Below are 72089 nucleotides of genomic sequence, written 5' to 3'. Positions count from 1 at the left end.
CTTTCTACAAGGAAACACCACAGAGATGTATCAGTATCCACCAAAGCTTCCAGTGTGGAGTCAGAGTAGTTCAAGATACAAAGGACAGAAAAGAGCATTCACTTCCCTGCATAAGGCAAAAGTAGGCGAGGTAATCTCACAAAATCCTATGATGTTCAAGATAAAATGACCCTCAGACATACAAGTGGACCCCCTCTCTGCTTTTTAGGGGAGAAGCCAGGGAACCCAAAGCCACACAGTTGCTTGCCAAATCCAGGACACCATGGAGAGGCTCTTTTTTCTCAGCTCTATGCTCCCAATTTTAATATGAAACCTCCTTAATAACTTTACATTAATTGCAAGAATTTTAACTTAAAACAGGCATGGAGGGTATTTCAGAATTTATCTTTACTAGTGCTCCAATGAGACTTTACCTAACAATTACATTTACCACCGCACCCACCTACCATAATACAAGAAAACAAAACTCATTCGCAAACCCTCTCTATTCAGTATTGCCTGTTAATTACGTTACTCCTTTTCCTTTTTCTTTTTATGGGCCCTTCAGACATCCACAGGGTGGGCCTCAAAACCCACACCTTTGGGGCCTTGGAAATAACCTCCCTTGCTCCCCAAGGACAAGTATCCTTCCCTCCCTTTCTAAGGCCATAATCCACTTGACACTCTTAAAAATCTATTTAAAGCAAAATCTGTCTACATCTAGCTTCCTACTATTGAAAGAAATTAACCCAAAATAACGGGAGGAAATGTAAAGAAAACACATATATGGCAAGGACAATTTTTAAATATCAAAATCAAGTGAGATTAGATGTTGGGGTGCCTGAGTGGCTCAGTCAGTTAAGCGTCCAACTTCAGTTCGGGTCATGATCTCACAATTTATGGATTCGAGCCCCACGTGTGCTGACACCTCAGAGCCTGGAGCCTGCTTTGGATTCTGTGACTCCCTCTCTCTGTGCCCCTTCCCTCATACTCTGTCTCCAAAATAAATAACCATTTAAAAAAAAATTTAAAAGATTAGAGTGTTAAGTGTGTTTGCTGGTAGTCCTAGCAACACCTAGAACTGATATTTTAGGAAGTGGTCTATTAAAAATCCTAGATGCCACTATAGTTAGCAAATTCCTTTATTTAAAAAAAAAAAGTATACTAGCATGCTCAATCACTCACCAAATGCCTGCATGCCCACTATGGACCAGGCACTGTCTAGGTGCTGAAGACGAGCAGCGAACAAAGAAAATTTACAGGGACTAAAAAATCCCATTTATTCATGCCAAGAAGAGAGCTGAAATTAAAATATGTTTCCTTGACAGTAGATCAGACCTGTGGGGAATTCATTCAGTCAACCTCAAATGGCATTTGTCTTGCTTGTTCATGGCTAGGATTCCAAGTCATCTTTACAACACCCACTGATGAAGGAATCACCAACTGACTTTACTAAAAGCAGCAGTGACTTGCCCAAAGTCATACATTCCATTAATGGCCAGCTGGAATCTACGGGCCCCAGCCCAGGGCCTTACCAGAAGTGGCCTGTGGGCCTGGAGGAGGAGGGTGCCCTCTGCTGGAGGTGGAGCTCCTATTCTTGATGTCGTGAGCATTTCTGTATATGGAAGGCAGCCTGTTCACCAGATCGGAGTTCATGCCCAACTTCTCCAGTTTCTCCAGATTCTCAGAATTAGAGATATCATGAGATCTCTTACAGCCAGTGCCAAACTTGCATTCACCCTGTAAAAAATACTGGCAGATATGGAGTTTGATACACTGCTTTTGAAAGGAACAAGAGCCGTAGGGTCCATCTCCTTTGTTGTAATGAAGGCAGATCTGTTGACAGAAAAGGAATAAAAACACCAGCTTAGGAAGGTCTCACAGGACACCACCCCACTACTGACCAGTCCACGGTCAGAAGAAGTTCCTCCAGAGATCTGGCCAAAGCTGTGATTCCGTCATCCACACAAGCCACACAGCTCTGAGAACATCCTCCACTCTAGATGGACCACTGCTAACATATGCCCTTGGATAAAACGGGAACTGGATGGACAGCAATGAGCAGAACAAGCCTTTCCATTGGGAAAATCCAAAGAACTTCCAACTGATCAGAGCTGCTCCCTTCCCAGGAGACAATTCAACATAACTCACATAGCAGGAGGCTAACAACCCATATACTCCACCTACACCCTTCCCCCACTGACTCACCAACTCTCCCTAAGCCAGGCTTCTATCTCCCTTCTTTCTGAAATTCAAGGTCAAAGAGGCTCTGAGCGTTTAAAGCATCTTAGAGAAGGCCAAATAGAGCCCTTTCATTTCTCAAGAGCAAAGTGAAACTCAGAGAAGTTCACCGGCTTGCCCTAGTTCACTGCCAGCTATCTACATCTGGCACACGCAATGTCTGTTGAACTGCATCGTTGGTAAAGCTGGGACTTAAACCTGAATCAACTGCTCCTTCTCTACATTCCAAATTCCTAGAGACCACCAAAGGCCTACCCACTCAATTCATACACTGAGCAAAAGATAGAAAAGCAGCAGAGGGCTGCAGAACCCAGACTTAGATACGCAGGGACCCCACTCGGGACAGAAGCCCCAAGGGAAAAGGCTAGAAGAGGCTGGGCCCTAACCTTGATTTTGCCACTTACAAGACGCCTGACCTTAGACAAGTCACTCACCAGCTCTGAATTTCAGCTTTTAATCCCTAAAATGGGAATAATGCTACCTCCATCCTTGGGTTATTATGAGGATTAAATGGGAAATATACAAAGTGGCCGAGACAATGCCTTGGAACGTAGTGGGTACTCGATTCATGGTGGTGGCCCCAACTGTTCATCTGATAAGGGGACTAGCCTGAGAGCAGAAGGCCTGGCAGGAAAGCTGCACTGGATCTGAGTTTATGGTCACAGTTCCGGTTGCCGGCACTGTGCTCTAAAAACCACCTGCATACCCCAGAAGACAAGAGGCTACACACTCCAGACTGGTCACCTTCGGATTCATTTTTTTATACCACTGACAAGCTGCTCACTCCAAAACATTAATGTCCACTCTCCAAACACAACCCCCCACCCCAAGTCCTTCCTGTGATACCAAAGGCTGCATGGATCAGTCTCTACTCACCCATTTCTCCTTCTCTCCTCTCCCAACCTAAATCTAAGCTGTGCTCAGCTACATGCTGTCCCCCGACCGTGCCAGGTTCTGTCCTCTGTGCCCCCCTTCTTCCCAGACCTTCATCCTTCATTCACCCTTCAGCATTCAGAGCAGGCACCGCCTACCCCAGGATGCCTTCCCAAGTGCCCCAACTGCCTGAGGCCAGAGTGCTCACTTCTATCGCAGCACCTAAAATAGCACCTTACAATCACACACTGATTTGTCTGTCTCACCCAGTAAACTTGCCTCCTGGAAGGGCAGAACAGGGTCTTTTATCTCTTTATCGGCAGTGCCTGACCCGTAGTGGTTATTCAATAAAGGTTAGCTGAATCAATAATTTTCAAAAAGGCAAGAGAAAAGTTACTATCTATTACGTAGCAGTCACTAAGCCACAAAGCACCGTTCTCAAATGAGTGGTTTTAACTGAGTAATATGGAAGCATTTTCATTAAACCAGGTCAATCTAATCTCTGTAGCCTTATCCCAGAGAAAGTGCCAGAACATCCCATAAACCTGTGCTAGCCACAGGAACACACCACTTACTCAGCTCAGCTGCTGCCCTCGGGAGCCACTACCTGATTCACACAGAGACCATGCTCCCACGGGCTGCTCCTAGCCAACAATGAGCTACTTTAGCTCAGAACTTCGTAATGGCCAAGCAGCAGCTTTCTTAGAACTGTGCTCCAGTCAGGGTCTCCTCCGGAGACCCGGTCTCCTTCCTTCCCCCTCTCTTGCAACATCACTGTCCAAAGGCTCCCCACCTCCTTCTGCTCCCTCTCCACTAGATCTCTTACACTTCTAATCCCATCTTGGCGTCTGCTTCTTGGAGGGCCCAAGATAGTACATGGCCATTACAAGGAGGTTCGGTTAGCATCTGAAATGCACATCAACTAAAGGTCAAAATTCCCTGGGTGCAACTGATTGAGTAGAGAGCTCATCACCTGCCTGTCAGCATCTCTGAAAAATTTCCTCACAGAACTCCTGGGTTTGGCAATAACACATGGTTCCAAGTCCTGCTAGACAGAGAGGAGCAGGCTGGAGTCTCTTATCCCCTCATCCCCATGTAAGGAACATCCTGTTGCAGCCACTGGCCAAACAGACTCCCCCAATCTCATGGAAGCCCTGAAAAGGAGATACCGGCCCAAATGACACAGAAGGAAAGGAGGCCTCTAGACGGGGCAAGGTTGGCCCAAGGTCACAGGTCTAAAAATCAGCAGAGCCAGGAATTCAATCCAGGTCTCCTTCAAGTAGATCCCTGTGGTCACTCTGGGGTCCTTGGCTCCTCTTCTGCCACAAGATTTCCTCTCTCCCGACCTCTGGCTTCTCCCCCATCACTTGCATACATACACACCCCCTCCTGGAACTCACCTCTGGCAAAAGCCAGGGGTCATTCTGAAACAAAAGCTGGCAGAGCTCACTGTAGCTGAGGTGGTCAACACCGTGAGTTCTCAGCACACTCAGGTTGTGATCTGTCGTCAAGCTGTGACTGTTTCTACAGTTCTTCCTGCAAAGAAGCAGAGCTGGTGTCACGGTTCAACTGCGCCTCCCCGAAATTCTTAGGTTGAAGCTCTAACCCCCAGTGACTGTATTTGGAGATAGTTTATAAAGAGGTTGTTGCGCTGGGGGGTGGGGGCCTAGTCCAATCCAACTGATGTCTTTATAAGAAGAGAAAATTAAGATACAGATGCACACTTGTGAGGACACGGGTAAAAGACAGCCATCTGCAAACCAAGGAGAGAGGGCTCAGAAAGAAATCAACCCTGCCAACACTTTGATCTCAGACTTCCTGCCTTGAGAATCGTGAGAAGTTTCTGTTTAAGCCCCAGCCTGTGGCACTTTGTTATGGCAGCCCTAGCAAACTAATAAAGCTAGTAAAATCAGTCTCGAAGATCATTTTTCAGGCATCGTTCTTGACATTGCTTAGGAGCATCAGAAAAAAACCCACATGTCTATGCGATGAAAAAATGTAATGCTTATTCACAAAGGAAAAGGCATTACCTTGCAAGCTCGAGGGCCTAGGACGGCACTTCTCATCAATATCTGGTAAGAATGACAGTGCCATCCCCCAAAGAAGAGTTGCAGTATGACAGACAATGAGCACTTAGCAGACACTTGAACACTGGTTGAATAAATGAGTGTGGACACCTATGGTTATAGGTATGTGCACAGACACACTCACACCCTGAGGCTCAGACCTCTTCTCTGCTCTCCTCCTCCGTTCTTTCCACTAACAAGCCCTGGCTGAACATTCACTGTGAGCCACGTACTGGCACCACGCCCTGATGATCCAAACACTTCAAATGATTTCCCAGGTCACCAGGACCTGGAAGAGTCAGGCAAACATCATTTGCTTTACTCAGACTCTGCCAAACCTCACGTGTTTATTGTGAGCATCTCAAAAGAAAACCCAACCCGTGACAGACTCCCCCAAACCTGCACCTTTCACAAGCTCCCCCAGCTCAGTAAAAGACCACTTCCCTCCTTCACTGCACAGACCGACAACCTTGGAGTCATCCAGACTCTTCCCCTTGTCTCCTCTAGCGGAAGTAACAGATATGGAGAGGACTCTAAAATGGCATGGTCAGCTGTGCTGAGAGTACGTCTATGCAGACGGGAAGGGCACCTGAGCCTGACAGAAGCACTCAAGGGACAGTGCCTAAAAGGTGTAAAGCCTGGGCCAAATATTTAGGTTGAGGAACCAGGCAAGAAGAGGAAAACATTCTAGGCAAACTTGGTGCCGCCAGAACCAAATATAGCTAATAATTAGGATAGTGACGGCAGCAATAGCTACTAAGACTTGAGCATTTATCACAAACCAGGGATTTCCTGAGGTTTTATCAGTTAAGTCATTCAGTCCTCAACAAGTCTATGAGGTAGGTGATACTATCCTCATTTTGCAGATGAGGGAACTGAGACACTGATACAAAGTCACCTGCCCAAGATCGTGCAGCTAGCAGGGAGTGCAGCCAGCTTGAAACAAGGCAGGCTGGTCTTGGGGCTGTGCTCTTAACCACGATGCTTACTGCTCCTCAGCAAAGGATGAAGTCAGGGACCTGGGACCCTTCCCAGCTGTGACCAGTGGGCAAAAGCAGGAGCCATGATCTATTTCTGAAACAGCGGACCCTGTGGTTCAGGGAGACAAGCAGAGTCCCAAAGAAAGCAAAGGAAATGCAGCCAACCGCACCCACTCTCCCTTATGTGACCCGAAAGCAGTTGAAGAAGGAAGGTTCAATTAAGTGTCCTGTGTGAACCGCATGGAAAGTGGAACAGGGAAGAATTTAAAAGAAAACTCAGAATCATCTAGGCCAACAGATACCAGACTCCCAGATTTCCAAGACAAGTAAAACGCAACCCCCAACCTTGGGAACGAGCTGAGAAAAGGGCTGCCATCTTTATTTCACCAAATACAGACGTTAACAAGATCCACCAGTTACCCCATCGTTAGATCCACCCATCCACCATTTATTACGTCCGCCTTCTTCTCCAGCTACTGCTCCTCCTTCTCCCCTGAAGTGACCCATCCACACCAGTCCCTGAGGGCCCAGTCTGCCCAAGGTTCCATCGTCAGCCTCCACCTCAGACCTGACCCGCTCCTGGGGCTGCAGCCGTCAACTCCCACGCCAGCACCTGGGACCCTGGCCATGCTCTCCCAGGCTGCAGACTTGGAGAGCTGCCCCTGGACACACTTCTGCTCTCTCCGCCAATAAGAAAGCAAAGTAAGAATCATCCCTCGGTCAACAAGGAAAAAAGAGAGGTATGAGTCATCCCTCAGTCAACAATAAGATAACAGCCATCACCTCTCCCCCATCCTGTCCCCACACTCTCACCAACTCCCCATCTCTAATTTCTCACACACACACCCTCCCCTCTTAAGGCCTTAAGCTGGGGGTTGGAATATTCTAATCTAGGTATTTCTCAACAGCTGCTTCCCAGGGGCCACATTTCCCAGCTCCCCGCCTCCCTCGCATCTAGACATGATGGGGGTCATGAGACATCCTGTGGTCCAGGGGACAGATGGAAAACTGTCCACCCCTTCCAGACCTGGGAAAACCTCCCCCCAACCCTCCCCTGTCCATCTTCTCCACCTGCTCCCCGGAATCCGAGACCCAGAATGGCCTAAAGAGCCATGGGCCAAGGAGACAGAGTCTAGGTCAGTCGGCCTGGGTCCCTGAATGACTGCATGGATCAAGACCACTACCTCATGCTGTCTAGTGGACCTGACGGGAGCAAGAAAAAGTGAAGCCAGAAAAAAAAGAAGAAGAAGAAGAAGAAGAAGAAGAAGAAGAAGAAGAAGAAAAAGAAGGAGGAGGAGGAGAAGAAGAAGAAAGGAAGGAAAGGGGAAAGAAAAGGAAATAAGGAGAAACGAATTCTTCTACAGAAGCGGACTAGCTTCTCAACAGGGGCACGCATTTTCTTCCCCCCAGTGCCACGGAGGCCACTGCCGGCTTGTAAAGCAAGCGAGCAAAAGCTGAAACAGGCTTTCGAAGATTCCTTCGCTGCCGGGCAGAGAAAGCCCTCGGCTGTGGGGCCCCTCAAAGGTCGCCCTGGAGACCGGGCGTCTGGGGGCTCCGGAAGCCAGAGGCGGCTTTTTCTCGAGGAGAATCCCCCACCCCACCCCCCGCCACCCCCGGGCTGTCGCAGCGGGTACCGCGCTCCAAGTCCCTCTGTGACACTGCAGGAGCCTTGGGGACACCGCTTCACCCGGAGTCCCTTACACGGCACCCGGTATTCAGCAGGTGCTCAATAAATGTTCGCTGTAGAGAATTAAGGGTGGGGAGAGGCCAGGGAACGGACGCCCCCCGGTCTCCCCAGACTCTAGGAGGGGCCCAGGGCGGGCTGGGAGAGAGCAGGGTCCCCCGGCCCCGCCGTCGGGCTCCGGGCGCGGCGCTTACCCGGCCCTCATGAACTTGCAGGCCCCGTAGACCAAGAACTTGCAGAGGTGCAGCTGAGCGCACAGCCCCACGCAGCCCGGCTTGGGGCTCTGGTACGCGCGGCACAGGCGCAGCGCCGAGACGGCCACCACGACGCGCTGCGCGGAGGCCGCCGCGCCGCCCGCCCTCGCTGCCACCGCGAAGCGGCCGCGGTCCCGCAGCAGCCGCTCCAGCGCGTCGTTGCCGACGCCCTCCCGCAAGCGGCGCCGCAGCTCCTCCAGCTCCAAGGCGCCCCCGGCCGCGCACAGCACCTGGGTCACCTCGCCGAGGACGCCAGCCTGCGCCATGGCCGCGGCGGGGGCGCGCTGCCCGTCGGAGAGCTGCTGGCGGGACGCGGGCGGCGGCCGGCGCGGACTGGGCGGGCGGCTCCCGCGGGGCTCAGACGCCAGCTGGAAACGAAAGCGAAAGCGAAAGCTCCCGGGGGCCCGGAAAAACGGAACCTGTGCCGCCTCACCACGCCCACCGGCCCGCAGCTGAGGGGGCTCGCCGCCTTCCGGCCTCAGGGCTCCCAGCTGTGCGCGGCCGCCGGGCCCCGCGGCCCGCTCCCCCGCTCCGTCGGCAGCCGGGGGGCCCCGGAAAGCGGCTCTCCGGCGCTCCAGAGAGAAGCAGCCTGGTCCTTCGGGGCAGCGCCCCGCGGCTCTCGAAGCGCCTTCGCCTGGTGGACGGGGGCGGAGATGCCCGGGCCGTGCGCAGCCGCTCGCCGAAGCCCCGAGCATTTGGAAATCGCGCGGCCGCCGGCCCCGGGAGCTCTCCGCTCGGGCGTTGGCCGAGCAAACGGGGACGCCGCCCACCTGGCGACCGAGCCCCTCAGCCTGACTGCTCCCGACGGCGCCGGGTCGTATCCTACACCACGTGACCGCGATCACGCCGACCCGCCGCGCGGCTCGGGCGCTACTTTCTCTTGGAGCCGGCGCGATCCGCGCCGTTCTGGGCGGCGATCCCGCCGTTCTAAGCTCCGAAGCGTCTGTCTTGTGCGAAAGCAAAGCCATTTCTCCTCAGCCCTGCTCGATAATGCAGTGACCGAGCGCTTAGAGACCGCTCGGAGTCCCGGCACACTCCCGGGGGAGGGGGGGGGCGGATGGAAAGGTGAACTGTTGGCGCCCTTTGGCAAAGTAGTCCCTCAGCCCCTAGTAAAGTTTTGAAGATGCGTGACCTTTGACCCAGCAGTCTGTCTTCTGAGAATCTTCTAGCACTAAAAGGAACAAATTCCACATATGAATGAAAATCTACGATATCGGTGTTTCTCTGATTTATTTCACTTAGCTAACTTGACAGTAAGCTATATTAAAATAAAAACAAAAAATAAAATGAACCCTCCTAAGAAAAAAAAAAAGTAAAAGCAACAGTAAGTTCTGGTGAGAGTGTTTGGCGGGGGGCGGGGAGGAGGTATGGTGCTGGGAGCAACGCAGGGGATCCTTGTCCAGACTCTCTGTTACAGGACTTCAGCAAGCATGCGTTAAATTTCTACAGACCTAGAAGGACGTCCGTGACGTGTTAAGGGGGAAAAGCGGTACAGAACCGTTTAAATCAATAGCGAAAAGAGAACCTATTTGTGTGGCAATGTGGCTGTTTTTGAAAGAGCAAGGAGAAGGCTCAGGAAGGACACACACTGTGCCAAAGTTGGCTCATGAACACTGGCGTCGGGGAGTATGCAGTAAGGGGCACTAGGAAAGTGGGAGAAAAATGAGGGGCGGGAAGATTGCAGGGGAAGGAAGCTTAGGTACGATGTTAAAATTCTCCATATTACCGCAAAACGGTAAAAACCTGTTAAGTGTGTGGATGGTGAGTATAAAGTAACACGCACAAATGAATTAGGGGGTGAGGGGCAGTTATCGCTTGGCTTTTAAATGTGGATTTAGTGGCGCCTGGGATTTAGTGGCTTAGTCCGGGTAAGTGGTGAGGTGCTGGACTTGGGCTCAGGGCATGATCTCCGCTAGTGAATTCCAGCCCGCACTGAGCTCTCTGCTGTCACCGCAGAGGCCGCTTCAGACCCTCTGTCCCCCTCTCTGCCCCTCCCCCTAGCTCATCTCTCCTCTCTCTCAAAAATAAAATAAATATTAAAAAAAATAATAATAAATAAATAATAAAATAAATTTGGACTTTAAAACATCGTGGACAATTTTTTAGGTTTAATTCTTAATTTAAAATTCTAATTTTTGGGGCGCCTGGGTGGCGCAGTCGGTTAAGCGTCCGACTTCAGCCAGGTCACGATCTCGCCGTCCGTGAGTTCGAGCCCCACGTCGGGCTCTGGGCTGATGGCTCAGAGCCTGGAGCCTGTTTCCGATTCTGTGTCTCCCTCTCTCTCTGCCCCTCCCCCGTTCATGCTCTGTCTCTCTCTGTCCCAAAAATAAATAAAAAAGTTGAAAAAAAATTTTTTTAATTCTAATTTTTAATTGTGGTTTTAATATTGTTTTGCGGTTTTTTTTTTTTTTTTAAAGGAAGGATGACAGCAGTGAAAATGGTGGAGTAAGGACCTCAGAAAGTTTGCCCTTCCAGGTGAAAAACTGGCCAAAATGGCCCAAATCCCTACTGGAAATTATAAAGTTTTGCAGCAACTCATTTAGCATTTAGTCGAGAAAAACAGCTGAGGGCCTCCCCGTCGAAGCTTGATCTCAGGGATCGTGAATTTAAGCCCCACGGCTGGGTGTAGACTTTACTTAAATAAACAAACAAAAAAAAAAAGCAACAGCTGAATCTAAGTTGAAAACATCAAACTTTGTAGCACTTCAACTTCCCCTAGTCCTGTCTTCTCCTCAGTCCTTGGCGGCCTTGAAAGCTAACAGCCCACACTGCTGGTACCAGAGAGGGCAGAACAGGGCTGGAGCTGTTTCCAAAAGTCCTTGTTAGACTTGTCCACTGGTTCCCTGGAAGACCTTCCTGAAAACACTTGTATTCATTCGTCCTCACTGTAACTAGCCTAGTCCTAATGGCTTCTCCTCAACGGTGTTTGTTCAATGTTTTAACATAACCACTGACTGAGGCAATGGATAACAGTCGAGGCAAACAATAAACGAATCAAAAGCTTAACAGGAAAAGCTGAAGGATGAGATGTCCACCGGGGCTTTGAAAAGCTCCAATATATTTCTAGGAATCTAGAAGGCCATACACATGCCACCCTGATTCCTTCCCACAGAAGTCACGATAAAGACTCTTGCCCGCATTTTTCCCACTCCCTCTGCCCCCTTGCCAGTGTTGGCGGTGCGTCCCTGCGTGGCCCTGCAAGGTGTGCCCGCCTCCTGTTTCAGGGGACTTGTGAATATAAAAACATCTCCCTTCATAACAGACATTTCCCTGTGTGTGCGTCTTAACTGATTAAAACAAACCCCTTTTATTTTTTTTTTTTATTTTTTTTAATGTTTATTTTTCAGACAGAGAGAGACAGAGCATGAACGGGGGAGGGGCAGAGAGAGAGGGAGACACAGAATCGGAAACAGGCTCCAGGCTCTGAGCCATCAGCCCAGAGCCCGACGCGGGGCTCGAACCCACGGACCACGAGATCGTGACCTGGCTGAAGTCGGATGCTTAACCGACTGCGCCACCGAGGCGCCCCTAACAAACCCCTTTTAAAACACAAGTCACGAAGGGTTTTAAGATAGAAGAGTTTAGAAGATTCCTTACTAAACATCCACGCGGAAGATGCCCAGCCTGCACTTGGATCTGTGCGTCTGGCATTTGTAGATGAGGTCAGAACAAGAGCTGTGAACATATAGATGGCTAAACCCACAGGACCGATTAGATCACCAGGTAGGAGTGTAAACTGAGAAGAGAAGTCCAACGATCTGCCCCTCTAGAGCTGAGAAGGCTGAGAGAGAGCCGCCTCTGAGGTAGGAGGAAAACCAGAATTAGGGAATCACGAAAGCCAAATATTTCAATATTTCAAGAAAGGATGATCACCTACGTTGAGTGTCATCAAGAGACTGAGTAAAAGAGGGTAGAGAAATGTTTTATCCATTGCTGTGCAACAAACCACCCCAAGACTTAGGGGCTAAAAACAGTGGCTCCGTTTTCATGATTTTGTGAGTCGACAGAGCTCAGTGGGGTAGTTCTGCCTCACACAGTATAACCAGTCATTCCTGGGGCTGCATTCAGCTGGGAGCTCAGCTGGGACTAGAACATCCAAGATGGCCCCTCACCTTCTGGGATCTGTGTGACTGCTCATCACTTAGCAGTCTGTCCCAAGCTTCTTTATAGTGTGATGGGTGGCAGAATGGTTAAGGATAAAGACTGGAGTGGGTTGAAGTGTGAATGGGCAGTGAGGACATGAAAACAGCAAATGGAGATAGGGTCTGCAAGAAATTTTGCTGTAAAGGGAAACAGAGGAGATGGTGGTAACAACTAGCCTTACTTACTAGAGGAAGGAGGGGGGTGCAGGGTCTAGGAAGCTTTTTGTCCATATTTTGTCCTGAGGCAGTCATAACTAATGCATAGTTTCATTCTGTATAAACTACCCAGTGGGGAGATGGTTGAGGTCAGGTGAATCGTTGATTTGGGTGGGGAGAGGGGCGATTTGAGGACAGCATCCAAGAATCTGGCTTGGGCAACTGAACGTTGGTGAGGCCACTCACATAGAAGCCTATTTGCGATTCAGCGTGGGAATTTGGGATCAGATACCCAAGTGTAAGGTGTCTCCACCAGGTGGAGTTGATCTGGAGTTGGGGAACCAAGCCTGGATGAGCTTGTGTTCTGCTGGTCCTGCTCTTGACCAGGCTCCTTACCAGGAATCGGTAGAGCCCAAAGTCTCTGCTGGGCTCAGCATACTTAACACGCTCATCCGTGGCCAGGCCAGCTGCGTTATGACTGGTCTTCCAAGGCGAGCCCTGCCCAACTCCTGAGCAATTCCCTTTCCGAACATTACACTGCCCAGGAATTCAAGCAGAGCGACAGCACCCTTGAAGGGTCCTGCTTCAAACCTCTGAAAATAGTGCTCTGTGGAATCAAGTAATTTTTAGCAAGCTCTTTTTCCTTGTGGGTAGAAAAAAAAAAATCCTTCCATAATTATGTACCACCCAAGTAACTTGTTTTGTGGTTTTAGACATTAACCATTACTGTTTAACCATTGCCATAGCTCCAAAGCAAGGCACGCCTATATAATATTTACAAAGCAACTACAATAAAATTTAAAGTTTTAGGTTCTATGTGAGCTATATAACCCGTTTATCTCATTAAAATCTATTCCGTCTTTTTTATTATTGTAAAGAAACTTCCAACACCCATTTTTATACTATATTGGTGAGTTTCCACAGCTCTTGAGACAGAATTCTACAATTGTATTAGGTTCTTTTCCCATTGTTCTGCTTTTTTCTTTTACCCTATCTCTTCCCACCACCCCCCCCCACCCCCAACCATCTCATCCCACTGGTCGAGAGAAAGAGAGAGAGAGAGAATCTTGGTAAAAAGGACTGTGTTTATGTTTATTCAGTGTATTTTAGTGAGATTTGTGCTAAACCCTGGAATAGAACACACACAGGCTGGTAGTTCGAACAAAACAAGGAACAAAGACACTGCAGAGCGAGAAGAGCCTCAAGGGAAGCAGGGACGGGGCAGAGAGTAGAAGAGGAGGGAGGAAGGGCTCCCTGGTGACCTGCTCTGTGTCCATTCAGCGGCCCTGACCCGTGTGCCAAGCCCCACTTAGGCGGCCAGTACAGCAAGAGGGTCTGATTTCTGAGGGGTGTGATAGGTACCCCGGCGTGAGTAGCGTGTTCTTGGGCAGCTAACCCATACCCTGTGGTGGAACCCACTTGTCTCCTATAATTTCGAATTTGACAAGTTATTTGAACTAGGAAAAAACAAAACAAAACATAAACCCGAAGCGTCTACAAGTTCCCAGGCTCAGAATCTCCTATTCCCCAGGTCACCAAGCACCACTAACACGACATGCTTTATGCCAGACACAGATAGACCTCAAGTTCCTTATGTAGGGCAGCTTCTAGAGTAAATGATTAGGGGAAGGTCAAATACTATTCTTACTGTTACCAAGAATCTGTCCCAGGTTTTATTTGCCTTACAGAAAAGTGTATGGAATTTACACGTTACTTTCTATTTTCAGGCCTTCATTTTTTTCTTTTTCCAACTCTGGCGTAGAAGGGATGACTTCACAACACATCAGAATTAGAGCTTTTACAGAGTGTAAAGGGTATTTCTGGGTCCGAGGATGGGAAGAGCCCAGGAAGGAGGGATGGAGAACCTTCCTGGAAGTGAGTGAAGATGAGGACCTGGGGACCTGGATGGTAAGGAGTTTTGTGGTGGTGGGGGGGAAGCTAGACTCTGGAAGGCAGGCAGCCGGTCTTTTCTCTCTCTCCTTCCGTACCTGGGCTGGCCCCCTACAGGGTGGAGGTGCAGAGGGCGGCAGGAGAAGCTTCAGAGTGGGGAAGGCGGCGGCACCAGCAGCAAGGGAGGCAGCTGAGCCCTCACAGGGGCCACATCCAGGCCCAGGAAACGGCGTCGGCACCGGGCACAGCCCCTACTGGGACCCTCGGGATGCGGCTTTGGGAACCGCTGTTGGGTTCATGTATTGTAATGGTATCCCATGTTCCCTGTTTACAGCCTGTTCTCCACTAGAAGGTGAGATTCTAGATGATAAACCAGTGTTTCATGGGTGCGTGTCCCTGGGAAAACTAGACTCAAAGCTGAGTGACAGAAAACTTCTGAAGATATTTCAGTCCAAAATGGATACCTACAAGGAAATGTTTAGAACACAAACCATTTTGTTTTTAATGTTTATTTTTTGAGAGAGAGAGATTGCGAGAGGGGAGGGGCACGGAGAGAGAAAGAGAGAGAGAACCCCAAGCAATCTCCACGCTGTCGGCACAGGGCCCGACTCGGGGCTTGAACTCACAAACCATGAGAGCACGACCTGAGCAGAAATCAAAAATCGGGCACTTAGCTGAACTACCCAGGCGCCCCGAACACAAACCATTCCTAAGGACCATCTATTCCTTTTTAATAACTGAAAGTATACAACTAAAATAATGAGAGAATGCCAAATGCAGAGGAAATACCAGAGCTTTTAGGTAGGCTTTTGATTAAAATCTGTTTTATTAGCAGTGTGAACCCACACATATTATTCACCCTCTCTGGCCTCAGTTTCATCTGTAGGATGGGGAATATAGCACCTACCTCACTGGGTTACTCCGAGGAAGAAATGAAAATATCCCTTATACACAGGAAGTACTCAAATGGAACAAAGATAATGAGGGTTTCTGTCCAAAACTCTGTGTTCGGCATACCACCTGATTCTTCTCAATCTAAAACGAGGGCTGGGTCACACGACACATCTCACAGTGATGCGTCTCAGTCTCACTGCTTGGTGCAAACACAAAAATCAAGCTAAGTCTACGGAGAGTAGGTCCTGATAACCGGTACCAAACGAGCCTGGTGAAGGGTCAACATCCCGCAGGTACACAGACCGCCAGTCTGGATTTTTACAAAAGAACAGATTCGTTCAGATTTAGGTCTCAATCGGCTGGACCAGAGCAGGCCAGTTTAGAAGAAAGAGGAGGCATAAAGGTGCTTTGGGTAACACTCCCGTAACAGCTGCTGAGGTGGGCTAAGTGTGCGTGCTCTGGAACAGCGACTCTCTTGCAGGTATTAGGTACAGGAAGGGCACAGGCCTCTGTTATCTCTGTAGCCTTGGCTCCTGTGACCTGCACTCGGGGTCCTCCTCCTGAGCAGACTCAGCCACTCTCTGCCCCCTCCCTGGGCCCCTCTTCTGCCCTGAAGTGCTGCCCCCACCCCGTACTCCTTCTTCCTCTGTCCACGGCTCTTTTCTCACTGTGCTGCATATCCTCCCAGACGGGGCTATCAGATCCCGCAAAAGCACCACGTCTGAAAGGGCACCCGTCTTTCTCCCTGAACTGGCGCTCCCACCCCACCTTCCCTGAGGCAGCTGGTCACTGAGGCACCTCTTTTCTCCCCCACCTTTCACATCGACCATAAGCTCCCTGACGACTGGGGCTGTTCTGTTCGCTCCTGTAGCACCGGCACTAGAACAGCACCCGGTATACTGCAGGTGCTCAAGAAATCTCTGTGGGGTGACCGGGGTGGGGACCATGAGTGCTCTTAAATGTCCGTCAGGAAACACCCCCATCCGTGGCCACAACACAGCAGCATCTTGCCAATTAGCCTTTGTTGTTCTTTCCCCTCTTTCACCAACTGCTTCCCCAGAGATACATCTAATAAAAGAATAGGACACATTACTCTTCACATTTAAATCTTCGGAAACAGTAAGAAGCGGAAGTGTGACACAGCTTTTCACGTTCTCCAATCTCCTATGAGTCAATAAACAGAAAAAGGGAGCAGCAAGTCAGATTTGGATATAGAATTCAGGTTTTTTTTCTTTCAAAGACACATTTTATACAACTTTCAACATTTATACTTTCAAACAAAATGAGCAAAAAATACACCGAGTGCTAAAAAAATCAAAACAGAAGTAATACAATTTTAATTTCAATATTTTAAAATACAGAAATTGGAAAGTAAGAATACTAAATACAACTTTAAACAAGTCACTTGTCCTCCCCTAGAATAACCAATGTAAGCTACTTGAAGACTTACAAAGTGAAAACAGAAACAAAATAAATACTGTACACTTTCCCCGCCTGCAGGCAAAAGATGGGAAATACTGTTACGAATCCAAAAAAAAATGCTCTTAAAGCTTCCGCATCCCATTTCCCAGCCACACCCCACTCTGTTGTCACACCGTGTGCTTCTGTATTCAAAGGACACACATGTGCACACATACCGACTGCCTATACAAACAGACAAGACACTACTCCGCAGACACCCCAAACAAGAAAGGGTGACAGTCACCTTGGACCATGGGCATAAAAATCAGTTAAGGAAAGTCAGTCAGGCTAGCAAAACGTTACTACAAAACTAGTAAATACCATAGCCAACAACTGTCCCCTTTTCAAATTTCACAGATTTAAAACCCCTATAACCAATACTACCCCCGCATCACCACCCTCTACACCCCCCCCACCCCCCAAAAAAAACCTGCTGAAGCACTGGCAAAGTTAGACATTTCACAGTAAATGTGAAAATTCATATTATATAATCTCTTAGAATGAACCTTTTCACCCTCTTTCCACAGCATGAAACTGTTATGGCTTAATTTATATTAAAAGTAGAAAAGTCTTGTCGGAAGGAAATAGTCTGCAAGGGTGCACTGTGCTCCCTGATCAGCGCTATTTCACACCTAGCAACTGCATGAATCACTTTTGCAGTCAGAAGCTGTTTTTGAGAAAACTGAGGTTATTATAGCTTTTGATTCAGTCTAACCATATATGTAAGGCCCTTAGTTTGTTTAGGTTTCTTTTGCAAGATAAAATAACCTTGGGGTTCACTTAGCAAGTTACACCTCAGGTCCCTGACTATAGTGTGGAAGTTATATGTATGCTTTGTAAAAATAAAAGGTTACTTATGAATCTTAGAGGGAAGAAATGATTCTAGGCAAGGAATCAACTCCTCAGTATAGATCACACTCAATGCTGGTAACTGTCACCAACCAAAATCCACCAAAGAAACGTAAGAAGAGTATGTCTGGGTTATTTTATTCCTGCAAAGTACTATATATTCCAGCACTTACGACCATTGTTTTGGTGAAAAATCTTGGGGACCAAGAGCTGACATCTTGAAAAGGAAATGGCCAAAATAAAACTGGGTGGAGGCAAGGTTTATCTTTATGATTAGGTTCCATTTAGGACTGATTTCCAAAATAAAAGTGGATTCAGAATGTCACAGGTCTTGCATAGGTTTATAAACTACTTGGAGGTCAAAGGCTACGTGGTAGCCAGGGTTTATTAGTGAAATAGTGCAGAGCAGATAAACTTGGAAGGTTCACTGTATGCAGTTTCAAAAAGGTTTTAACAAAAAATTTAATTTTCCACTTGATAAGACAAAGCTTTAGGACACTAGAAAGGGCACCAAGGGTGAGTGGGAGAGTCTACGGGGTAGAATGCAGGCAAATGAGTATCATAGTCCCCTGCCCATTATAAAGGGAAAAAATACTATAAAAGAATAAAACCACAGTCATGATAAGCTGATTGCTTTGGAAACAGGCATTTGCTTCTTAGCGACCTTACTTCTAAAATTTTGTTTCTGTAAGGGGATCAAATATTTGACTTATGGCAGGAAGCTCACTGAAAAACAAATGAAAATATGAAAAGGGTTTTTAGTAAGGCTACAGTATTAAGATTACATTACGTTCGTTCATCAGCAACGTAGTAAGCATATTATTTCTTTCCCTTTCCACGTGACTTCTAGTAAGCTTATCATCGTCATCCACCACAGGAGGAGCAGAGGCTGCACAAGGTCACACAACAGGGGCTGCTTCAGGAAGCGAGGGATCTGAGGTCTAGGATCCACTGTGACCCCAGGCGAATCACTGCCCTCCTGGCTTTCGTTGGTCTCCTTTATTTACTGGCGACACTCTTTTCCTAAGCTAACTATCTGAAGCTCAGCCTTCTCAAGATTGCTTTAGGTGAAGGTCTGGGACATCCAAAAACGACTGCCGATTTTTAGCAGGGAGGGAGCAATTAGCTTAATATTTAATGGGGGAGGGAGAAGGGGAAGGAATTTTTGAAAAATGCTCAGATTTACATTATTAAGCCCTCATTTCTGAACATGAAATTGTAAAATGTTCACATACTGTAGTAGTTACTCCTGGTATCGCTTCTCGGCCTTTTGGCTAAGAGCAAGTGTAGTTACTCCTGGCAGTAGTAAAGTGGGCCGTACAATTACTCATCCACTCTCTGGGGACTAGCCCTATCACTACAGACAGCACCTCTTGAAAAGAGCAGAAGGAATCTTCTCCTCTGAAGATGTCCAGTCAAGTCTCCTTTCCCACTACAGTGTGTTCTCTCTCTACCCAGCAAGCTTTTCGTGGCCAACTGCGAGCTGGCTTTGTTGGTTCCCATCTTTTGACCATCTTATATTTTTTCCCCGGCTCCTTGGGTAGCTGCTAAACCATTTTCATTCCATGACTTATTTTACCTTTATCTAGTACCTGAAGAGTCTGTGGAGCAGCACTGACCTAATTCCTCTTTGAGCAAAACCTCAAACCACCTTTGAGTTCCTTTAAACCATCGTAACAGCTACTTGTTGTTATCCATAAACCCTTATCCATAAACTAGCTCATTTCTTTTTCTTCCACTTCAAGCACTAATTCTGATTTTAACTCAATGCCTTGTTAGAGATGCTTCTGATTTTTTAGGTACCATGCTCCGGGCATGTATTGTATGTGAAACAAAATTTAGGAGTAATAGTTTTTACTTAAAAATGCATAGAGATGTGCACTGTCAGTTGTAACTTAAATAACGATAAATTCTCGGTAACTATGACGTGTTAATAATTAAGGAATGTTTTTCTATGTTTTTCCTAACCACATTTTGTCCATACATACAAATGAGAAAACCAAGACTCTGACTTATTTCCGGACACACAGCTGATGCATAAACGGTAGAACTTGGGACAAAAACCCAGGTTCGTGCTCCCTTCCATGTTACACCACACCCCTCTACCACCAACATTAAACTATTAACTTCTGAAATATTTCTTACATTTTAAAAATTAAAAAAAAAAAACCTTCCACTTCTTTGAAACTATTAATGTTTTGTTTTGTTTTGTTTTTTTAAATACACGGGCCCTCTTTTGCATAAGTTTGCTTAGAAATGAAACTAATACTGCTTATTTCTTGGAGAAGATGCCTTCAAGAGCAGAGACCACAACTTCAACTTTAAATTCCCCCACAGGACTGAGTAGTGCTGGGCACACAGGTGTTTCGTAAATACCTGCTGCTAGTATACGAGTCAATACAGTAGAGTTCATTTAAAAGGCAATCATTAGGATTATTAAAAAAACAGAACAGTCTTCAAGCTAAGTATTTAAGTTGTGATAAAGATGGGCTTGTTTTCTCTGAGTTTACAAGACGATTTCCGTCAGAATTTTTAACTCTGTATGCTTAAAACTTAACTGATGCTTACGAAGTTCAGTGTATTTCTAGGACGCCAAACTACTATCAACTGCCAGCTTTGTATTATTTACATCGTTAATCAATCCTGGAAAGCATGTTGTGTGACATTATGAGTTACAGTACAGGGGGTCCCAGGTTAACAGAAGTCACTTATTTGAATCAATACAGAAAAACCATGATCTACTAGTACCATTAAAATCACATATGTTAAGTCGCAATTGTTTTTACCTATTTATTTGCATATGATCAGCTAAATGCCACCACTGTTGTCTCCTTGTCTATGCTGCAGTGTCCGTGTGGTAGTATGGTTTATAAAGGAGACAGGGGAAAACATGAAAGGTTGTCTATCACAGCGGAGTCCAGACCCTGGCTGCAGTCATCTCAAAGTTCAGTCATTTCCATGAGATAAAAGGATGCATCACAGCCAGTAACTTTAGAAGACCTTTGACTAGGAGACTCACTGGGCCAGTAGGCTGAATTTTCACCAATTCAGAGAAAGATACATGAATTCTGTTTCAGTGGTTATATTATACTACCGAAAGCTGTTTTTTGGTTTTTTTAACTTAGCCCATTAATGGGCTAAATGTGCCAAAAATGAATCCACAGTACCTTCACTTAATACTTTTACATACTGGCTACTTAAAATTAGTATTTATTGGCCTAAGTACACAGGGTGGACACTGCTCCCCACTTTAATTCATAAAAATAAATCGATTTTCATTTTTATAGCTAAAGAAAAGAGGTCAGGTAATTAAAAACACTTAGAGCTAAGAAAAATGTAAAGAAAACGAACCCAGATCATGATGTAGCCGGAAGAAGAAATTATAATTCTTATTTCTTAAACCCAAACAAAATCATGGGAACTCTAACACTAAAACGGTGTCTGCAGAAAACCAAAACGTCACAATGATACATCGGGAGGTAGGAGAATCAGTCAAACCCCAACTTTTGACAACTTGAGATCCAATGACCAAACAAATGACTGATTACACCCATCTCCTTAACTAGTTTTGGCAGAGTGTAGACAGAGTTTAAGTAGGCCACTTACAGACATTTAGTATTTCCATACCAATTCTTTTTCCTGACACCCAGTTAAGACCCAGACTTTGGTCCAGTCGCTTGGACCAGAAAGGCTAATTCATAAGCTATTTTATATTTATTCCATGAAATACTGGAATAGAGACAGAGTAAGAAATATTTCTCTTTGAAAATACACATTTGAATACAACCATGAAAGATGATGGTATAGGTTTTTTTCTTAGCTCTTCAAGTGACACTTAATACAGAAGGGAATGTCCTGCTACCTTGCTGAGTAAAAAAGAGACAAATCCACAATATGGCCATATTTCTTCTCCATAAAAATAAATTTTATCTTATTTGCCTATATTTTCTTTGTAGAAACTTGTAAAATGTTCTATTGTCAGAATTGGGAATATCTCCACCCCACCCCCAGAAATCACTTATTTTTATGCCATGGGGGAGAAAAGGGAAAATATAAGCTATTAGAGCAACTGAAAACTGGCATTTAGTAAGAACTGTGCATAAAGGAGATAAACGATTCCTTAAAGCTCGACCAGATACTTAATCTCAATATGCACTGGTTAAGTTAGGACATATGGAAGAAACTGCAAGAAGCACCATTTTACTCCAGATCCGTATCTTAAATAATTCCTTAGAAAGTTAAGAAATAAGAAACTAGACACACATACACCCAAAAGATCTACTCCAACATGCTTGCTTCTATACAACTTAATATAGTATAGTCCTATTATATTACGGCTTATTATGCAGATTTGAATATACTAAGTCAAACCATATCTCATATTTTCCAACAAGTTAGATACACACAGAATAAAAGCGTCATAAAATATAACCTCTGTGGCAGGTGCTCGTCCTGCCCTCCAACACCAGCAGTATGAAGAAGGCCCTCTGTAGTTACAAATGTATTTGAAAAACTATAAACATGACAATTTAACCAAACTTATGATCCTTTCCCCAAAGGTAGGAAAAAGATATTAAAGCTGTTCTCTTTGGGACCCAGATATCATCAGCAAAAATGAAAATGCAAGAAGCCTATTTATATATAATTAGAAGAAAACTGCAATGTCAAACGAAATGCGAAATGTGGGATCTTTTATGTAATTCTTACACGTTGGCTACGAAAGTGTTTCCCTGCAAAGAGAAGAGTCTTGTGTCGTCACAAAATGATGGGGAGTGCAGAGGGAAGGTGGGATGTAAGGTAATCGACCTGGATAACAGTATGCACCTTGGATGTTAGCAAAAGCGAAGCTAATAGCTTATAAAAAACACATGAAATATATAAAATAAAATGATTTTCATATACATCTTAATTTAAAATAATTAATGCATCAAATCCCTGTTTAAGACTTTAACCTGAATATCAAATTTAAGAGTCCAGACTAGTTACTGTTACTGTGGCTCCTCCCCACATGTAACATACACACTATCAAAAATAATTTAAAAACTTTCACATTCTTAAATCTAAATTAGTGAGATATTTCTCCAGAAATCTTCCAAATAAATAGCTTTAAAAAAGAAAGAATTTAAAAGCTGTTAACTTTAAAAAAAAAAATCTGTTAAATAAATTATCGATAATTCTTTACCTTACTACTGAAAATAAATCAAGACACTACCAACAACAAAATGAAATTCAAGCCCTGACAAGAGACCTTTCCCAGTTCAAGGTCTCTTTTTAAGGTTCTACCCTCCTTCTTCCTCTCCCCCACCAGGTCCAAAACGGTTATTGCTGAGTGGGTGTGGCACAGTGAAAATGCAGCATCAGGTTCATTTTGTTCTTCAGGCAGTGTTCTCTACTGTACATGCAAACCGCGTCAGGCGAGGGCCCGGCCGGAGCTCCAGGCTCCCGCGCCCCCGAAACCAGTCTGTCTCCAAAGGGAAGAGTGGCCACAGCAGCAGCCCCGTCACACAAAGAAACGGGCGTGGCCATTTCTGTTCAACTTAAGGATCTTCCCAAGTCGTTGCTTGGCTGTTGCCATTCCTTTTTTCGGACGTTTACCTATAAAACACCAACGACAGTGTAAATCATAACGAAAGTCATTCTCGACAGACAGCACTTGGAGGACCTAAAGGGAGAGCTGTACGGAAAGCAAGGCTTTTAGGTGTTCCGATCGGGCAAAGTCACGCTCCTGGAATCCTGTTGCTTCAAACTTCCACCTCAGCACTTGAGAGATACAGGCCAACCTCCTTCACAGGACTTACCAGGCCATCCGCCCCTCAGTCTGATCCCTGCCGATCTCTTGAGCATGAGCTCTAACCGGATTCCTGCGTCATCCGGTGCTTCAGTGACAAAACGGTGGGTCCCTAAATACCCCCCGTACTGTTTCTCACCTTTGTACCATGGGCCATCCCATCTCCTTCACCCTCACTGTGGTCCACCCTGTCACTTCCCCAACCCGGCCTGGCTAACCCCTTAACCTCCCTTTTCGGGATCCACCTCCTCTTCCAGAAAGCCACTCCCAATCCTCACGGCTGACCTAGGTATCCTTCTGTTCCCACGGGCATCTCTGTTTGCACAACAACCTCTGCAAGCTGCCATCACCGCACCATCCCTCAGGCATCACGCTGTCAGCAGCTGCAGGGCGAACCGCTATACGAGGCCATCGAAACTGCCACCAGCACCGCCACACACAAAATTATACTCAGCCTACCTTTTGTTGCCTGGTTGCTGATAGGTGGTGGATTTGATGCAGGTCTCTTGGTGGGGTGAAGGGGCACTGAAAAGGAAGTTTCACCAACTGGCCTTTCTGGGCTTATACTGCCATTATTTATCTGGCACGCCCCTGAAATCAAGCTTGAATTCTGCGTATACTTTCCATTTTGAGGGCTTGAGCCACTGCTGTCCACAGAATTTCTACTTTGTACCTTCTGAATGATTTCGGATGAACCTTCCTTTTTGATGCATTTCTGGCCTCTACTAAGATCCTAAAAAAGGAAGGAAATAAGGCCGGATTTTTAGAGTCCTTTAAGATAAGTGAGGTATTTACCCTCTCTATTCAATAGCAAGTCAAGAGAGAGAAGAAATAGACTACTGAACTGCGGTTTTTGTAAAATGTGGCAGCCACAGAAGACCACCCCTTCAGGATGGCCATGTCACTCCAAAACCCAACAGCACGAAGGGATTCAAGTATTGAAGTCTGCACAGTAACTTAAGTCCAAAAGAAAACGTTTTTATTTACATATTTATATATACACACATATATAGTTTTATTTACATAATTTATAATTTATATATACATAGCTTATATTTTTTAAATGTTTATTCATTTTTGAGAGAGAGAGAGAGAGAGTGCGCGAGCACACATGAGTAGGGGAGGAAGGCAGGGTGGGAAGGACTGAGGATAGGAAGCAGGCTCTGTGCTGATAGCAGTGATCCTGATGAGGGCTTCAAACTTCCCAACTGTGCGATCATGATCTGAGCTGAAGTCGGTCACTCAACCGACTGAGCCACCCAGGCACCCCACTTATAATTTATGTATATAAATACCTCTTTCCCTAAATGTATATATTTGTATAAGTACATATAATACATAAAGTATATTATACTGCAACATGGCACTGTGCGTGTGCCATGATATGACATGGAAGGAACACGGGGATGGGGTATGTAGACCTACCATTTCCTTAGCATAACACAGCTCCCATGTATGGTGTAATGCACTATCTTTTTTACAATCTAACCTCTGTTAAGTTTCATCTCCACTGTATTTAAGTTGTGTGCTAAGAAAAGCCCCTGGATGCTGAGCCCCAAGTCTGATTTTTCTCTAACAATTCTTCCTTCAGTCTCTTGAAGATCACTGAGTGAACCATTAGGAAAAACAAACAGTGCTACTAACTGGTAGGTCTTGAAACCAATGGAAAGGGTCATCACCAGAATTAAAAAAGGAAAGGAAAACACAAACTTGAAAAGAGCATACATCTGATGTGATGTTTCCTGAAACCAGTTGTATATGTGTGTATGACATAAAATAAATTCCTGATTCCGTAATGGTCAAGTAAGTTTTAAAAACAGCATTAAACATAGACTTGCTTTAAATTAGTCTTACAAATCTGCCTGAGGATGAGAAAACAATTGTTATGATTTGACATGCCTCTCTGTAAAACCTTTCTAGCTTACAGGCAAAAGAAATCTGATATTTTCTAAGGCGATCTTGCTAATTATGTGCTTTACTTCTTTATTTTCAAAGACAACAATAAAAACAACAGCTAGATTCGGGGGCGCCTGGGTAGCTCAGTTAGTTGAGAGTACAACTCTTGATTTTGGCTCAGGTCATGATCCCAGGGTCGTGGAATCAAACCCCACACTGGGCTCTGTGCTGAGTGTGGAGCCTGCTTAAGATTCTCTTTCCTTCCCTCCCTCCCCCCTTCCCTCCCTCACATGCTCTCTCTTTAAAATTAAAAAAAATATAAAAAAAGATTCAAATAATAGCTTATTTTTAATATTGAGTCCTATAATACTAACAAATTATAAATTTTATGACCAGTGAGGTACTATAAAATCATACACTGAATGAGTGAATTACTAATAGTTAAAGGATTCCTTCCTTGACCTTTGATTCTAGAGCATATTCTTCTTTTTTTTATTTTTTTTTTTCAACGTTTATTTATTTTTGGGACAGAGAGAGACAGAGCATAAACGGGGGAGGGGCAGAGAGAGAGGGAGACACAGAATCGGAAACAGGCTCCAGGCTCCGAGCCATCAGCCCAGAGCCTGACGCGGGGCTCGAACTCCCGGACCGCGAGATCGTGACCTGGCTGAAGTCGGACGCTTAACCGACTGCGCCACCCAGGCGCCCCTGGAGCATATTCTTCTATTAAAAGAACTTGTACTTACGAAACTTTGCCTTAAAAAAATAACTTGCTTATTTTTCTTATTGTAAAATCGATAGCTATTTAGAAAATGTGGATAAGCCAAATGAAGAAAATAAAAACCACACATAAAATCCACTGCTCAGAGTATGCTTGGCGTTGGGAAGGTTAGGGGACTCAACTCTGCCACATGAGAATTTTGATTCTTCCTCTGTCATTTTCCAAGGTTTGCAGCAAAAGGTCGTATCACTTTCCTTGTATGTGCTACTGGTAAGGCTGTGGCTTTTCAAAAAGCTATTTTGGGTTCATTTTGTTTGGTATAAGCAATAATACACTGGGATCCCAAGACATCAAGTGTCTCTTCTCTTAGAGCAGGGGCTCCTAATCTGGAGTCAGTGGATGGTCTGGGGTAAGGATGGGACACAAACCGTGAGAAAATTCTATGCAAAAATCAGTATTTATGATGAACATTTTTCTGGAAAGAGAATCTATAACTGTCATCAAATTTCAAAGAAATTTACTATCTAAAAATGTTCAAGAAACACTGTCAGAGATTAAAAAGAGATCTTCATGGTACTTTTTTTCCCTTTCACTCTACCCAGACATAACTTAAAAGTGTTGGCTTCAGGAGTTTTTAACTTTCCTTATATCAACTATTCTTTTCCAGATCACATTATATCCACATGGCTTGCATTAGCTGTTACATCGGAAACCCGTAAGGAGGAGAGCTGTTAAATGTGCATTTAACTGTAAATTATTTTTTTACCTTTACAGATCGAACGGTTGATTACTGGTTGCAGTAAAAAATAAAAAAAATAATAGAAAGCAAAAAGAGTTAATAACAATCTTCAATCTCCTTTTGATGTTTCAAGCCTGGCACATACCTGAAGATGAAATCTGGAAGTGGTATCCAACTGTTTTCTCCAGGAAGAACTCCTCAAGTCTTGATCTTCAGTCTTGACATGGTACCCTAAAGAGATGTTTTAATTAAATCATCTCCGTACAGACTTGATTGTAATGAACAAAATTCGCCTAATGTTTAAAAGTGAAAGTACATTTAGGTGGACATTTTATTAAAAAAAAACAAAAACAAAAACAAAAACAGTATGTTAACCCTTGAGGTACTTACGCACATACTTTCACCACACTTGTTTCCCTCCCAAGAATAAAACAGCCACCAGCTCACAATCTAACACATTAAACCTTTCAATTCTCTCCAAGACTGTCTTTCTATGACAGGTTTTGTGCCAGATGCTGGAAGATCTAGAGTCAAATTCTAAGGCCATCTGTTGGAGATGAGAAACCAAATGCAACATACTCTAAAACTGGTATATTTTTCCATATAGGATAAAGGCATATGTTTGCCTGAATTCTGCAGTATTTTCCTAGAAGCCTTCTTTTCAAGGGACCAGAGAAATTACAAGGAGACACAATGGTGTGGACAGACAGATAAACCCAGACCTGAATCTGAGTTTTTCCATTACCAATGCATCTTCAGGCAGGTTATCTCTAAACCTCAGTTTCCTCTTCTACAATAAGCCCAGATTTTGAGATCAGACAGTCCTGGGTTTAAATTCCAATACCAACAAATAATAGCTATGTAATACTATAATAGCTATGTAAGTACTGTAAGTACAGGCAAGTTCACTTAGCTTTATTAAGTCTTCTTGCCTCCTCCTATAAAAGCATTATTACATACACCAAAATGTTGTTTCAAGGACTAAATGAAATGGATGTCAAGTATCTGGCAGACAATTCACACAACTAGGTGGGAATGAACACAATTTCTACAACAGGAATTTCGTTTTAATGTGGTACTGTCTTCTCCACCCGTCTTCCTCAGACTTTCGGTAGACAAAATCTTCCCCCAAGGCACAGAGAACAAAAACACTACATGACATCACTAATACTGTCACTGAGTCTTCTCTTCCCCAGTACTTCTTTTTCAAGTAGGAGAGAGAATATTCTCAACCAGAAAGAGATCAAAACTTGTTTCCCCTCCCATGAAAGGAAAGAGGGTTGATGGTTCAAGCCTAGCAGACCATGTGATGCCTCAACATTCTTTCCACTCTGAACAGCTTAGGAAGGGGAAACAGTACTAACTATCTTGCAACAGAACTGGTAGGATTATGCCAGTGAACATGATTCTCCAGCCATTAATTTACATTTTGAGTTCTTATACTCGCATCTTGTATACATCAACATTATGTATTTTTTGGCCAATAAGCGTAACACCATCTCCAACTAAAGATGTCCGATCAACAGTTCTTACTCATAATCTTTAACTGCAGCTAGGATTACAGAGCTATTAGTTGGGGGAGACAGGTTACATTTTAGAGACTAATTTATGTTTCTTACCACATTCCACTGGTTTATCACAGCGATACACCTGTCTGACCTCATGGTTACTGCTGTGGCAGCCGCTGGGATCCTGGAGAGAGTCTCTTTCACCATTGCAGTCTGTGCTTTGTATCTGCCTTTGTAAACATGTGGAATAGTGCAACCCTGCCATAGACAGCATGCCCTGAATCGCTTCTTCCTCTGTGCTCGTCGAGGTAGGACATTCCCTAAAGAGAAGGTAAGTAAAAGGACAAGAGTTTATTTATTCTTGTGACACTTTTTGGTAAAATTTAAAATAAAAAAAATTTTTTCATATAATTTATATCACAATGTAATAACACTACTACCATCAATAAGCCTAACTTTTTTTTGAGAGAGAGCACACATACACATGAACAGGGGAGGGGCAGAGAGAGAGGGAGAGAGAGGGAGAGAGAGAATCTCAAGCAGGCTCCATGCCTAGCACAGAACCTGACACAGGATTCAATGCTACGACTGTGAAATCATGACCTGAGCTGAAATCAAGAGTCAGACACTTAACCGACTGAGCCACTCAGGCACCCCAAGCCTACCTTTTAACTGGAATTTCATTCCTAGATGGCTTCTGGCCCTTTTGAACAAAGTTCCTCATCACAGTAGAGTCCTGCTTGAAGTTTGATGTTATTTCTTGTTTCTTTTCATCACCTGAACTTTCAGACTCTTCAGTGGTAAAATTATTTTTCTGAGATAATAAATAATTAAATGGAAGCAAATAATGTAAGAAATCTGAGTAAGTCTGTACTAACCAAAAACACTTTATCAGTCTAGGCAAAGTCAGAATCTTAATTATCATGGAATTATTTCTGTATTTCATATGACAGCTAAAGTTTCTAGCAATTACAGTACGTAACTCCTTAGTACAAAAACATACAGTACAGGATTTCTTTAAAGTAAAATGAAACATAACCTATGAGAAATATAAGAACAGTATTTCCACCCACCCTTTCTAAAACGAGACAAAAGCCACATTTATCAAATGTAAATAGTCTGTGACTGGGGGTATGTGTGCACGTGCATGTGTGTAATCACCATTACAGGGAAGACCGGGTGCCACAAAGGTCATGGAGACAGGCTTTGGGAAAAGCTGTCATTTACTTTCCTCGTAGGTGAAGGAAAGTAGGTGTTCATCTTTCCATCAAAGATTGCAGTAGTCACAGGGGTTTGGGCATACCAGTGCAGTGCAGTCAGGTCCAGAGTCTTCTGAATCAGAAATATCAGAATATTCTGATGATCGATTCCTGAGTTCTGATTTCACACTTGTAAAAAACCCTACAAAGGAAAAGGAAGAGGGAAAAAGGAAAGTCAGTGGAAGCTTATGAGCAAGGTGGTACCTGACGTTGGTCCAGCCTCCAGGTCTATCTCGACTGCCCCGCTCTCCCCTTTTCCACTGCTTTCATCTTGTTCATTTCTTTCTTCCCCCAGAGACTTTCTCCCTAATTGACCATGATACAGACTGAACTGTACTCTTAAAACGTTTGTGGCATTTACTGAACATGATGATATAGTCCTCATTTGCGTGGAAATTTTGTATTTCTTTCCAGAAAAAAACCTCCGACGCTAAAATTAGCTACAAGATGCTTTTCACTTTCCCTTTTGCATTCTTTCACTCAACAAAAAACAGAAAGATAACTCTCCTAAACCGAAAAAGCATTCACGTGGATAGCGAATTCAAGAAGTGTGAAAACCAGGCTTTGCCACTGCCCTTCTCTCCCACGTGGCATCACCACATAACAACTGTCTGCTAATCCCACCGATGAGCTGCCTTCCCCCTGGCGTGTGAACACATGCACAGCCACACCAAATTTACTTGGAATTAGCAGGAACTGACGTATCCAAAACGGACTTGATGTTAATTTTTCTTGTCATTATCAAAATACTTAACTACTTTTTAAAATAGAAGCGTACACAGAGGCTCTGAAAAATGCTAAGAAATGAAGACTTCATTCAAACAAGAACGATCTCAAGAAGGAGGAAGTGTTACTATTTGTCATGCTGACAATAACCAAGCAGAGGTCGTCCTGTCAACAGGCAATCAAATAAAACAATATATGGATTACTAACAGCTTCAGACCAGCCAACTGTACTGCCTCCTAATTCTGAAAACCATATACATGTTAGCTAAAATTATTTATGAGGCTGTTATTAAACTGGTGACTATTTTATTATTTGGAGTAGAGGCCCATAAAACGCACAGGCTTTCATGTGACTCTTGCTAAAAACTGCCACTAGACAAAGGTGTCACTGACCAGCACGTATCCTTGTCACTAAAAATGCCTTCCCTGTGCATTACACCTCACTTGGCATCCGCACCCACATTTCCCCGATGGACAAACTACTCGGAAACACTTCAGATTTCTCAAAAGAGTACTAGGGACACGACAATTTTCAATCCTGCCACGAATTTAAGAATCTTAAAGTTAGCAAGATACTTTACACATTATCACATTGGTAATAAGCAGACCTTTAAAGCGACCATTAAAACAAACATACTGTTAAGTGGTTTTTGAGATTCTTCATTCTCCACCCCCTCTATTCCTGAACTCTCTTCCATCTTCATTTTGGCCTTTTTTGTCCTTCTCTTGTCCTCTTCATTTTCACTATCTGCTGTATAAAGACTTGGATCTGCAAAGGGCTGTCTCTCATCCCTGTACATGGAGGGAAAAGTGACCAAGTCACAAAACAGTGCAATGATGCAGCCAAATAGTATACCCTCTCCCCTAATTTACAGTCGGAGTGGAAAACCGAGATGCTTTCCCTGTATTTGAGTCAGACGTGCAATAATATGGACTAGGGATTAAATGAACACAGGGAATCCACCGAAAACTCATCTGTATGACACTGTGATCTACTTTACATACTTAATTATCCTTCCATTTGTCAGCAATAATCGTAGATCATTATCTTTTGCTCTCCATTCAGGTACCGTGGAAGATGGCTGGAGATGTTTGTTAAATTTTCCATTCAGTTTAGAGCTCAAGATGTCCTTAAAGTATAAAAACAGAATTGAACTTAGCATCTGCCCTCAAAGGTGCCTGCCTGACAAAAGAAATGCAGTATACTGCTACCTTCCTCCATGGCCCTGAATCCCAGGCTGTGCTAGGCAGCCCCCTAGGCCAGGGGATACACAACGCGTGGCACTAAAGCTATGTGGTTCCTAAAACCAAAGCATAAATATGGTTTATCTTTCTGTAGGGCCATTGACAATAAAACACATTCTATAAAGCAGAATGTAAAATTTACATAAAGTGAATTTAAAGACATTTCACTCTTGCGGAAAGCTGAAAAGCTAGAAAAGCAGTGCCTTAATGTATTTTAATTCTCATTTCCTTGCTTCTTCCTGCGAAGCACTAGTCCCTCCCGGTCATCCTATCCGTGACCTAATCTCTAGTCTTCCCAAGAGGCACCATCAGCAACTCACAGACCACCACCCTGCCATCACGAGGGACAAAGGCCACTGTGTGACATAAAAGAACAACAGTAGCTGGTTTTTAATAGAGAGTATTTCCTTTTGGTGGTGATTTTTTTCTTTAGTAATAAATAGAACCTTTCATAATAAGCTACGTCTTTTCCAGAGGGCTATCGGTTAAAAAGGTTTAGAACAACAAAAGCTTAAAATAGTATCAATACAATTACATAAAAATGTAAAATATTTGTTACAATTCCTACGGAACTTCTTTAAATATTTTAAGTCAGAAGTACTTCTTTCTTATTCATTTTAAATTATTCCCATCCTTTACTTAGGATGTAAATTGATGGGTGGTCTGCATCTCATCACAAACTCATTACCATGTTTTACAAAGGTCCGCCCTCTCCCCTTTGTCCATTGTGCCAGCATTTCTCTGACAGTTTCTCTGGGTTTATTCTGACCGTCTTCCTGTCCAACAGGCCCCCATGCTGGGGCCGCTGAGTCAGGGATAGGCTTTCTGCAATTGCTTTTCCCTCTGTTTCCTCAAATCTTTGTATCCACCTGACTTCTTCCAGTGTTTGTCAGCTCAAATGCCACCCCACCTGAGAGGCCCTCTGACGGCCCCAGCTAAAGTAGCCAGCCACGCACCAGGCCCTTTATTCTCTTGCTCTCCTGTTCTGGCTTCCTTTATAATACTTGTTATCTGAAATTACAACATTTTAGTATATGCCTCATGTTCCATCCTTCCAACTTGAGCTAGGATGGAAGCCACACAATAGCAGAGACTTAAGTTTCGCTCACTCCAGCATCTTTTTCAGAGCCTAGAAGAGCACAGGGCATTTGGTAAACAATAAACATGTCCGTAGATAAATGAGATCTATTCATCCTACTTCTACACCGATGCCTACAAAGCTGAATGAAGCCTGTTCCGTCATAAGCATCAGTACTGTTGACCCCTACAACGCTAAGCAAAGATTAGAAAACAAGAATGGCCACACTCTTCTTTTTATGACCCTTCTAAAGAACTTGCAGGAACAGCCAAGTCTCTTTCTGTAACAATGAAACATAATACTTGCCTCTTCCCACGGACACATCTCTAACCTTCTGAGGACCTCCCTTGTATGGAGCTCTAGGATGTCTAGATTAGAAGGAGTTCGGACATTATGATCTCGAAGTTTCCTCATCTTTCGTCGGGAATGATATGGGGAAGTTGCTTCATTTGAGGATCGTGAAACTGGACACACAGTAGGAATTCCCTGAGATTTAACTGGTTTGCCATTTTCCTCCTTTAAGAATGAAATTCAGAGTGTTTTTATGACAAGGCCACCATATATACCTGACTAAACAGTCAGCCACAAAAACATTTTAGAAAACAAAAACCATTCAGTTCGATCATGTAAAAAACAAAGACCAAATCACAACACTCCTAAGACTCAACATAAGCTTTGCTGAGACCATTATTCCCCTCACTCCCCCATGTAATATACTGTGAACGTATTTCTTTGATTTCAAATACCATTTTGAAAGCTGGGTTGTGTTCCACTGTATAGATATAGCATAATTTATTGACCTAATACCCACTGGTAGTTATTACAGGCTGCTTCCAGTTCTTTCCTATGATAAGCATTTTTTCACACATACATATTTGCATAAATCAGCAACTGTTTTTTAAACCAAAGTCACCCATCTATGTAGTTTTAACAATTAACTCTATAAAACGTATCATGAAAAGCAGTTGTCTCCTCTTCCCCATCCCTGATTCCCATCCTCTTGAGGTAACCACTTGCAAGTTTCTTTTTATTGTAGTGACATCCACGTGATTTTGCACCACATATATGGTAATATATACGTAACTTACCATTTTTACATTTTTAAGCGTACAGTTCGTGGCAGTAAGTACAGTCACATTGTGATGCAACCATCACCACCATCCACCTCCAGAACCTCTTAATCTTCCCAAACTTAAACTCTGTACCCATCAAATACAGTAACTCCCCATTCCTCCTCAGCACCAGCCCCTGGCAATCACCATTCTACTTTCTCAATGAATTTGACTGTTCTCGGAACTTCATGTAAGTGGAACCACACAACAGTAGTATCTTTGTGACTGGCTTATTTCACTGAACACGGTATCTTGAAGGTTCATCCACAGTGTGGCATGTGTCAGAATTCCCTTCTTTCTCAAGGCTGAGTAATAGTCCCCGGTGTGTATGTGATGTCTATACCACTCTTTGTTCACCCATCCATCCATGATGGACAGCAGGGCTGCTTCCACCTTTGGGCTGTGTAAATGATGCTACTATGAATGTGCATGAAAACCCTGCTTTCAATCCTTTGGGACATATACCCAGCACTTCCAACTCTTGTAGCTGTTTTGGTGCTGGTGGTGTTGTTTGTTCAGTTATTTGCCCACAAATTTCTAATCACGTTATTTCTTGATTTTTCAAGAAACACTTTTCAAGAAACACTTTTCAAAAAGAAACACTTTTCAAGAAAAGAAACACTTTTCAAAAAAGAAACACTTTTTTTAAAGTGTTATTTCTTGATTTTTCAGCTTTAGATATTACTGAATTCCTACTACGCAAGATGAAGTTTTAATCCTTGTACACTTTTCCTAAATGTACACATATTTCCTCTTCCTTCAGTAAACTGGACTCAGTGAAAATTACGTGACTGAGGGCCACGACTTACTACATTTCCTTTCTTTTACATCCTTTGACTCTCCCTTGAATTTATATTTGTCTCACCCTCTGCTTTGTCTTCTATGTACTTATCACTAACTGATCTCAAAATTCTCCACTGGAAGAATATTCAAACACATTAGGTAATCTATCAATTTTATATTTTTCTTTAGTGACATGCCTCCTGGACAGGAACACCAGCTAAAGTACAAGATGCTCAGCTAAATGTGAATTTCAGATTAACAACAAATATAGAGCCCTTCATTCTCCTGATCCATCCTTGGCTGGTTGCTCATCAAAAACCCTTCCTGACCTGCCACTTAAAACTGCAACCCCCACCCACTTAAAACTGCATTCCACCACTTAAAATTGCAACCCCCACCACCATCTCTGGCTGTCACTCTCTATCTTTTCCCCTTCTTTATTTTTCTTCATAGCACTTGTTAATTCCGGATACATTAAAGTATTTATGGCTAGCCTCTTCCTACTCAGCTCCATATGGGCACGGCCTCTGTTTTCTTCAGTGTTCTATACCCATCTTAGATGGACACAGCACACAGTAGGTATTCTGTTTGTTGGAAGAATTCCGGAGCTCCTTCTTTTGTTGGTGTTATTTACTTCCTCTCTTTTGGAACAGCACCTAAGAGTTTCCTGAGAAGGGGTACATGGGAGGCAAACCTTTTGAAATCCTGCCTCTTTGTCATCTTTATTTTAAAGTATGGCTGGCTGAATACAGACTTTTGTAGGCTGACATCGCTCCCATCACCCTCTTCCCCCAGAATGTTAAAAGACTTTGCTTCACTGTCTTCTAGTTCTACAGTGTCACTGTTGAGCAGTCTGATATTATTCTGATTCCTAATGCGTTATTTCCTAACGCTTTTTAGAATCTACTCCGTTACATGTATTCTAAAATGTGACCACTATGGGCCTTGGCATAGGTCTTTTCTCACCTAGTGTACTCAGCATTCTGTAGGGTCTCAATCTAGGAACTTGTGTCCTTGAATTCTAAAACATTTTCTTGGATTACTCCTCTGATAATCTCCTTATTTTCTACGTTATCTCTTTCTGGACTTTCTATTATTTTGATGGTGACTATGTAAAATGACCTTCTAATTGTTCTGTCCTTTTTGGCCTTTTTAAATTTAATTTTATTTTTTAACTTTATGGCAGATTTTTCCCAACTTTATCTTCCAGTGATTTTGCTAAATATTATTTCTATTATATTTCTAATTTCCAAGAACCCCTTTCCTTTCTTCTTTAAATATTCTTTGTTATAGCCACCTGTTCTTTTCTCATGGAAGCAATATTTATTTACTCTCTTCTCTCGAAGATATCAATTATATTTGGGTTTGGGCCTAAAGATTTGTTTGTTTATTGGTTGTTGTTTCCTTCAAATACTTTTTTTTTCTTTTTCTCTTTTATTTTTTGTCTTTGCCTTCAAAACTCTTCTTGGTTCTCCATGCATTTTAAAAGAGAAAGCATTTATTTCTTTATTTTAAAAAAAAATGTCTTTTAAATGTTTATTTTTGAAGGAGAGAGAGAGAGAGAGGGAGACACAGAATCTGAAGCAGGCTCCAGGCCCTGAGCTGTCAGCACAGAGCCTGACGTGGGGCTTGAACTCATGGACCGCGAGATCATGACCTGAGTCGAAGTCGGACGCCCAACTGAGCCACCCATACACCCCAAAAGAGAAAGCATAATTAAAAAGCTAATTGGTTTCAAGAAATTGTGGCAAGAGAACTAGATAAATATGTAGGGGGAAAATAATGCCTTAATTTACCTTATGCTATACATGAAAATTCAAGATTGCCCATGTACCCAAATGTAAAAGCTTCCAGGAAAAAAGAAAGTACCTTCAAATCTTGGGGTGGACAAAGATTTCTTAGAGTGGACGCAAAAAAAATATTATAAAAGAAAACAAATTTATAAATTGGACTTCTTCAAAATTAAAAATTTCTGCTCATAAAAAGACACTATTAAGAGAATGAAAAGATAAGCCACAGGCTGTGGGTAAATATTCACTATATTCATCATATATGAACACAGGCATGCCAAAGGACAAAGAACTTGTGTCTAAGAGTGGCGCCTGGGGGGCTCAGTCGGTTAAGCCTCCGACTCTTGATTTCAGCCCAGGTCATGGTCCCAGGCCATGGAATCAAGCCCCACATCAGGTTCCACGTTGAGCCTGGAGCCTGCTTGGAATTCTCTCTCTTCCTCTCTCTGCCCTTCCCCCAAATAAATAAATTTTATTTATAATAAATAAACATTTTTTAAAAAGAACTTGTGTCCTCTCAAAATAAATAAACATTAAAAAAAAAAGAATTTGTGTCCAAGATATATAATGAACTCCTACTAATCAATAATAAAAACAATATAATTTCTTAAATGGGCAAAAACTTCCAACAGATACTTCATAAGAAAAGATATATAAACAGCCATGTACAAGAAAAGCCGCTCAACATCATTAGTCGTCAGGAAAATGCAAATTAACACCACAATGAAACAGTATTTCATATCTCTGGGAAAGCAAAAATTAAAAAGACAGAAAACCCCAAATATATAGCAAGAATATGGAACTACAAGTCCTATACCTTAGTGGTGACAGTGGCACAACCACTTTGGAAAACGGTCTGACAGATTCTTATAAAGTGGAAATTCACTTACCATATGACTTGGTAACTCTACTCCCAGGTACTTACCCTCCCCCTCAAATGAAAACATATATTTACCACAAAAAGACATACAACGTTGTTTATAACAGTTTAATTCATACCGACCACATCCATATGTAACCCAAATATCCATCAACAGAAGAATGGAAAGCAAATCATGGTATATTCATTCAATGAAATACCACTCAGCAACCACAAAACAGCTACTGGCTGATGCAACAACACGGATGAATCTCAAAAGCATTAAGCTGAAAGAAGCCAGACACAAAAATAGTATGCACTACATGGTCGCCTTTATTTGAAATTCAAGAACAGGCAAACTAATTCATGATGAGAGCCACAGAGGTCTGAATGGTGGTGGCTTTTAATAGTCAGATTATATTGGGGAGAAAGGACTTTCTGGGATGACAAAAATGATTTCTGTATCTCAGTTGCAGTACTGGTTTACACAACTGCCTGTTTTTGTCAAAACTCGAACTGTACTTTTATGATCTGTGCATCTGACTGTATGTAAAAAGAAAAAAGCTAATTGGGAGCTCTGTGTAAGTAGGGCTTTGTCAACTGGTGGGTTTCATTGTAGGAAGCTGCCTGAGTTGTTCCATTCAGGAAGGTTTCAAACGGTCACTATCAGCGGATCTTCTTCCTGGCCTGGGAGGTATAGGCCAGGGTGCCAGCGTTTGGAGAGTCGGGTGGAAAAAGAATCATTCACTGTAGACTGTCACTTAATCCCCTTGTTTTCAGTATGTACCCACGTCCCTCAGCTGGGTTCAGTGTCCCCAAGTCCAGTCTCAAGTCCAACCTTGCAAACCACTAAATCCCTAGTTTTCTACATGTGTTAAGACAGGGATTTGGAGATTAATTCATTTCTTAAACAGACCTGTAATCAATCCTGTTCTCAATCCCACCTCCACTCTGATATTCAGAGGGTCCTAGCTCCCTAATTCCCGAGGTTTTGAAGGTTCTCCTGTACAAGTAAGACCTGCTTCTGGGCTTCACCCACTGCCCACAAAGATTTTGGCTCTCTCAAGCTTGTTAAATTGGTGATCACTTGTATACTTCTTTCCAGCTTCCAAAATCATGCTGGAGTTCATTTCTATTATTCTCCTTGTCTTCAGGAATATCGTTTTTATTCTTTTACTATCATTTTGGCTCCAAGAGGTGAGAGCAATAAGTAGGTATGGTCAACATACCAAGTTTAATTAGAATCCTCTTCTTTACTGGATTAAATGCAAGTGCTCAGCTAAGGGATATGCCACTTAGAAAGTGCAAGCTAATTTACACTTCCTGACCAGCAGGACAAGAATACAGAATTTTATCTTTGCCAATTAGATGAATGATCATTTGGAATCATAAATTATATGGCAAAATATGGCTGAATACTTTTTCACATACTGAGAATCTTTTTCATATTTTTATTGGATTGGCCATTTCTATTTCTTCTTTAGTGAGATACCTGTTTATTTTCTTGGCACATTTTTCTACAGTCATTTTGCTGCCTTCTATACTCTCAACCCTTCAATGTAAACAACAACAACAACAACAACAACAACAACAACAACAACAGCACTTTGCTGGCTATTTTTGCCCCATTAGATCCCATTAGATTCCAGATAGATCTCACCATTTTAAATTTGTAATATCAATTTGGAATTGACATATTTCAGAAATGACATTTATTCAATTGTTATTTCACCTCCCTTACTAAAGATTTATAGTTTTTTTTTCATATAGACCCACACCTTTCTTTCTTTAAAAATCTTTTAAATGTTTATTTAAAAGAGAGAGAGCGAGAACAAGCATGCACTTGAGTGGGGAAGGGGCACAGAGGCAGGGGACAGAGGATCTGAAGCAGGCTCTGCACTGACAGCAGAGAGCACAATGCAGGTCTCAAACTTGGGAACTATGACGTCATGACCTGAGCCAAAGTCAGATGCTCAACCAACTGACGCACCCAGGTGCCCCTAGACCCACATCTCCTTTCTTATTGAGTCTATTCTTAGTTTTGGTTATCACACATGAGATTTATGCATTTATGTATCTACACATATATTTAAGATTATATATGTGACTCTTGATTTCAAAATCTATCTCTATGCATAAATAAATAAAATCTTTTTATTGCAATTACCACCACTCTTTAAAAGCGGAAAATATTTTTCCACTGTATCGGAACACATTGAGAATTATATAAAATATTCTATCCGAGGATATTAAACACAGCATTTCATTGTTTCTTAGATGTATACCTCTTTCCATTCCCCAAACACAGCCTGAATCTAAGCTGTTAAATTACCACTTAGCCTCCATTCCTCCACTTAATTTCCTTTCACTTCGAGCAAGACACTAACAGAACCACCTTGTTGAAGAATTACTTTAATTAAAATCCCCTTTAATACCGAAAATAGTTTTCAATTAAACAATTAAAACAACTAATCTCAGGGGCACCTGGGTGGCTCAGTCGGTTGAGCATCTGACTTCGCTCAGGTCACGATCTCACGGTCCGTGAGTTCGAGCCCCGCGTCGGGCTCTGTGCTGACAGCTCAGAGCCTGGAGCCTGCTTCAGATTCTGTGTCTCCCTCTCTCTCTGCCCCTCCCCCCGTTCATGCTCTGTCTCTCTCTGTCTCAAAAATAAATAAATGTTTAAAAAAAAAAATTTTTAAAAACAACTAATCTCACATTTTATGGGCTTTTATCAAGGGGGGGTTTACCAACCCAAGTTGCTCTAATACTTCAGTCACGTGGGTCTCCTTGCCTTTCCCCACCAGTAGCATCCCTCTTTCCCAACGAGCCTGACCTGGCTCGACTCACCTGACATTTTGTCTCTTTCTCTAATTACTTAACACATACTCATCTCTGCATAGCAGAAAGGAATGGGATCTGAAATTTTTTTTATTTTGTATTTTTTTATTCTTGGAGTAAGCTGAAGAAATTCAAGTAACCTGGTAACCACTTCTTTATTTCTTCATTATGATATAATACTCTAAATTTCTCTGTAGAAGCTTGGAAGCCTGAGAACCTGAGACTCCTTCCAAGATACAGCTCATTCTATTTCATCTAAGAGTATAAGTGCTTTCCAATGTTTGTAATGTCACGGTAGCTGCGTTTGCTTCTCAAAGCAGACAGTAACCAAGCATTCAGTTGACAGTTTCTACTCTTACCTCTATTGCGCGAATTACTTTTGAAAGTTCTTTAATAAGATGTCCAGGTCTGACGTTGTCTGGGATCTCAAAGGCATGTTCAGATACAAGCTGGATTCGGATTAACAAAGATAAGACAACCAAAGTTATTTACACTTTAATAAGTGAAAACTAATTTACTAAACAAATTTTGGATTCTCTAAGCGAAATACTAATAAGCCAGGTCTCAGAGTTCACAGAGTTGGTATAATACTCTTTAAGGAGAGCCTTATTAGCATGAAATCCTCTTAGCTCAAGTTAAAGATGGACTATCTTACAGTGAGTTTTGCTTTACACTGAGAAGTAACCTTGTACTCTATCCCTCAAAGCCCACTGTAATTCTAACTACTACTATAATTAGTAAAGTTAAGTCTAGCATTTAATTCATAGTATATAAGGATTTGTAAGTAGGAACACAGGGACTAAAATAATCCTATTTCCTATGGGAGGTCTAATCTGAATAAGTTTTTGAAACTTCTTTTCTAATTTAATAGGAAAAAGATTGCATCAGTAGGACAGACGCATTGCTGAGAAACCCCATCTATCCAACTGCAGACTACTGCCATAATTTCTTATGTCTGTTTCTAAATCTTAACTGTTGTTAAGAACATTTTGATTCTTCAGATGCATTTGATAAACCAGTTTTTACTTTTGCTTTACATCTTCTCCTTGGTTTTAGCATAACTTGTTAAAACAAACTAGGAACAACAGTAACCGCAAGTGCTAACTATGTGCCAGGCAAGGTACTGCACTGTTAAGCGCTTGAGGGTGTTAACTCATTCATCCTTTCACCAACGCTATGACAGAGCTAGTACTATTCTCACTTTACATTTGAGGGAAAGAATGCACAGGGGTTCGCTAGTTTATTAGTAGCATAGCTGAGATTTGAATCCAAACATCTGACTCCGGAGTCCATGCTCCCGACCACTAGACTAAGCTGCCTCTCATCCTAGAGCAAGGTTAACAGGCGGTTAAACGCAAACATCATGCTTTTAAAAGAGCACTTCGAATGTGATGAATTAACAGGATTTATTATTAATGAATTTCACTGTACATCAAAATCACTTACAAAGTTTGTTAAAAACAGAGGTTCAGATCCCACCACCAATCTATTTAATCAGTATCTCTTAGGGAGGATCCAGGGAGTTTGTTTTTAGGGAGCTCTAAAGGTGATTCTGACAAATACGGGAGTTTGAGAAGAACTTATCTCAAGTCTTCAGCAGGAAACAAATTACACAGTTTTTGCCACATATCCTTTATTTTGTTATGATATGGTTGTACGGTTTTGTAATCTGTTTACACTTTTATGTGTCATCTAGACGATGACGTCTCTGACAGGGGAAGACACAACTTTCTCTTTCCTGAATGCTTCCACAGTGCCTTGCTCTAGAGGGTATATAGCGATGATAATACAGTGAAAAGAAGTGAAAAAAAAATATTGGAAGGGTAACCTATTAATTATTGTCTCCAGTATCTCTTAAGAGCAGAATTTTTATTTCAAGTAGGCATTCAAAAAATTAATATGGGAATGTATTTTCATCAGCTCACATATATGTCACTTATTAAAGAGTTGCATGTCAAGTTACAGAGGGGAATAAAGATGGCAAGTCCCTGTTCTTCAAAAGCTCATAAACCTAGTGAAGGGGATGTGAATATGTTACTTTACAGACATTACTTTGAAGTCCACTGGCATAAGAAAGATGCTACTAAGCATAAGGGTAGGACACACAGCTTCCAATTGGGGAGCTGGGATGACCTCTTGGAGGCAGCAGGACTCCAATGCAAACAGACCACATTTTAGTGAAAATGGAAGCTCCTGCTTGAACCTTGACCTCCCTTTTCCTTCATTTTTACAGAAGTCTAGCAGATGGATAAGAGTACTTTGCGATTACAGAGCCCCAGCTTTAGTCCAAGACCCTCCGGTATTCTTGGGCAAGTCATATACAACTCTTTAAACCTCAGCTTCTCCATATGTAAGACAGGGATAAGGAGAGCATCACAGCCTCACAGAGTTGCTCTGAGAGCTAAATGGGATTATGGATATAAAGACTAAGCACAGCGATTAGCACACGATATGAGTTCAAAGTTATTTATTATCGTTCTGTATCTACATGTTCTTTTCTTAGCATCTTAAATATATTTGAATTATTTTCTTTTCAGGCTAAAGATTAAAGAAGTACTTAGGTACTCTATCCTCATCAGCGTAAACACAAGCCAGGACATCTGTGCACCACGTATGATAAAACGCACGTCGTACTGAAAGCGTCCATTCCCTTGACCACGCCACTCAAAGTGCTGCCGCGGCAGCGTCGGGACTCGCGCTTTGGATCTTGCCATAGAAACAGTAGCCATCGTTTCCCCAAAGAAAACTACTTACTTCTTTCTTCATCCATAATTTTAAAGCAGCATGCAGTGCCTTCACTCCCTGTACCAGGTACGTTTGAGGCTGGAAACCGTCTTCTCTCAGCTCTGTGGGAAGGGAAGCGGAGCGGGGAAGGGAGTTACAACGGAGAAAAGGGCTAACTTCAGACGCTGAGCAACCACTGACTATCAGAGTGCGTAACTTCCAAGTTACCAGAGAGGAATAAAGTGAAACAAAAGGCAAGAAAGAAAAAGAAATGGAATTACATTTAAGCATAGTTGTACTAGGTGCTCCAGGCAAAAAGAAGCTCACACAGTGCTGAGGAAGAGACAAATCATGAAATAATGTCATATGGATCGACTCACGTGAACTCTAAAAACGGAAAACATTGTGCTATTTTATCACTTGTGACAGAGGTGATAAAACGAAGAAAAGGATTATCACAAAAGTCAGGACAGTGGTTCTCTCTAGAAGGGAAGGTGGGGGAGCGGTGGGAAAAATAACTGGACGTTTCAAACGTCTTGGCAAGGCTGTTTATGCTCTCCAGGTGAGCCTTGTAATTATTTAAACTGTTAAGCCCGTGCACTCTACACAGTGTGTGTTGTCTACACAGTCAGCTCTAGGCATGACATATTTCATGATTATAAAGGTAAACACACCACACACACATGCGCATACCTTTTCTGAGTCTTTAAACCAAACTAATTATCTAAAACTCACACAAAATGTATTCTATTTATGTATGATATGGTCTAAAATTTGGGTAAGGTGAACCAAAAGCAAAAGGTTTTACTTCTGTCCAGTGGCTAATTTAGTTACACAAGTCCAAAATTAGTTCATTGCTGTATTATTACTGACACTAAACACAATTAAGTTTCATACAATCTATCCTCATTTTACCCATCATATAAGCCTAATAACAGTCTGAGAGCTGGTAAGTAACAGGCCCCGATGGCAAGTTAAAAGGTCAGGGGTGAAAGAACATAATGTGGGGTGACAAGACCACCATTCCCGCTTCCAGGATTGAATGCCTAGGATGATGAGTAATTGGTACAACGGCCACTTGGCCCCAGCCTTAGTGGGATTTGATGGCCTCGCTCGTGTTGCCGGCTATCCTATCCCATACTGATCCTGTACTGGTGAAATAAAAATATTTAAAAACTTGAGCTACCAATATCCGTTTATAGTAAATCTTTTTAAGTCTTTAATGTACAGGGCCATGTTTTCAATCAGACCTCTGTATTTCTGAACTCTCAATGGCCTGAAACAAAGGCTAAATCAATATTCTAAGCAATTTGCTGTTTGTGGGTGCAAGAGGAACAGCAAGATTTTGTCTTTCAGATAAATTTTTTAATTTGTTCCAAAAAGTTGATTGATGAACCTGTCTTGGACATTAGGAAAAAATACCACTTGAGGCGCCTGGGTGACTCAAATGGTTAAGTGTCCTACTTTGGCTCAGGTCATGATCTTGCAGTCCGCAGGTTCGAGCCCCACACTGGGCTCTCTGCTGTCAGCATGGAGCCCGCTTCAGATCATCTGTCCCCCTCTCTCTCTCTGCCCCTCTGCTTGTGTGCTCTCTCTCAAAAGTAAATAAACATTAAAAAAAAAAAAAAAAAAGGAAAAGCATCACTCGAGGGCTGGGTGTATGTTAGTGAGAAAAGACGGAAAAAGACTGAACTTTCTGAGTACTGAATTGCCAATCTCTTATCTGGAGAATTCAGTAACAGGGTTTTATCTCCAAAAACCAAGGACATTTATAAACATTTTTATAAGTACTTGTAAGTGTTCCTATTTATGTAGGCTTCTACTACCCAGTACTTTACTGGAAACCACACACAGCAACTCTATGTATGGTCCACCGGGAGATTCCTGCAGTCCAGACATCAAGGCATGCTCACTGAAGATGAGGTGGGGCTCAGCCTCACCAAAACCTGAAAACACTCAATGAGTCAGGGATTTAGGATTAGGATGCGTTTCTGGAGACTGGTCTTGTGGAGAAAGCACCCATTCCTCTTCATCCATGGTCTCCTTCCTCCATCATATATATGACGGTATACCTGCACCACATTAAGACATCTACCTCCACTGCTGCAAATGTGGGAAGGAGCCCTACTGTTCTTTTTTTCCTTTCAAAGAGAGGGAGGTTGTGGGGTGTGTGTGTGTGTGTGTGTGTGTGTGTGTGTGTGTGTGTGTCTTGAGGAAAGAAACATAAATGAGTTTTATCATTTAATTCTGTGCATTCTATCCTGGGAAATTATTGTTTCTTTTCATTTTACCTTTTATTCTTGTGCAACTTTTAAATGGAGAAAGAAACAAATGTTTAGAACAGACTTTACCGTTTATGTTTTTATCTGTTTTTCTGAGAGTTAATTTTTTTTTAATGTTTATTTATTTTTGAGAGAAGGCAAGTCAGGGAGGAGCAGACAGAGACAGAGGATCTCGACAAGGGGCCTGAACTCACCAACCATGTGATCATGACCTGAGCTGAAGTCAGACACTTAACCCACTGAGCCACCCAGGCGCCCCCTTCTGAGAGTTAATTTAATAGCACAATTTACAAACTGACTAGAAAAGTCAGACAACACAAAAACCAGACAAACTGTATTGTCATGAGCACAAGTGAGAACATGGATAAAAGTAGACATGACAATCTGTGCCAAACTTGACTGCTCAAAGATTATTAAACCAAAGATAAAACACCAAAATATGAAATTCCACATTAAAAAAGTTGCTTCTAAGATTAAATTTTTTTTAACATCTATTTATTTTTGAGAGACAGAAAGAGACAGCACAAGCAGGGGAGGGGCAGAGAGAGAGGGAGACACAGAATCCTAAGCAGTTCCAAGCTCTGAGCTGTCAGCACAGAGCCTGACGCGGGGCTTGAACCCACAAACCGTGAGATCAGGACCTAAGCCCAAGTCGGAGGCTTAACTGACTGAGTCACCCAGGTGCCCGGTAGCTTCTAAGTTTAAATAAAAGAATTTCCCCTTCCCAAAAAACATTTTTTCAACAACAGACTCATAGCTTGACATTCAGCTGTTTTGTGCTAACAGGGACCTGAAACTGGCCAGCCTAATCGTCATTAAGGGCAATGAAACAGGTGCTACCTGATTCTTTCAGGACATAAAAAATTCACATTACAGTAACAGTCTCTTAGCTTAAACTCCATTTTTGTGAGGGAGGCCCTTTTACATGCCTGACAGTGTGTGCAGGCTACTAGAGTCCAAGGTGAAATGAACATTTTTCAGTATAACCTATGCTGTTCTGCTACAGCTCTTCATATATCTGATTTTTAAGGCCACGGACTAGAGACTCTGATTTGCTAAAAAGGTTCTTGGCAGGGAGAAATCGTGCATTTCAAAAGCCAAATAGGGGCAACAGTTACACCATAATAAAAAAGGGCCTTTCTCTCAGTGGCTTTCAGTGGAATTTACAAACATCATACATCATAATGTGAAGATTAGTAATTACCTTTCAAGGTTTCCAGCAAATTTTTGGCTACAAACCAACATATGGCTTCAAAGAAAGGGAATTTGAAAAGATCTGGTGTTTTTAGCCTTTTTTCCATCTCATAACACCTAAATAAAATTCGAAGAAATTTAGTATTAATATTAGCATTTCAAAGTTAAATGGAGACAACCAACTCAAGGAAAATAAAAGCAAGCAGGCCACAACACATAAGTCCTATCAAGTAGGGTGTATTACTAAGCACTGCTTCATTTGAGTAAGAATGAACTGTGATCTTATCCAGGTCTGACTGACCGTAACAAAAGTACACTGAAGAATAACACCGGTCTTCCAGAAGATCAGAACCTTGGAATTTGTATCCCAGTTTTGGTAGAAGGAATTTTATAAGGGTTCCACCGTAATAAGTAAAAAATAGTATGCTTAGAAGAGAGCTCCCTGTGTTGGACAACACTGCAACACCCACTCAGGGAGTTTTCTTCAGGCTCTACTAAGCATTCAGGTTCAAGGACACAATCGGCGCTGGTCAAGGTGAGAAGACAGGAACCACAGCTTGTCACAGTGTCAGTCTTCCGTGGGAGTCCTGGCAGCAGTCCATATAGCCAGGAGCCATCTTTCCCCCAGGGACAGTTCAGGTAAAGAAACAAGATTCACATCTGACAGGTGTGTAAGGTGCCCTGGCTTAGAGCTTCCTGATCCGTAAGAGCCAGTATTTCTGTAGTAACTCCAAGGACACATAGCTTCCAAGTTCCCCGTGGGTAGGCCAAATTACAAGAGTCACCACTTTCAGGAAAGCCCAAAGATATGGCTTCCTACTAGTTCTCCCAGTCGTGATGCAGTTACTCAATCAGAAATCATTTTACCATAAGCAGTGAATGTAGCCTGGTAACATTCTACTCTCTTCAGGCTACCAAGGGGAACAGAGGCATCCAAAGGTCAAATTCTCAGAAAGAAGGGGAAACAGCTGCTAATCCTTTACCCACAGCAAAACTAAAGCAAGTGTTCAGCAATACTAACCTAGAATTACTTTCCCCCAGCACCGTCACACCTGAGCCTGAGGGATTTTGTTCATCTCCCTTATTGTAAAAACAGTCAAAGGAGAGGACCCACCCATTTTATAAAATTTTGAAATTCAGGGATACATTTAGTCTCAAACTGAATAAGTGATTCCTTTTTGTTTTTAGAGTTGAAATACATCAAGGAACCTTCCTGACAAAATTTGTAGATAATACATTTGTTTAAAGGTCCTATTTCTAATAATTTCTCAGGGCCTTTCTTCGTGAGATTTCAATTAAAATATATTGCTGAATTTATTTTTTGGAAACTTTAAAACAATGCCCTATTTAAGAAAAAACAAAAGATCCTTTAAATTACTGATGACACAAACCTGAGCTGCATGCCAATGTTAAGGTTGTGCAGAAAGTTCCCTCCAAAAGCCATACAGTCCTGAGATGTGAGCACAGCATGTATCCACCCTGAAATAGTTAAAAGAACATAAAGCAGTGATCTTTCAATATTTAAACCAAACAAATGTGCTATCTATCTGGGAGACAAGAAACTCACAATATCAACATCAGTTTACTTCATACTCCGCCCAAGCTAGAGAAGTTAATGTCTATTATGATCTACAGATACATTCATTTAAGTATCCATTAAATGCCTATTATATGCCAGATTCTGTGCTGAGTTGGAGGAAACAAACGCATCGATCCAATCAAACAAAATCACGGTACAGGATAGGTGATGGTTTTTGTGGTTATTGCCGTTTTCGTTTTTTAATTTAAAAACACAACCCAACTTCACATTGAAGATTTTACACCGAGAGTAGTCAAATGTGGCTAGAATGAGCTGAGCACATGTCTATGAAATGAACCGGGGACTGGCTGAGCACGTCCCTCCTCTAGGGTCATCCTGAAACGAGTGGTGCCTTAGGGACTAAGCAGAGGAGCAAGAGTAGAACTCAGCTGGAGGCCTGGCTCTAAGAAGAAAAAGGTAGATCACCCACATTTCATTATGGAAGGTTATGGTCCTATAAATATAAATGTTGACAATCAAAATGAGGTCTTTTTTTTCCCCACAAAAATGTTTTGAAAGTAAGAATCATTTCTAAGAGATGATGCCTAACTTTTGAAAGAAATATGCATATGCTGAACATAAAGCCTTGATATAAATATAAATATATACACACGTTTGCACGTAAAAATCAGCTACTAAAATAGAACCCATTTTCTTTATATTTTTCATTTTTTGATCTCTCATCATGCTGCAACACAACATGAAAAAAACTCTTTTTTTCATTAAAAAATTTTTTAACGTTTATTTATCATTGAGAGACAGAGAGACAGAGCATGAGCATGGGAGGGGCAGACACAGAATCTGAAGCAGGATCCAGGCTCTGAGCTGTCAGCACAGAGCCTGACGCAGGGCTCGAACTCACAAACCAGGAGATCATGACCTGAGCCGAAGTCGGACGCTTAACCGACTAAGCCACCCAGGTGCCCCGAAAAAAACTTCTTTAAAGACTTTCATGTGGTGCCCATTTGTGTGCTCAAAGGCACACAAAGCCTTGAGCTTCACCCTGAAATCACAAATTAGAAATTTTTGTCAGCTACGAATCCTATATATACATCAGTGGTTCTCCACAGAGGCAGCACTGTCTATAAAGGATGTTTTGGGAAGTTTGGAGGACTTTTTTTGATTGTCTCAGTGATCAGGAGGCACTACTGTCATTTCATGAAGGAGAGCCAGGGATGCAATGAGCAGGCCACTCCACGCAGTAAGAAACTGTCCTGTCCTGCACTAGTCAGGACTCTCTCCTGGGCACTCATACAGGTACAAAATCTGTCATTAACTGTTGAGGTCTAGAAACTGTAAGTCCATTATATATGTAAACAGTATTTTTTGCACATTTGGCACAATTTCCCAGGAATACAACCTACTCTGTAAATTGAAGGAAAGTATAGTTTGTTTGAAAGTTTATCAGCTGCCAGCTACCCTGGAAAAAAGCAACAGTCCTTACGGTAATGGTTCTCAAAGTGTGGTCCGCTGACCAGCAGCATCAGCATCAATTGGGAACCTGTCAGAAATGCAAATTCTCAGCCCCCCTTCCCAGATATACTAAATCAGAACTGCTGGGGATGAGGCCTAGCAATCTGAGTTTTAATAAGCCTTCCAGGTGATTCTAATGCTCAGTGATATCTGAGAACCATTAATCTACACCAATGCTAAAGAATTTCAGTTGCCAATCATACACTTGTCTGAACAGGCACATATAAAACTGTATTTTACTATAAATTACTTTTTAATTTCTTCTTTCTATTCTAGTTAGAGCACTACATTTTGGGGGAAATTATTGGTTGCTGGAGGTTATATCATCAAAGAATATGAATTCAAGATTTTGAAGAGGGCATAACAAAATATTTGTTATAAAAGGGTGCCCTGGGAAGAGGATTGAAGGGAGGAGCTGAACCCACTCACAATAAAAATATTGATACTCATCGAGATTTCTAAATTCTGGCAGTTCTAGGCATTTATTCTTCATTTATTCAATACATATTTATTATTATATACACCAGAGGCAAGGCAACAAAGCCAGACCTGCGGCGACAGATCCCTGTGAACTCTGCAGCCATTAAGGAAGGTCACCCACATCAGAAAAACATACTTCTCAAAACCACTGGCTTGGAGAGTCCATACCCTGCATTCAGTCACAACTCAAAGTGACTGACCTGATACCTATACTTGAGGTTATAGCTAAGGCTGGTATTCAATCCCTTCCCAGGGTCCCCCAAAATATACCCGCTGTCTCCAGAATGTCCCAGGACAGCAGCCCAGATTCTTAAAGCAGACTTGGCCTTCGGCAGCAATGTAGAGCCGACTAATTAAAATTGAAAGGGTGTCATCAAAATTTCAAAATTTTGTGGAAAGGACATTACAACGAACATATAAAGAAAGTGAAAAGATAAGCCACACAATAGGAGAGTCACCTGCAAATCACATATCTGGATATATCTATATCATATAACTAGTATACAGAATAGATCAAGAACACTTAAAACTCAACAATAAAGACAAATAACCCAACTTAAAAATGGGCAGAGGATATGAATAGACATTTCTCCAAAGAGATACAAATAGCCACATTAAGCACAAGAAAAAAGTTCAGCATCACTACTCATTAAGGAAATGCAAATCAAAACCATAATAAGATACCATTACTTCACACCTACTAGAACAGTCAAAATAAAAAAGATAATTACAGCATTGGTATAGATGTGGAGAAATCAGAACATGTGTACATTGCTGGTGGGAATGTAAAATGGTACAACCATCTGGAAAACAGTTTAGCAGTTCCTCAAAAAGTTAAACGTCATAAACTGTATATTCCATTACTAGGTATATATATAACCAAAGAGAAATGAAAACATAGCTCCACACAAAAACTTGTACACAAATGTTCAAAGCATCACAATTCATAATAGCCAAAAAGCGGAAACAACCCAATGTCCATCAACTGACAAATGGATAAGCAAAATGTGGTATATCTTTATCATTTGTCCATAAAAACTAATGAAGCACTCATGTGCTACAACATGGATGAACCTAGTAAACATTATGCTAACTAAAAGAAGCTAAATACAAAAGGCCATGCACCCCGCATATTATATATGAAATGTCCAGAACAGGCAAATCCAAAGAGACAGGAAGTACATTAAGCGGTTGCCAGGGGCTAGGGGCTCGGGCCCCGGGGCGGGGGGGGTGGGGAATGGGGAATGCCAACTAATTGGTACAGGGTTTCTTTTTGAGGTGATGAAATGTTCTGGAAGTGGTATGGGTCACAACTTTGTTAATCTACTAAAAACCACTCACTCTTATATGTTAAAAGGATAAATATCATGGTTTGTGAATTTTATCTGAATAAAAATTAAAATGAAGGCAAATGACAAAAACCACAATTCTGAAACAGGTCCTAACTACAAGAGAAGCCCTCTAACGGACAAAGCAGTGAAAAGTCTAAAATCAGGATTATTGGGGCGCCTGGGTGGCGCAGTCGGTTAAGCGGCCGACTTCAGCCAGGTCACGATCTCGCGGTCCGGGAGTTCGAGCCCCGCATCAGGCTCTGGGCAGATGGCTCAGAGCCTGGAGCCTGTTTCCGATTCTGTGTCTCCCTCTCTCTCTGCCCCTCCCCCGTTCATGCTCTGTCTCTCTCTGTCCCCCAAAAAATAAATAAACGTTAAAAAAAATTTTTTTTTGAAAAATAAAATCAGGGTTATCTCTCAGGCTATGCAAAGCTACTTTCCAAGCATGTTAAAGCCAGAGGTTCTAATAAAAAGCCAGCTTCATGTGACTGAGTATCAACCATGGGGTACGGGAATGGGATTAAAGCCTTACCTGTAGGAACAAATAATGTATGTCCCTGCTTTACCACACATTTGTAGCACTTATCCACTTTATCTCCAAAGAACACCTCACTCTGGGTCACAGATGAACTCCAAGACTCATAGAGTGCCAAGTTTTCATCTGTTGGTTTTATCAAATAGAAAATCTTCTCACCCTAGAAGGAAGCAATCACACTATTTTTGAAGAAAAAAAAAAGCACCATTCTTAAGACGCCCTAAAGTGATGCAATTTTCCAGTACAACGATCTAAGTTAAATTACATAATTATCAGATTTTTTAGGCTCAAAAGGACACCTTTCACAAACCTGATCAATAGCTCTTGCCCTTAATAAACATCTTCACAAAAGCTAAAACTCCTCCTCTCCCCCGCCAAAATCCGAGCAGAAGTCAGTAAGACAGCATCGGAGAAGCAGTTAGAAGAGAGGAGGGTAAAGAATCATGAACATCTTACTGATCTCATTTTCAAAGTATGCAAGTAAATACATGTTAACAGGCCCAGGTCACAGAGAGGCATCTCTGCAAACTCTGCCCTTGCCCCTAAGATCTACAATATGATTATTTTTAAAGGCCTGTAAATAAACTTCATTTCATCAACTAACCCTTTGCCTTCTCCTAGAGAAAAGGAACAGAAGCTCAAGGACACAGCATCAAATACAGTCCAGAGCATCACAGATGCACAGGCATTGTATATAGATGAAGATGTGGTTCTCGACCAGCACTGTCCAACAGAACTGTGTGTAATGATAGAAATGTTTTTTATCTGTGCTATCCAATACACGAGTCATAAGCCACATGTGGCTGCTGAGCACTTGAAATGTGGCTAGTGCAAATAAGGAACTGAATTTTAAATTGTATTTAATTATTATTACTTAAAATTTAGCCATGTGTGGCCAGTGGCTACTGTACCAAACAATGCAATTCTAGCTAAAGCAAGGTGAATATAAGCTGCCAAGAAAAAAATAGCAGCTTTGTGGGCATTCCCAATTTATCCAACTAGCTGTCCTGGCCTGCCCTTAAGATCAGAAGCAATTACTACTGTAATTTTGCTATAATCAGGTATTTGATTCAGGGATTAACTGATCATTGACTAGGAGAAAGAGGAAACAGAGACAAAAGGCTAAAAGAGACCAACTTATAAGATGGAGACAAAAAAAAAAAAAGGAATCTAAATATAAATTAAAAACTCATGGTGGCCCCTCCATTACTTGAGACTTAAAAACCAACAACATAATACTTAAAGGTAAAATGATAGATCCTACTTAAAAAGCACAAAAACTTCCCTCTTTACAAATGTCATTTATAGCAAACAAATGCATTCCTGGAAAAACAAGATTATGTATTTCTGGCAATAAGGGAACAGAGAAATATACCAATCTTACCCAGAGGACATGGTACCAAACTGAAGTTCCCCCAAAGTCAATATGGAAATCTGTGTAGCTGTCTTGAACTCCCATTAAGCAATATTTCTGAACAAATGGCTTGGGAAAAACTGAATCATCTGGCCAATAATTTTCCACCCAGGACAGTTTTCTGGCTATATCAGGGACCTCCACCAATTCAGACATCCTTTAAAAAAAAACAAACACACGCATATACATATACCCACGTCATGCAAATGAGTTCTTAAAATTTCATCCCCCATCTCAACCCAAACCAAGAAATTAACTGGAACTCAAGGTTAACACCAGTAAAGTTTAAAATTCATCGTATTTCTAAATATTCTCTGTGTGTGCCAAAGCAAAATGCACAACATTGCTATCACTGGACCACTTTAGAAGTAATAATTATAGTTCTTACTAAAATAAATGTATCATTTAACTACATTCAGCTAACACTGAGAAGACTAAACCAAAATGTCCAGAACTACTCACTTTGTATCTGAAAATTCAAGGCTGATCACATTTAACACTTTTGGTCTGTTAGGATTCATGAAGTATTTAACATAATTGTGAAGTGTCATTTTGCTGTCTGCCTGCCTTGCCACATCAATGACATCTATCACTTTGTCACCACCTGCAGAGAAAAATTATAGTCTTATTATCGGGCTTAAGAGTTACATCAATAGATGCCCTAAACAAAAATATTTAAAAGACCATATTCACTTCAGCCAGCTATAAAACTACATAGCCTAGACAAAGAATCTGCCTGTATTCTTGCTTTTTAAGTCCAACTGGAACTTTTGAAAAAGGGGGCAGTTTTTGAGGGAAAGAATAAAGCAATGAAGACAGAGTTACTCATTAACACTGAGTGTGAAAACCTAAATGTTTACAAAGTTTTCCATACGCTAGTGATTTTTCGTGTGCAGCTCATACTGACAAAAATGCATTCTATTGGTACGTGCAAAGTGCACCACATGCTCGGATTCTCCATTTCCTCACGCATAAAATGAGCAGACTGACTTCCTCCTTTCGCTTCTATAACTTCTTTGAGAAGTATCTTCTATAAGATTCTATCATTTAGAAAAACCAATCAGTCTCTGCGGAACTAGTGAGCAAGGTAACCACAACAGACAATTTCTGCTTGCCAGGTAGGGTCTCCTCTTCTAATATTCTGCTTCAAGAAAAAAGCCAGTGGTTAGGAAGCAAAAATCAGTTCCTATTAGTGCATGTGAGAGGAGTTGTGAATTGGGATTAATTTATAACTTTCCTATAAAACCATGAGCTGTCGCCTGCACACCAGTGCACTGTCCCCCCAGGAAGCATCACCAGTTCTGCAATGTGCTACAGGACAAGCGGAATTCAAAACACGGCAATAACCAATCTGAAAAAGAATTCAAATAAATGCCATTTTCTTACTTTAACTTTAAAGTATTACCTAGTAGACTTTATTTTATACTTCAGAGGCAATACGATTGTTAACCAAGGCATCTTGCAGTGCTGAAAAGGAAGCTATCCAGTCATTTGAATATTTTGTCGCTAGCCACTGACTCTACAGTGCTATTTATGCAAACAGGTTCAGGTTAAACCTCAGCCTCATCCCCTGATTCATCAAATAACTCAAAATTAGCTGAATGTGAAGTCATGACATTTAACCGGGTTTCCTCAGTGAAAACAGTTATCAATAAAAACTGTCAACCAGCAGCTCAATAAAAGAAGAAGTCCTCAGACATTTCAGACTCAGGAGATAATGTATCACAGTAAATGTACAATTCTGAGTCAAGGGAGATTTGAGATCTAACCCTCAAAAAATCTCTATCTACAGCTGACAAGGAATGAGATCTACAGAGTCAGTTTTATCTATAAATAGCATGATGAGAAGGAACAAAATGACTGAAAATGTCAAGAAGATGGCAAGACATAAATGGTTTTCCCTCCTGTTTCTTAAGCCTTTCTGGGCCTCAACATCACAAATGGAGTCCATACATCATTAAGTGGCAATATCATCAAGTCGTTAATATAAAAACAGCCTTGAAAATGGTCTCCTCTTTTTTCTAGTCTTTCTCTACACATAGGAGGCCACTACAACACCAGGACCCAGAGATTCCTCTCTGAATGAACCCGTCCGGCTTCCCAGTGTCTTTCTTAGTATTTACAGTTACACCTCAGTTACGGTTTTTCCTAAGCAAGTACCAGAGAATTTGATGACAAAAAAAAGCAGCATGGTGAGCCTGAGTAAATAAGAATAGATACATTGTTTCATTCTGTTTTCCTGGTAATTGTAGGTCTGCTGAGAAGAAATAGTTTTCAATATAGGTGATACTGAATTTCACTTTTCCTGACCCAGAAAACTGAACTAAATTAACATCTCCTCACTTAACTTCTCATGTTATTAGGACAATACCACTATTACTTTTACCGCATTTTCCCAAGTACTTAAAGGAATCAAGTGCGTACCTACATAGCGTTCCACATCCATGACTGAAAAAGCAGGTGGAGGGAGCCTGAGTCCCAGGTCATCTAATTTGGGGACCATAATAGGAACTTCAAATCCATGTTTCTCCAAGTATCTTTGTGTCAGCTGGCTGCCATGCATCTTTACAATGATTTCATCGGCACTAAGGAAAACATAAGGATAAAATGTCATCTTTGTTGTTAAGTTCAGTTTTAAAAAAATAGTCTGGTAATGGGTTAATTCATACACTGCATTATTGTCCATATCCGCAGTTCTCAACCTGTCGTACCGAATTCTCCATTCTATAAAAAATGTTTTTATAAAGTCTCTTTTACTATCCTAAAGTAAAATTCATAATTAGTCCAATACATATAATTGGAAAAATACAGATGTATTGTATTAGATGCCTTCACTAACACAAGAGAAAAAAATTACAGCAAAATACATTATATTTCTTTTTTTTCAACGTTTATTTATTTTTGGGACAGAGAGAGACAGAGCATGAACGGGGGAGGGGCAGAGAGAGAGGGAGACACAGAATCAGAAACAGGCTCCAGGCTCTGAGCCATCAGCCCAGAGCCTGACGCGGGGCTCGAACTCCCGGACCGCGAGATCGTGACCTGGCTGAAGTCGGACGCTTAACCGACTACGCCACCCAGGCGCCCCAAAAAATATATATATTTCAAGATGTAAATGTTTAGGAAAACTATGCTAGAAGAGAGAATATAATAATAGGGTGATTACAATTTGTTGTAATGAGTGGCTGAATTTAAAAAAGTAACTAGATCAGAAGCCACTCAACACAAGTCGTGTAGGAAATCAGAAGAGCAAAAGGGAAGGGGCACATCAGAATAAAAATTAGTGTCAGGATAAGTAAAACAGATCAGATTCCATCTGGCTATAAAATTCTACATAAATACTTGTCAGACATTTCAAAGTCTCATGGCCATAGAACAATTCACTGCTGTCCTGCACAACACAGGCAGACTGGCTCTCACAGTCCCTGCCCACTGAGACAAACGTCCAGAATGAACTCCTGACTTAAATTATCTGGTACCACAAGTATTTCATAAGTTCCAGTAAGCAGTCACCTTAAGCCACTAAAAAAGGATAACCCCACACGCCCTCTCTGATGATTAACACTCCACAGGCATTACACTTAAGTGTGGTTTGCCCCTTTTCACTGTCCTCTCTCTTGCCATAAATTGAAGATCTCCTTAAGGGAAGTTCTAGATTTTATCTCCCAATTGCTCCCAGAATGCAGCTGCCGTACATTCAAATAAGTGCAACCCTTGCATTATAGGTTAGATCACAAGAGTTTCCATTTACACAACGAGACCTTAACCGTCTTGATGTCATCTGTGGCTTAGCCGTCAAAGAGAAGACAAGAGGTACCAGTTCTCTGAATTACTGGCTCTGTCCACCCTCTCAATAAGAAAAGGTCGGTTTGAGGCTCCCCAAAATGAGATAGACTTTTCCTGGATAGTCTTACATTTGGAGGGTGTAGATCTCCTTCACCGGACTCACTGAGTTCTGTACTACCTTCTACTCCCCCCCCACCCCCCAGTTTCCCTCCTTCCCCAACCTCTGACAATCAAACACTTCCTTGAACTCCAACCTAAAGGAGAATTTCGAATCACTTGTACACCCTGATCTTTAACGTTTGGTGTTTTACTTCCCCTGTTGATCAAAAATACATAAACACAAGTGCTTAAAAACACAGTTGTTTTTTAAACCTATTAAAATCTAGTACCTGCAAGAGAAAAAAACTGGTGACAAACTACACATGTATCACAGAGGGACAGTTAAGTAAATTATGGCGAATATACACAACTGCATACTACACAGCAGTTAAGGAGGGAGGTACATTTTTGTACACATAGAGAAAGACACAAATGAAATATAATAGAATTAAGCTGCACATCATTTGCATAACATAACCCCACTTAAAAAATTAGATGCATATATGTTTATATATTCATACATCTATATACTAAAATACTTTATTTTATTTATTTATAAGTTTATTTTGGGAGAGAGAGAACACACACACATGAGCTGGGGAGGGGCAGAGAGAGACAGAGAGGGAAAGAAAGAATTCCAAGCAGGCTCCACGCCATCAGTGCGGAGCCTGACACAGGGCTCAAACCCACAAACCATGAGATCATGCCCTGAGCCGATATCGAGGGTCAGACACCTAACCAACTCAGCCACCCAGGCCCTCCTAAACATAAGTATCTTAAATGTAATTATGTAGACAAAAGGCTTACACTAAGTCTTAAAACAGGGGAGGAGAAAGATAACCCATTCAATCTTTATCTTATACACTTGGTGTGTTAATCACATCAAGTATGTGTAATTTAACTAATTATTGTCACTCTCTGGTTTTAAATGATATGAAGGTTTACAGAGTTAAATAAAAGAAAACCAAAGACCTTTAATTAATGGTAATTACAATTTAGACATCTGTGACCATCTCCATAACTTGCTCTCATTAGTGATTACTTTGGCAGAGAAGCCACCGGCATAGCCAGGATTTTTAACACTATTCTTTTGGGTCACAAACCTATTCAAAAAAAATAAAAGCTATGGCTCCTCTTCCTGAAAAATGTACATTCACATACTGACACTGAACTGTTTATACAGTTGTAAGAAACTCACATGCCTCTCTGAAGCCAGTCCGTAGGCCCAGGCCGGAAACTCTGGCCCTAGACTCTGAACCAATCAAGGAAAACAAACATTCTCCTAACCCCTTTGAAACTGAGAAAAGAGAAATGTTGAGACTAGGGACTTTAATATCACAAAAGTCATGTGGAAACCACTGTGGAAACCTCAGTAGACCTGAGGGAGCCAACACGAGGCACGTATCAATTCTAGGTTTCTGGATTAAGGGGAAGGGGACAGACCGGAATGTAAAGGCTGTGAGGCAACGTCAAGGGTTTTATAGTCACAGGATCTGAAATAATTCCATAAGAGGCTGCACGTGATGTTGTGATTTAAATTTAAATCGTGCTTCCCCTCTTTCACAAGCCTGGATATGATCTGTGTAAAAGGCTATTAAGCATTATCACTTTAAATAGATGTCAGGCAGCAAGCAGGAAATGATCTCAATTAGCATGATTCAAAGCTGGATCATACTTTTGACTCTCTTTGAGCCACAGATAAGTCAAACACTTTCCATTAACTTTAAAAAATCAAGAAGCCTAGTCCTGGTGCCCCCAGAGAGGCCAAGCCATGGTTATGGGTCCCTCTGGTAGCCCTAGGGTAGAGAGAGAGATGCAAACTACCTAAGAAAAAACCCAAGTTTGAAAATCAGAAGAGATGAGGTAAAAGAGAAAGAGAAGCAGCAGCTGTACAGCAGAAGGAACCCAGCACCAGGCTTAGTGTATCTCAGAGTTTCTGGACAGAGATCAACAGTGAATATATTTTTATAAGGTGACCCAGTACACATATAGGACACAATAGTTCGTGAAACTGCACTTACTTATTCCTGTTGCTAACAACATGCCGATATTTTCTATTTCATTTATAAAAAAAAAAAAAAAGGTAAAAATCTGAGAATAATGGGGTTGCAACCTGAAATTCGAAAACATTGCTTTAGATAATGTCACGTTACCAGGTAACACTCTCCAATTGTCTTTGGTCACAACAAGTTTCCGTACCTTGGGAAGACTCGAGAACGTAATTCCTGAACAAAAGTCCTGGTCCCAGCCTGCACTGGTTTGGAGCCATCGTCAATTTCGGTGTAGTCATGCCTGTGCCAGTTCCTCCTCTTTTTCACTGGATTTTCAGATTAGAAAAAGAAAACAGTTTTGGTAACTGGTGACACCATGCACTTTCTAAAAGTTATATTCTATATAATCAGAAATAACAACTGTTTAAGTACAAACACACTTGCTTTTTAATGCATTTCCACGCTGAAGAGGTAAATTTTACTTTGTGTAATGCTGCAATTATAGGCAATTAACTGTGGATTTTTAAAAATCTTTTTATTTCAAAAAAATTTTTAATGAAAACAAATTCAAATTAGCAGGTGGAGTCCATTATAATAGCCACATTTACACATACTATAAAATATCACAATTATTTTAAATCATGACTTTCACTAGACCATTAAGTCATAATATGGTTTTTACGGATCATCCAAGTCATCCTCTCAGGATAGGACCTTTGATCCCACATCGGAAATTTATTCCAACAGCACAGCTCCCTTCTCTTTTATGTCAAGATCCATTCCCAAAATAAGCATGCTTACACTGCCACAAAAGAAGAGCAGGTGGCTACATCATAATTAAAGGAAAACAAGAGGAATGACAGAACAAATAACTTTATGATTAGTTCTAACGCTAAGATCCTGTGATGCTACAGCTCTGGGCGGCTACGATCTTCAAGAGTCACGGCAATCAAAATCAGTAGACTTGGATTTGACTCCTAGTTCAGCCATGACTTACTCCACAACCTTGGGCAAGTCACGGAACACGACTGGGTCCAGTTTTCTCAAGTGGAAATGAAGGCAGGAGGGCTGTGTTTCAAACTGTGTGAAGAAACCCTTGATAAAGCGGAAGATGGAGAAGAGGCCGAAAAGGGAACTCCAGACCTCATTCTGCTTCCACCAGGGCAGCACCACATACGTCCCTTTTGTTGCTATCAGTGTAAGATGTCAATTTTCTATCTTTTTTTTTTAAGTTCGAAAATCACTCTTAAGCCTAAAACCTTCATGATTCTGGGAAATGTACTGAAGTCTGCAACCAGCTTAGAATGCATCCAAAAAAAAAAAAAAATGGATACACAAATAGACAGAGGGATAGTTACACAGACCGCAGTAAAGCAAATAACGTAAAATGTTAATAGAGTCCTAGATGGTGAGTTTGGAGGTACTTCCTGCAAAATTCTTTCAACTTTTCCTGTATGTTAGAACAATGTCATAATAAAACATGGGGCGGGGGCAACTCTATGAATCTAAGTTATTTTAAACCTGCACCTTACAAAGATCATAATAATACAATAATACTGGATCCTCATATGGATAAGAAGTCACACTAAATACCCAATAGGGGAGGAAATAAGCCTTATTCATATCTAAGAGTTTAAAACAAGATTCCCAAGTAATTCGTGGCAGTCAGACCCTCAACATGGAGAAGAATAAATCCCATTTTTTAAAAGTCTCATGAGAAAAACTGAGAATCTTAAAGCAACCTTCCTAGAAAATACCATTTCCTAATATCCTTCGTGTGTTATTTTTTTCTCATTTAAATTACTTGTAAAATTCAAGGGTGTTTCATTTCAGGCTTCTGTTCTACATCTATATAGATTCATAACCCCATTTTATTTTCAACTGGGATCATGATATTCATCCTGCTTACCTTTCTTATTCTATCAGGAGCATTTTCTCATTAAATATTCAAAAGCAATTTAAAGGCAGCCTAGAATTTTAAGACGTAGATGTAGATGCATCATTTTATAATCCTTTTTTTGATTCTTAAGCACTTAGCTCATTCTGAATCTTTCTTCAAACAAAGTTAAGATTAATATTCATATACATAAATCTGTTTCCCTCATTAATTCCTCAGGATAAATTCTTAGAAATGCTAGAAGAAAGATTCAATATTATGAAGACAGTTGCTACATACTGCAAAACTGCCTCCAGAAAAGTGGTAGGTAACTCATACTCTTACCAGAAAAGCAGCAGGTGACTCATATTCTTACCAGTGTACATATAAGCAGCAGCCATTTCAAAACCCTGGATCAACAGTGAGCATCATCATTTAAAAAAAGAAAAAGAAAAGGCTGCCCATCTGATAAGTAAACTATGGTATTACATTGTTTTAATTTTCATTTCGGCAGAACAGATTAGAATTAGAACAGATTTGGGACTGGACAGCTATGGGCTCAAACCCCAGCTCTACCAAACAGCTACGTGAAAGAGCTGGTTAGATAATATTTTTCTCACATCGAGGTGTTACAAATACCAAAGGAAATGACAGAGGTCAAGTACTTCTTAGCACAGTGTCCGGGGCATCCCATGAGCTGCCAATTACTTCTCTTTCCTTTTAAATAAGCAGTCTTGCATGATGTTAACAGAATGTTATAAATGTCCTGTTAGGCCAACAGGCTTAACACATAAAATCAGCCACTGCAAGAAGCTGGCTGAATATCTGAGGGGAAGGAATATTCTAGCAGTGGTCCTAGGGAGGGAAAATGTTGAGTTTGGCTTCCATGTGCCTGAGGAGCACTGAGGTATGTATTTAAGTATTGGGCCTTTTTGATACTTGCCCTTGAATAGAGTTCCTGATTCCCATTAAAAGGGTCAAGTCTAAATTCACTATACCAAGTGGGTATTATACTGACTAATAGTATCTATAATAAGAATTCCCAGGGAATTCTGAGAAGACAGAAGCCCTAGGTAGCCAGCAAGAGAGGCTTAACAGCAGAGGGAAAGAGGCCAAAAGGGATGACCCAAGTTGAGGGTGGAGGGTGAGGGGGTGGGGAAAATGAGCCTTAGATCAAGATAAAACAAATTACTGGATCTTGGGCATTTTCCCTGTGGGTATTCAGAGCTGGACTCTTGCCCAGAAGATAACCAATGCCTGACCTTATGTTATTCAAGGATGAGAAGCATACAGGCCAGGGCCAGGCAGTAGTCAAGCTTCTCTCTGAAGCATCGTTATTCAAAGTGCAGGTCGTGATCCATTATGGATTGTGAAATCAATTTAGTGAGGATGACAAGCTTTTTAAAAAATTAAATCACACAGGAAAAATAGAAAATAGAGTGCATCACATATCATAGTTAACCCACTGGTATTTCATAGAAATTAAATTCAAATTATTTCATTTTGGGATTACATACTTGAATTCTAAACTAAAACTGTTATAAATTTTAGTTCCGTTTCCTTTCTTGAAATAACAACCCAGTATTGGTTATTCCCTCTAAGAATTATACTTGGTCAATAATTATTACAAGTTATATGCCACATACTTCACGGCTACACAAAATAAGAACTTTTAAAAACATTTATGACAATAAACTGGTCAATTACACTAACAATTCTACCAATTTGTTAACCTCAAATTTTATACTGTGTAACTAATAAATGGATAACCTGTAGATTACAAGGAAATATTTTAATGTATTCTTACAGCTTAAATTTCTCAATCTCTTACAAAGAGACTAGATAAATTACTAATATTTCTAACAGATAAGCAGTCAGTTGCTAGTAAGTTTCTCTTAAGTAATTACTTGCCCACAACTTCAGAAAAAAATTTCTATGAAGAAAAAAATACTAGGAAAAAAGCTGCATTTAAAAAGGTTGGATAGGTTACCTACATCTCACTCAAGTGTGTATCAAAGTATGTTCAGGTAGAGTTTTCTTCCTATTGCAAAATGATTAAGCCTGGTTTTTCCCTCTAGTCTCATGAACACAAAAATGCTAGTATGTAGTCTACATTTTTTACAAAAGAAAGTTGTAACATCCTTCAAAACCTTTTAAACGTTATCCCTACTTTCCATCTGCACGATGACCATTAACATTCCAGTCTATTCTTCTGAAGCATCTGTAAAATATCGTTTTGTGTGTGACGCTGGTACACCCCAGAGGATGTGTGAACTTCCCTGCCTGTGTCCTGCCCCTGGGGCAGAAGAGTGCAGGCAGACACTTGGTCTGGCTTCGGTCTTCCTCAGAATGGGACTGGACGGGGTGTGGCTTCAAGTTGGGCAGGACTCTAGGCCATACTCAAACTGATGACCAAATTCAGAAAACGTAAGTAATATTTTAGCATATTGATGCCCTAATTTTCTCCTAAAAATATAATGCATGTGTGTGCATTAAAGTCTGTCCCAAATATTACTGAAAGGTTTTTTTAATTTATTTACAAAGAGATAAAAGCAGTTGATATCAGTTTCTAGAATTAGCAAATTTTTCACATTTCTCAAATTGAAAACTTTGAATATATGTCCTTGAATTTGGGGGCTTTGCACTGGCAATTAAGAATAATATTTTTTCATTTAATCTTTTTGACTTATGAAATAAGTTATTCAATAATTCAGACAGAAAGTGCATTCTCAGTATCTTCAGAAAAATATTCCCTACAGTTCTTAGTGGATGTAACATAACTAGTGAAAGTATCATTAAAATATTGTCATGTACACATTAAATTCCTTTTATTTTTTAATGTTTATTTATTTTCAGAGAGAGAGAAAAAAACATGCAAGCGTGAGGGGAGGAGGTGCAGAGAGAGGGGGAGAGAGAGAGAATCTCAAGCAGGCTCTAAGCTGTCAGTGCAGAGCCCGACACAAGGCTCGATCCCATGAACCATGAGATCATGACCTGGCCAAAATCAAGAGTCGGACACTCAACTGACTGAGCCACCCAGGCACCCTGTACACATTAAATTCTAAACTTCAGTTTTTATTTAAGCTTCTAGTACTTACTCAAGGAGGAACCATGTAGAACTGCACAGTTGGGACAGTGATAAAGGTCAATGTCAACAGCATGATGTTCTTCTACACCAACACAGCTAAGATAAAGAAAAATAGAATCAATATGTAAATAAGTTGAAAATATTTACTTAACTGTAATAGATGGTTAGAATTTAGCTGCGAAGTGTACAACAACCTCACCAACAAATTTTGTAGATTCCAGAAACATATGTACAAATGTTATTCTCTTCCCTACACACTTGCTAAATAATTATGGGGCAAAAATATGCCCAAATACATGGGAAATGATTCACTATTAACAGTAGAGACATCAGAAGTAATATAATTATAAGCCATAAGAGCTCAACCATTATGTAAATGTCACCTAGTGTGGATTCAATGTTTGTGTCCCCCCAAAGTTCACATGCCAAAGCTTTAACCCCTCCACGTGGCTGTATTTGGAGACAGAGCCTCTAAGAAGTAATAAAGACTGAACGGGGTCATAAGGGTGGGGCTTTGATGCAACAGGATCAGTGTCCTTAGAAGAAGAGACACTAGAGAGCTCTCGTGCTCTCTTTCTCTTCTCTTCCTCTTCCCTTCCTCCTATAGCCTCGCATTCTATTAACCTAGCACTTAGTATTCAGTTAAAAATATGTTTCAAGAAGGAGGGGGGAGAATGATTCGTAGTGAACCAAAACCTGAGAGTTCACCTCCAGCTAACCCACAGCACAGGAAGTGCAAAGGACATACTTCTGGAAAATGGGAGATGATCACAGAGAGGTCTGGATGCAAGAAAAAAAGTGAAAAGCTAAAAAAAGTAATAAATATATGGGTAAATTTACATGGAGACTCACTACCGAAAATAATGTCATGTGAGATTTAAAAATATATAGAGAACTAAAACACATAACAACAGCACTTGAGTAAGGAAAGGACAAACGGAGTTACAGGCTCTTCAGGCACTTATCCTGGAAGGACAGGAAAGGTGATGATTAACATCACCTTAAGTTGAGAATGCCTATTAGAATTTCTTGAGAGATGACTAAAGGAACGGAAATAGAAAGTATAGCTTCCAGGGGCCCCTGGGTGGCTCAGTGGGTTAAGTGATTTCGGCTCAGGTCATGATCTTGCAGTTTGTGAGTTTGAGCCCCGCGTCGGGCTCTGTGCTGACAGCCTGGAGCCTGCTTTGGCTTCTGGGTCTCCCTCCTCTCAGCTCCTCCCCTGCTCACACTCTGTCTCTCTCTCAAAATAAATAAAGATTTAAAAAAAATTTTTTTTCAAAAAAAAAAAAAAGTATAGCTTCCACACTAGTACCGAAGCAGAAATAGAATTTATAAGAATTTATTTTTAAAAAATCAATTCAAAAACAGGAGAGGAAAAAAAAGAGGAAAAGAAATAGAGACAGCAAAATAAGATGGAGGTATAAATTAAAATATATGACCTCTGTCATTACATTATATGAAAATGGATTAACCTGTTCCAATTAAAAGCTACAGATTACCTGGCTGGACTTCCCTAGTTATAGGAGACATACATAAAACAGGAATACAGAAAGACTGAAAGTAATAGGATGGACACATAAATACCATGAAAATAGTAATCAAAAGAAAGTACACTATATTAAAATTAAGCAACACAAAATCTAAAGTAAAAAATATGCGATAAAGCCTAAAACTTTCAGTTCCCCAGGAGGACAATAACAAGAACAACTAACTGTACTGGGAGATTTTGACACCTCTGTCAGTATCTGATGGAATAAGCAGGTCAAACAAGAATCTAAATATATAAGATTTGAACTGCAGGATTAAAAAAAAAACATGGGGGTGCCTGGGTGGCGCAGTCGGTTAAGCGTCCGACTTCAGCCAGGTCACGATCTCGCGGTCCGGGAGTTCGAGCCCCACGTCAGGCTCTGGGCTGATGGCTCGGAGCCTGGAGCCTGTTTCCGATTCTGTGTCTCCCTCTCTCTCTGCCCCTCCCCCGTTCATGCTCTGTCTCTCTCTGTCCCAAAAATAAAATAAAAAACGTTGAAAAAAAATTTAAAAAAAAAAAATAAAAAAAAAACATGAACTAATGGACATTTATGGAATACTCTACCCAACCTCTGCAGGACACACATTCCTTCAAGCATACATGGACCATTGGTAACAAGCTACCATACACTGGACCACAGTCAAATTCTGAAGGTCTGAAATTAGGAACTCTCTAGCTACAGTTCAATTAAGCTAGAAATCAATGACAGAAAGCTAAATGGAAAATCTTCCATTGCTTAGAAATTAAGAAATAAACTGCTAAGTAACCTATAAGTCAACAGATAATGAAACACTAAAATTATCTGGAAGTGAGCACTAACAAAAATGCTACATAACAAAACTTGTGGGATGCAGAATTTATAAACAGAATATACAGTTTTTTTTTTAACTATCCCTTACAAAGTAAAGTGTTTTTATTTCTTTTTAATTTTTTTTTAACGTTCATTCATTTTTGAGACAGAGAGAGACAGAGCATGAATAGGGGAGGGTCAGAGAGAGAGGGAGACACAGAACCTGAAACAGGCTCCAGGCTCTGAGTAGTCAGCACAGAGCCTGACGCGGGGCTCGAACTCACGGACTGCGAGATCATGACCTGAGCCGAAGTCGGACACTCAACCGACTGAGCCACCCAGGTGCCCCAGAAATATACAGTTTTAAGTGCATGCATTAGAAAAGGCTGAAATCAATACACTAATAAGCATCCACCTGAAGAAGTTACAAAAAGAATAGCAAAATAAGCCTTAAAACATAAATAGAAGGAATAAAAAAGCAAAATTGATGACACAGAAAACAAACCATGCAACAGAGCATCAGAGCCAAAAATTCTTTGAAAAGACAAAACTGGGAAAACCTCTAGCAAGTTTAAGAAAAACAGGTGACACGAATAACCAATACTGGGAATGAAAAGAGGTAGAAACTAGATTCTTATAAACATTAAAGGTAAAAGAGAGTATTATGAACAACTTTATGCCGAGAGACTAGAAAATATAGGTAAGACAGACAAACCTGAATCACAAGGAAATAGAGTATTTGAATAGTCCTGTAACTGTTACTTAGTAATTTTTAAAATTGTCCCACCAAAAAAAAAAAAAAATCCCAGTCCCAGATGGCCTCACAAGCAAATTCTATCAAATACTCAAAGAGTAAATAATTCTTGTACTAGAGGAGCATCTGGGTTGCTTAGTCAGTTAAGCACTGGATTCTTGATTTCAGATCAGATCATGATCTCAGGGTTGGTGAGATCAAGCCCCACATAGGGCTCTGCATTGACAGTGCAAGCCTGCTGGGGATTCTCTCTCCCTCTCTCTCTCTCTCTGCTCCTCCCACGCATGTGCACGCACATACTGTCTTGCTCTCAAACTTGTTTTTTAATTTTTTTTAATGTTTATTTATTTTTGAGAGAGAGAGAGAGTGGGGGAGGGGCAGAAAGAGAGCCACACACAGAATCCAAAGCAAGCTCCAGGCTCCAAGCTGTTAGCACAGAGCCCAATGTGGGGATTGAACTCAAAAACCTCAAGATCATGACCTGAGCCAAAGTCGGGCACTTAATCAACTGAGTCACCCAGGCGCCCCAAACAAACTTTTTTTGTTGTTTTATTTTATTTATTTTGAGAGAGTGTGTGACAGCAGGCGAGGGGCAGAGAGAGGGGGAGAGAGAGGGAGAGGGAGTGGGGAAGAGGGAGGGGGAGAAAGGGGGTGGGGAGGGGAAGGGAGAGAGAATCCCAAGCAGACTCCATCCACCATGCTAGTGCAGAGCCCTATACGGGGCTTGATCTCACCAACCATGAGATCATGATCTGAGCCAAAATCAAGAGTCCCACACTTAACCAACTGAGCCAACCAGGCACCCCCAAAATAAATAAATTTAAAAAAAAAAAAAAAAAAAAACCTTGCACCAGAGGGTAGGACAAAAAGCCTTACTCCCTACCTCATCTTAGGATAGCATAACTTGATACTAAAACTTAGGATGATACAAGAAAGGAAAATTACAAACCACTCTCATTTATGAGAAAACATACAAATACCAAGTTTGGCCTATCTCAGGAATGCAAGGTGGTTTTAACACTAAATATTTTAATCAGTGAAATGTGCTACATTAAACAGATTAAAAGAAAAAAAAACTTATGACCATTTAAAAAAAATGCAAGACAAGTTCTCAACAAAATTCAACATTTACTTATGATTAAAAAGCAAACAAAACCTCTAAGAAAATCAAGACTAGAAGGATACTTCCATAACCTGTTAAAGGATACTTCTAAAAAATTCTATGTAAATAACATGAAATTGGTCTGAGATTAAGAACAAAAGAAGAATGTCTGAACTTACCAGTTCTAGTGAATATTAGCTGGTGTAATAAAGTAAGGTTAAAAGGTTTAAGAATTAGAAAAGAAAAAAAAGCTACCATTTGCAAATGTTACGGTTACATATGCAGAAAACTCAAAAGAACCTATACATAAACGATAAGAATCAAGAAGAAGGTTGCTAGATATGTTATCAGCACATAAAAATCAATCACATTTCCATATACAAACAATATAAAGCTAAACAATGAAATAAAACACCACATAGATGCCCCCATAATTAAAATGTTTTAAGGATAAAATTCTATCTTATTTTTACAACTACGTAAAAAAATTAATCAACAAAAACTTTGAAATGTAGCAATCTAATGACCATAGCAAATATCAAAAAAAATCTTACAGATCTCTGAATATACGCAAACAAGCCTACTTTCATGTGTGAACCCCATCCAGTACATCTGCTACCATAAAGTCATTGAGACTCTGAGTAGAGCTCGCTGCAATCAAGACAAAAAAGCTAAAACCAGCTGTCAAAAATAACATGACAGGGGCGCCTGGGTGGCTCAGTCGGTTGAGCATCCAACTTAGGCTCAGGTCATGATCTCACCGTGAATTCAAGCCCCATGTTGGGCTCTTTGCTGACAGCTCAGAGCCTGGAGCCTGCTTCGGATTCTGTGTCTCCCTCTGTCTCTGTCCCTCCCCTACTCCCGCTCTCTCTCTTTCTCAAAAACACAAATTAAAAAAATAAATAAATAACATGACATTGCCATTCAAACACTCAATCCATGTACCTTAATCAGGTAAGTGCAATTTACTTTTGAGCAGACTGAAAATTGCTTTATTTTTTTTTTTGTCCAATTTAGATTTATTTCATTTATTTCCATAGAAAGCAAAAGGTGAATACGCTAATTGTTTAAAAAGCTTTTTTTTTTTTTTAAAAGAGAGAGAGTGTGTGAGCAGGGGAGAGGGAGAGAGGGAAGGAGAGACAACCTTAAGCAGGTTCCACACTCAGCACAGAGCCCGGCGCAGGGCTTGATTCCACGACCCTGGCAATGACCCGAGCCAAAATCAAGAGTCAAACCCTCAAGCGACTGAGCTACCCAGGTGTCCCTATAAAGCTTTTTTTTTTTTTTTTTTTTTTTTTAACTGAAAGACTATAAATTTCCACTTCAATAAAATAAACCCTAGTAAAATTTTCTACGTATTTATGTATCATGTCCTGGGCCCATGGTTTCTTATACCCAAAAAGGTTTCTATAACCCAAAGAAAAGGTTAAAATTCATTGGATGGAGGATCCAAACTTCCAAATTTCAAAACTTACATATAAAACTACAGCAATCAAGACTGTGTGGTAGGAGCATAAGGACAGACACACAGATCAATGCAACAGACTTGAGAACCCAGAAACAAAGCCTTACTTTTAGGATCAACTAATTTTCGACGACAATGACAAAACCATTCAATGGGGAAAGAATAGTCTTTTCAACAAATGCTCCTGAAATGAACAAAGACACAAAGAATGCATTGGGACCTCACCATATACGTATACCAAAATTAACTCCAATGGATCATACACCTAAATGTAAAATTAAAACTATAAAACTCTTCAAATAAAGCAGAGGAGTAAATCTTCATGCCTTGAATCCAGCCCCACACGCACACGGAACAAAGGAAAAAATTGATAAATTGGACATCACACTATAGCCTGAAGGCTTCGGTTTTCTCAGCTTAGTCTGGTGTGAGATAATCAGCTGAGTGTGGACAGTGTGAGAAAAGAAAGGCGTGAGGCGTGAGGAGCTAGGGAAGAAAGTATAAAATTGCTGACCTGAAGAAGGAAAGACCAAGAAACACAGTCACACTGCCAGGCAGTGTTGAGAGTCCACCTGAGGTCTGTGACCACAAATTCCAAGTAAAACCACTTCTGCCCATGTGTGCAATGTTTTTTCAGCAGTGTTCAACACAGGCCCAAGGAAGGAGAGTGGGTCTGTCCAGAGCTGGGGTTTTGTGGACAAAGACCAGAAAGAGAGGTGAGGGTATTTCCAAGGAAGTTAACATAATGATGGACGCTGCAGTGTGAGCTGGACAAAAGGGGCATGAAGACGGGAAAAGGAAGTGAAAGCGAAAAAATGGTCAGATGGTCTGAGGCGTCTCAGTGTGGTCCTATGTGCCTCAGCGGAGGCCTTGAGCAAGCGATCCGCGAGGGGCAGAGGTTATGCTCAAGTAGCGGAACGTTTAGAGCTTGAAACATCCAAGGAAGCAGATTCTCTGACAGTGCTACGGGCAGTAGCAGCGTGCTGAGATGCAGCAGAGAAGCAAGGGAGATGGGGGAGAGCTCTCTCTGTATCCAGTCAGAGCTCCAAACCAAGCCTCGAAAGGGAGGTTCATGAGGTGCCAGCAGTAGAGGCTACACTCCAACCAGAACAGAAACTCAAAGGCACAGAAGCCAATTTGACACTTCCAGAAACTCAGATTTGTCAGGTCATACCTCGACTATGGCCACATTCCTCTTAAATACTGACAGTTACACCAAATTAAGTAAGAAAATAATGTCCTGGAAAATCTAAATCAACATATAACACAAACTCATCTATCAATAGCTAAGATACATAAATAAGGGTGACTCCCACAAGGCTTAGGGAAGAAGATAGGGCCTTGAACTAATTTAGGACCCTTTAGGCAAAACTTAGCTAATAATCCCCAAAGATCCCTAGTTCCTCTCTCCAGCTTCTACTCTTCACCCCCCTCCCCAATATAATCTCTTACACTAAAATGTCAGTGATGTTTTCAGGTTTTGACAATTCTCATCAACTAGCAAAACATTTCACCAGCATTCATTTTAAAATTTCAGAACCTGGAGTGCCTGGGTGGCTCAGTCGGTTAAGCGTCTGACTTTAGCTCAGGTCATGATCTCGCGGTTCCTGAGTTCGAGCCCTGCGTTGGGCTCTGTGCTGACAGCTCAGAACCTGGAGCCTGCTTGGGATTCTGTGTCTCCCCCTCTCTCTGCCCCTCCCCCATTCACGTGTGTGTGTGTGTGTGTGTGTGTGTGTGTGTGTGTGTGTGTGTGTCTCTCTCTCTCTCTCTCAAAAATAAACATTTAAAATTTTTTTTTCTCAGAGTCTAAGAATTTTAAGTTTTTATCAAGATAAAAACTAAAAATAAACCAAAACATTATAAATGGCATTTTACTGAAGAACCTCTCACTACCTTATGTGCCCTCATGATTATCAAGCAAGCTAAATGTCTGCATGAGGTGAAGCTATACTCTCTTCCACTATGTGTCTGATCTACTAACTCCTACCTGTGCTTCAAACTTAGTTCAGAAATCACCACTTTGTGGACCATCACTGCCTGCCTGACTCCAATCACAGCTGACAACTGAGTTAGGTTTTCTTGTTCCTTTCTATAGCTTCTGTTATAAAGTTCAGAATATATCTTTTACCAATTTGGATTGTAATGGTTTCACAGGCCATATTTCCAGTAAATTATGAGCTCTGTCAAAAAAATAAATAAATATAAATAAAATTTAAAAAACTTTTTTCAATTTCAGAACTTTATAGTAAATTTGGTACGCTATTTTTTTACTAAAGCAATAAGTTGATAAATTATTTAAATCTCTTTAATCATATAAAATATCATTTTAAAAAATCAAATTAAACACAAAAAATTAAGTGTTCCCAGGGCACCAGGGTGGCTCAGTTCGTTAAGCATCTGACTCCAGCTCAGGTCATACATGATCTCATAGTTTGTGAGTTTACGCCCCATGTCAGGCTCTGTGCTGACAGCTCAGAGCCTGGAGCCTGCTTCGGATTCTGTGTCTCCCTCTCTCCCTGCCCCTCCCCTGCTTGCACTGCTCTCTCTCTCTCTCTCTCTCAAAAATAAACAAACATTAAAAAAAAAATTTTTTTAATTATATGTTCCCAAACCAAGAAGGTTATTTCAGATCTCTGAAGGGCAGTAAAAGGAACTACTACATACATTTCAGTTTCTTTCCCAGAGGAGGGATAACTTTTCCCGCTTCTTACCCTACATTAAGAGAATTCTAGAATCCCTACAGCTTTAACAGGTATGTTAAAAGCAAATAGAGTAGGACACACAAAA

At 41.4% G+C, this 72089-nt stretch overlaps 2 protein-coding genes across 2 annotated transcripts in view; both read right to left on the bottom strand.

Moving 5' to 3' along the window:
* The window catches only part of PARP12 (poly(ADP-ribose) polymerase family member 12), a 38896-nt gene extending 30479 nt beyond the window's left edge, over window positions 1-8417 (bottom strand). The window contains exons 1-4 of the mRNA XM_040471798.1: window positions 8018-8417; window positions 4494-4629; window positions 1515-1815; window positions 1-4 (exon numbers count right to left, since the gene is read on the bottom strand). The exon at window positions 1-4 is cut by the window's left edge and continues 98 nt beyond it. Coding sequence (XP_040327732.1) covers window positions 1-4; window positions 1515-1815; window positions 4494-4629; window positions 8018-8343 — 767 coding nt within the window. The 5' untranslated portion in view covers window positions 8344-8417. The remainder of the gene's footprint in view (window positions 5-1514; window positions 1816-4493; window positions 4630-8017) is intronic.
* An 8048-nt stretch (window positions 8418-16465) lies between these two features.
* Window positions 16466-63800, bottom strand: KDM7A (lysine demethylase 7A; the record flags this gene model as incomplete). Its single annotated transcript, XM_040473068.1, has 19 exons — window positions 16466-23064; window positions 23717-23990; window positions 26759-26844; window positions 28233-28441; window positions 28787-28935; window positions 29425-29522; window positions 30744-30898; window positions 31112-31236; window positions 32736-32945; window positions 40171-40260; window positions 42566-42657; window positions 46022-46128; window positions 47403-47490; window positions 51407-51569; window positions 52794-52980; window positions 53286-53427; window positions 55248-55408; window positions 58908-59025; window positions 63674-63800. Coding segments are annotated over 19 exons (2676 nt in total), but the record flags the coding sequence as incomplete, so codon positions are not given.
* Between the last annotated feature and the right edge of the window lie 8289 nt (window positions 63801-72089).

Source organism: Herpailurus yagouaroundi, unplaced genomic scaffold (genome assembly GCF_014898765.1).
Source record: "Herpailurus yagouaroundi ecotype Mexico unplaced genomic scaffold, PumYag 100, whole genome shotgun sequence".
Taxonomy (NCBI): domain Eukaryota; kingdom Metazoa; phylum Chordata; class Mammalia; order Carnivora; family Felidae; genus Herpailurus; species Herpailurus yagouaroundi.
This window is presented reverse-complemented; position numbering and strand designations above follow the sequence as displayed.